Raw genomic sequence first — 58,366 nt, 5'->3', positions numbered from 1 at the left:
ATTACATTCAAATTCAGAAAATTAAAACTACTAAACCAAGCAAAATGATTCATCAAAAAAAATGTTGTTCTTCAAATAGTTGTCATCAATGCATCCAGCATAACCATTAACACATCAACAAATCACCCTCACCTAAACCTGCATTGCACATACATAACAATGTTAAAAAATTTCCAGAAACATACAGATTAACATGCAAAGCATTGAATATCAATATTGTACAATATTATATGTCAACAAATACATTCCTAACCATTGTTTTCAGTTTCTTCACCAACTCTGTCCAGATCTTCCATTCGCTGTCATCCAGAATACAAACATAATATGATTGTGAAATCCAAATAATATCATCTAACATAATTTCATACTTTTCGTAAATCTTTGAACAATAAAGTCATACCTTTCATTTTCAAAGTGTATCCACCCAATAGACACTCCATCGGATATTTCTATCATTCTGGGTTTCATATCCAATCCCACACTGCCCATAACATCAGCTACAAACTGAACTTCTTCAACAACACCAAACCTCAATCCAGCTATGATTCGTTGATGCCTCCGCATCCAATTGATTGCAACCATCTGATTCTGCCACACCCGTGATATGTTCTTCAGCTTGCTCTCACTCTCCTACATGCATGCAACATTTTCCCGTACATGCATAGCCAAATCAGTGCACGTCTTCGTAATCCGTTCTTTCTTCATCTTCGTTCTCATGCGCAGTAGTTTAGATCTTTGTTTAATCTTCCTTTTAATGGCGAATCGCTGTAAACGATCTTCAACCAGAATAAATTTTAAATATCTACATAATCAAGATTAACGTTAAATCAAAATCAAACTCTAAAAAAAAATGAAAGAAAAAAGATTGGATTTAGAAGAAATGAATCCACCACCTGCATGCTTTTTCAACCTGTGAGAAGCTACCCATTTTCGTTCAAACGATGGAGTAGATTTCGTTTTTCAGACTAAAACCTAATTTCAATTTCCTCTCATCCACTTATATACTGAAACGTTCCAACCTCTTAGACCTCTTTTTCAATGTTGCTTTTCACATACATTATCATTACTTAGTAGGTAAACGTGCAAAAAATGTTGGAAACTGTTAAACTGCCTTTTTATTTGCCTACATAATAAATATATTAAAATCTTCAAAATAATAATTAATATCGGTTTATCAATATACATTTCATTCTGTTTATTGTTATAGAATTTAATACATTGAATTATTTAAATTTTTTCTTTACTTGATTTTTTCAAAATTTAGTTCGATATATTTTTAATGATATTATGTGAATTTATTTATTACAATACCTTTACTATTTAATATAAATTATCTTCATTCATATTTGGCCATAAGAAAACTGTATAATATGTTTTAATTTATAATATTACTTAACATTATCTATAATATTAAATTATAAACATTGCTTTTTTTGTTTTCTATATTTTTCGCCAAAAAATTATAATATATTGCTTTTTTTGATATATTATTTGTTATATCTTTTTGACAAGCTAAAATTAATTATACTAAAATAATTTGTTTGGTAAACAAATATATTTTATTTATATCTAATTCTTTAAATATCAGAATGGCTTTTCATACACAATATAATAATTAATGAATTTATATGTGGTACATTTTAAAACAATTTATAGAATAATAGTATTATTAGTTAGATATATTATTACGTGACCCGTGCGAACGCAGCGGTAGATGGATACTTATGGTATATTTTAAACGATATTGTATGATGCGTGCGAACACAATGGTAGCTGACTACCCAATTATATGCATTTCATACTAAATGAAATTAATATTTATATCACCATACAATTTCAATTTTTTTTCGTATCTTTTATATATATTTATTAAATATTCTTATAAATTTTTTTTATTATCTATATCGACTTTGCGTGACCCGTGCGAACGCACGGGTCCTTTACTAGTTTTAAATATAATTAATCTTTGTTATTTCTTTATATGACTTTTTATTATATTAAATATATTGTTTTACATAAAGTATATTAATCTATCATATTCTTAAAATATTAAATAAATATTTTATATATGCATGTGATTTGATATTAAAAAGTGATTCAAAGTAAACCATACTAAACTAGATAAATTAAATTTTTAATGTGAGTCAGTCAAACTAAATATCACGTAATTATTATTATTTTTAAACCAAATGACATTTTGTCTTAAAATTATTGTTAACTCCACCACAAGTATCCTTAGTATGTATTATTAATTAAAAATTATAATTGAAATTAAGATGACTTTGGAAATTAACATAGTCTATTATTATGAGAAAATATATATTTTTTAATAGTTCATATATAATAGGATGGATGTAATATAATATATTTAATCATGTATATGGTTTCTCTAAAAATACTATTTATCAACTCATGTCTAAAGATATTGTTTAATAATTCTAAGTAAAGCCCATATTATTTTTTAAAAAACAAAATGAAGGCTAATAAAAAAAAAAGACTACTAGATCCAACGGAATTAAAAAGATAAGATTTATATATGAAAAAAAAAAAAATCAAATCAAGATCATCTGAAATGTAATGTATCTAAAGTTTGATAAATCGGATCTATTTTTTTTTTTGGAGAAATTAAAAGAATATATTACTTCCCAAAAAACAGTTACACACTAGCTGATCCTTAGATCCAAGCTTCAACACAAACTAAGAAGTACATGAAGGACACTACCCAATTAGAGAGTGTTACAGTAGTCCCATACTTTCCTATCCCTCTTGGAACATTCTTTGACAAAGTCCCTAAGATGTATAAAACTAACATCATTCCCATCATCCTGTTGGAATATTTTCCTATTGCGCCAGACCCATATATGATAGATAGTTTCCGTAGCACAAAGTTTGAGAAGCTTGGCACGGTTACTTCTTCCTCTAGCTTGAAGAGTAATCCACTCGAGTTCCTGCTCCCAGTCATACGGGCGTCGCTACCAATGCATCCAGTCCAGGCAACTCTCCCAAATTTCTCTAGTTTTCCTGCAGCCAAAAAACAAGTGGTTACAAGTCTCAGCATCTCCACAAAAGACACACTTGCCATCATTGACAATGCCAAATTTGCTTAGCCTATCCTTAGTAAGTAATCTTCTATGGCAAGCCATCCATAGCACAAAAGTAGCTCGAGGTCTAACTAAATTGCCTCTCATAAGATTCTTCCAAGGAACATCTTGCTTCTCCCCTCTTAAAGCAATGTACATGGATCTAGTATGGTACTTCCCCAATTGCTGGAATTTCACCCAAGCCTCAGTATTGAGTAACATATGTCTATGCTTGAACACAACTTTAATAGTCCAAGAAACAGTTTGTTTAGCCTGGTAAGTCTCCACAGCAGTGTTCTTCAAATAGAAGTGATTCACCCAATTAATCCAAAGTCTATCCTTCTTGTGACTCAAATCCCACAGCATCTCCCCTATAATAGCTCGATTCCACAACCCCAATGCAGTAATATTGAGGCCCCCAGCAGCTATTGGATCACACACTTTCTCCCAAGAGATAGGAGCTTTTCTGCTCTCATTACCCTGGCCAGTCCAAAGAAAATGCCTACACAAGCTTTCCACATGAGTTAACACCTTCTTTGGCAAGGGAAAAACCTGCAACCAGTAGTTAGCAATGGCAAAAATAACACTTTTAATCAGTTGTACCCTCCCCGCATAAGAAAGCATACGGGTGCACCAATGGTGAAGTCTGCCGAGCATCTTATCTATTAAAGGTTGGCAGTTGGCTATGGTTAGTCTTTTGCTATCTAGTGGAACACCTAGATACTTGAAAGGCAAGGTACCCAATTGGAAATTAGTCACCTGCAGAAGCTCCTGGTGAGTGTTGTCATCTACACCTCCCATGTAAATCTTGCTCTTTGGTTTGCTCATGTGGAGACCTGTAGTGTGAGCAAAACTATCAATCTTTTCCATAATTAACCTGATCGATTGTACATCTGCCCTGGAAAACAAGAGAATGTCATCAGCAAAGCATATGTTAATGATATTCAGCTTGGCACATCTAGGATGGTGTTTAAACTCCTTGTTACTCTTCAGTCTTTGCAATGATCTATGGAGATACTCCATTATCAAAACAAACAAGAGAGGGGATATAGGATCCCCCTGCCTCAGTCCCCTCCTGGCTTTGAGAATCTCACTAGGGCTACCATGAACAGAGAACCTATAAGAAACAGTTGTTACACAGGCTAGGGTCCAGTCAATAAATTTCTGAGGAAAGTCCAGGTAACACATGATTTGGTGCAGGGCAGACCATTCCACAGTGTCATATGCTTTCTGTATATCCATCTGGATCATACATCTAGGAGAGATGTGCTTTCTCCCATAACCTCTAACCAGTTCCTGAGCAAGCAAGATGTTGTCCTGAATTAGTCTTCCAGGGATGAAGGCTGATTGATTCTCATTGACTACAGAATTGATGCAGTCCCCCAGCCTTTTAGTCATGATCTTGGAGATAATTTTGTAAAAGGTGATACAACATGCTATAGGCCTCCAGTCCTTAATTGTCTTAGCTTCTCCGGATTTAGGGATTAATGTTATGAGGGAACAATTGAAGCCCTTGTGCAATCTCCCAGTTCTGAAGAATTCCTGAGCTGCTTCTATAACATCACCCTTCACTATTTGCCAAGTCTCCTTAAAGAAGAAAGAATTAAAGCCATCCACACCAGGAGCCTTGTTATTGCCTATACTCTCAAGAGCTTTCCAAACATCCTCACCCGTAATAGGTTTGATCAGATCAAGAGAGGCATCCTTTGAAACTTTACTGCCACTCATCATGCACTCTCTATCAATTCCCTGCAGATTGTTGGAATTTGTTCCTACAAGAGTGGTATAAAAGTCAACAATTTCTTTGGTAATCTCCTCCCTACTGCTCAGAGTATCACCATTGAGGGAAGTGAGGGTGATCATCCTGTTCATCTTATTCTTCTCTCTAACAGAATTATGGAAAAAGCCATTGTTACCATTAGGGGTGGCAAAACGGGCCGCCCGCCCCGCCCGCCGCCCGCCCTGCCTTATGCCCGCCAAAAAATGAGCGGGGCGAGCATGCCCGCAAGGTAAAATGGGCATCAAAATCATGCCCGCCCCGCCAAGATGGCGGGTTGGCGGGCGGCGGGCTTACCCACCTATTTTTATTTATATTTTTTTAATAGATTAATATGTTTTTTTTACCTTTTAATTAAACTTTTCACTTATTTTTTAAAACAATTTTTTATAAAAGTAATTTTTTAACAAATTTACTCTAAAAAATATTACATATATTTATAAATAAATGTATAAAATAAATCATCAAGAATTGCAATTACTAGAATTAACTAAAAAAAGAGTGAGTTTTGGAGGAGGAGCGGGTTTTGGCGAGCGGCGGGTTTTGGCGGGGCGGGTATGGCGGGCAGCGGGTTTTGGCGGGGCGGGCTTTGGCGAGCGGCGAGCCTAAAATCCCAACCCAACCTGCCAATTTTTGGCGGGTGCGCGGGCGGCCCGGCGGGCCCCGGCCCGTTTTGCCACCCCTAGTTACCATCCCCAAGATTGAGCCAGTCAATCTTGGCCTTCTGTCTCAGGAACTCTTCCTCCACACGATGGAGCTCCAAGAGTGTATTAGTATGCACTTTCACACTGTCTATAGCATTACCATCGAACAAATCAGTCTGCAAATTCTGCTGGGCCTCAATCAAGTCCTGCCGTGCTTGCTGAATTTGAATTTGAATCCCTGTGAAGTTCTTGTGGAGAGGCCTAAGAGGAGCTTGAAGTCTTTTCAGTTTCACCCAAAGCCTATGCATAGCAGTCCCATGGGCCTGTTGACACCAGCTATATCTGACAACATCCTGAAATCCTTCCCTCCTAGTGACACAATTGATGAATTTGAACATTGTTCTCCTTCCAGCCTGTGGAGTAAGGCAGCTGACTCTAATTGGTGAATGATCAGATATTCCTGGAGGCAGCACTTCAACAATGACATCCTGGAAAGTCTGGAACCATTGCACATTCCCTATAACTCTATCTATTCTGGAATAGATAACTCCTGAGGATTGTTTATTGGACCATGTGAAATGACACCCCCTGGTAGGAGCCTCAAACAAGCCAAGCCTTTGCATCATATCATCCAGATCTCTGTACTCCTTAACACTAACAGGATTACCTCCTATTCTGTCTTGACAAGTCCTCACATTATTGTAATCCCCCAAAACTATCCAAGGAATAGTCACATTGCTCCCAAGGCTATCAATTTGCTTCCACAAATCTAGTCTTCTCTCCAGTTGATTATAGGCATACACAATAGTAGCTAGATAGCAAGTTCTGTTGTCCAGGCCCAACACCTCTATATGGATATATTGCTCCTCAACTTGCAAAACTCTGATGTTAACCTCCTGACTTTTCCATAGCAGCCATATGCGACCATTATGATGATGGGAATAATTGTCTATGAAGTTCCACATGCTACCAAAACTTTTTCTAATCCTTTCAGCATTTATTTGTTTAACTATAGTTTCCAACAAAGCTACAATAGGTACCTGTACAGTATAGAGGAAGGAGTTAACCTCTCTGTGCTTTGCATCTTTATTTAGACCCCTTACATTCCATGAAGTGATCATTTGGAGTTGCTACTTTCCCCTCCTGGACATCCTCCAATCCCTAAGGGGGTGAACACATTTTGAACAATCATGTCAATAGTCGGGGAGAAGTTTATCTTCTTTTTAGCCTTGTCTGATTTGCTAGTTGTCACTGTGGTCCACTTCTCTTCAGGCAGATTAATTGGAATCCCATCATCCAGAGTGGGTGCATGGGTAGTTTTCACAATCTCCTTCTCTTGAGCTTTGGATGCAACGGCTGGAGCATCAGGTTTCTTCTGCCAAACCTTAGGCTGTTTCACTGCCACCTTCTTCATAGCACAATCATGCCCTATTCTCAGACAGGTCTGGCAATATTTAGGCCTCCATTCATATTCCACTTTTTGATCCCATTCTTTTCCACTCTGATCCTTTATTTTTATGGTATCCTTCACAGGTCTAGTAATGTCTACCTCAACAAGGACTCTCGCATAAGAGATTCTCAATTTCCGTGCTGTGCATTCATCAGTTGTGATCGGTTTCCCCAACACACTAGTGATCTTGGAGATACTTTGCTTCCCCCATAGATGCAAAGGCAGGTTAGGCAAGGTAATCCACAAAGGCAACACTCGAAGTAGATCAGCCTGTAGCTCAAAATCCATAGTCCAATATTTGAGAAATAATGGCTTACCATATATGAAATAGGGGCCTTGCTCCATAACTTTACTTTGATCATCAGCATCCTTGAAACGAGCAATGAAATAGCCAGATTCATTGAAGTACAATTCAGGTAGTGACACGAAATTCCACGATTTCTCCATAAAACCCTTCACCGCGTGCATTGAGAGAGATTCCCCTAATGCAAAGATGATCACTGCATTCTCCCAGTAACGAATCTCATCTTCGACGTCACAATCCTCGATGACAATCTTTTCCTCTCCATTAACAAATTGTGGTGGGACATACTCAATAGCCATCCCCCTATTAATGTTTCGGTTACCTTGAATGATATCCACCCATGGCTTCGTATTTCTTTGGTCAGTCTCCGGTTTCTCATGGTTCACTTTCGGAGGAGATTTCTTTAATTCCGGGACTTTGGTGATAGCTTTCGCAGGACTTACAGGCAATGCTTGTGGATCTGGCGTGATCTCAGAAGTTTCCGCTGTTCTGGAGGGCGCCGCCGCCGTCGATTTCGGACGGCCGACGCGCCGTTTGGCTTTGGTCATACGAAACCCTAGCAGAGAGTCAGCGAATTTTTATTTTTGTCGGATCTATTTTTATTAGTTATCCAAAAGAGCCAAAGAGAGCTCATTCAAAAATACATATTTAAGTAAGGTTTAGGCCTAAGTTGGTTAATATGTGAGAAACTAAACAAATCATGTTGCTAGTAGTAGCTTTACAATTATTTCATTTGTTCTTTAGATTCTAAGATGCTACACGAGAGGCCTTGAAAGTTAGGAAAACTAGAGCTGAATGAGTTTTCAACTAAAAATTGGTCTAATTGTTTTGCTAGGCAAACTCAATAGACAATAGTTTTAATTTCACCAAACAATTCAGCATTAACAGCAAAGTTCACACCTAGATTCTTAACAAAACTATTCACAAAATTAGTATAGCTATTTATAGATATTCCTCCACAAGATGAAGAAGTGGTTGTTAGAAGCACCGCAGTGTTGGCCTTTATAGAAAGAGGAGAGGACCAAATTATCTTGTTGAACCTAATATAATTTAAAGAATATTGATCTTCTCTTTTTTCTTTTTATATATAATTGAAGAATAATAATTTCTGTGTATAGAGTTTTTATGATGACAATATAATCGAGAAAATTTTTTAAAACAATTTAAAATCATCTACAAGAAATAAAGATATGATTGTGTGCATAAGAAAATGATCATCTATACCATAATTAACAATTAACAAGTATGACCACCTAGACTTTAATTCTAAATGATCATCTACACCTAGACAAAAGAAATGATCATTTGCACCATAGTCAATAGAATTGACCAAATGATCATACACTAAACTAAGAGGTGATCATCCGCCCCTAGAGAAATAGAATTATCATATATGCTCAAGTCAACAAGATTGATCATGCATTCCAAAGTTAATACGACCACTTACACCTAACAAAAAGAATTGGCATCTGTACCATGACAGACGCAATCATTTAAACTTAACATAAGTGAAAGTGTTCTAGTATGAGGTAAGAAAAGCTAAGAGTAAGGTATCTTAATGGTTGTATGCAATCAATTATACTAGTCATTCGTTAACATGGTGAATAAATATTTTGTGTGTGCGTATGTTTGTGTGTGATTCTATATCTTTTTTTCTCTTTACTTTTTGCTACCATACTTTTTGTGCTTGATAATAATAAAAACGTTTTTAAATCCAACACAATTCAAACATCTTTCCTCTTTATTACGTTTTTCTCACCATCAATTAGAATTAGAATATTGATCTCTTATTCAAACATTTAAATGTGTAAAAGTAAAAGATCTTCTAAAAAAGACATGCCTAACTCGGGAGATGAATCTACCTCTAGGTCATGTAAACATTCTTTCATTTCTAAACCACTTATCTTCAATAGAAACAATGAAAAAATTTCTTAATGGACAAATAAGACATACAGTTTCTTCATGACTCGATATGAATTTCTTTGGGATATGGTTGAAAAAGGTCACAATATTGTTGTCAACGGATGTGGGGATGCTATAAATAAATAAATATATCAATTGTAGATGATAAAAGTATAAACTTCATCACAAGGGAAAAACCATCATCGTAAACATTATTTCCTTCAAGGAATTTACAAAATTCCTAATAAATCTATTTACAAAAGTATTTATGACTCCCTAATCAGCACATATGAAGGAAATTAACAAATCAAGGAAGCTAAATATGGGCTTTTGATTCAACCATGTGAGTTATTCAAGATGAAAGATGATGAAGGTGTTGAAACCATGTTTGCTAGATTTAAAACTCGTGTCTTTGCACTAGGTCATAGAAAATAGCTACACTAATGTAGATCATGTAAACAATATTCTTAGAAGTCTTCTCGTTTGATGTAGATCATGCTCACTGAGAAGTCATGAGGTTCAGTGTGATGCAGATGAACCTTTCAAAAAGGTCAAACAATTTCCCTAAAGACTAAGGGTAAAATAGTTAAAGTTAAAGTACTTCAAGTCGAAAAAATGGAGTGTGAAGAAAATACCCTAAATGATGAAGATACGAAAATCCGGGACGATGTGGAGCTGGAGTTTCTTACCAAAAGGTTAATTACAGTAGTAAGAAGTCTAGACACTTCAAGAGTGATTGTCAAAACTTCCAAAGGAGAAACCCATATATGGTAATTCCCAAAAAAAAACAGAGGATGATTATGAAAACAAGGAAATTGTAGCAATGATGGCCACAACCTTTTGGTAGTGATCAAGTCACATATGGTAAAGTAGAATATAAGGTATTCTCTAATATTTTTATATTTGTATTAAAAACCCACTTTGAAATATATGCTTAACCGTGTTTAAAGCAAATATATAAAGTATAAAATCTTGAGAAAATATTATACATTTTTACTTGAAAAATAAACCATTTTGAACAATGAGATTGAGGATTTAATAACTTAAAAATCTCAATCATCTATACCAATTAGTGGTGGACAAGTAACTTCAATCACAAAGGGGGGTGAATTGTGTTATTTAAAATGTGGTTAATTTAAAAGTTTTCTTACTTAAAACAACAATTTGTGTTAGTAATGGAAAACTCAAAGAATAGAAATGGAAATAAAATAAAGCAATAAAATAAATGATAGAAATTAAATAGATATGGTAAGAGAGATGGCATCGGGATTTATACAGATTCGTCTGAATGTTGACCTAGTCATGTCGCCAAGAGATCATCTTGAGAGTTCCACTAAAACTTGAGCTTTTATAAGTTATGCCAAGGAACCTTTGATACAAGCGAATAAAGATATTTTACACTCTCTTATCCCCCTAACCAAAAGAGAGCTTTTACACTGGCTCATTAGCCACATACCTGCAAGCACATAGGTTCATATCCCCCCCCCCCCCCCCTTTTGATGATAACAACACATCTCTCATGGAGGTATATGAGGAGGGATATTCTTACTCCAAGAGTAAGTCATCAACTCTTACTCTTCATCTTGACCATTATTTTTTTTTCAATCTAATGGTTAAAATTAATGAATATTAGTTTTCTCTCTCCACATTTAATTATTCATTAATTTTAATCATTAGATTGAAAAGAATTAATGGTCAAGATGGGGAGTAAGTGTTGATAACTTACTCTTTTATATATAATATATATATATATATATATATATATATATATATATATATATATATATATATATATATATATATATATATATATATATATATATATATAAATAATTAAATACAATGGTAAGTTATAGAGGAGTGATATATTTACTCCAAGAGTAAATTATTAAAACATACTCCACATCTTGACCAACGGTAAATGTCACTTACTTGGAAACTCACTTGTCTCATGGCACAGCAAGAAACAAACAAGTGTTGCGCTATCCACATCCAATTTTCACCCAGTAAAATCAAAATAACAAAATAAGGTCAATTATTATATAATAACAACCACTAAAATAGATGCTTCGACAAAAAAAAAACACAAAAAAATATCTAAGATAAAATCAGTCTCTAATCTTCTTCTCTCCCGTCTTCATCATGGATTTCGAGCTGTTGTTTGATTTGAGGCCATAGAAGCATCGGTAGCCTATTGAAAATAAACATTAAAAAAAAAGTTACAAACTCAACTTAATAAATATTTTCATAATATTCGAAATATGAACTCGAAGAGTAAAATATGGTTAATGATTTAAAAATTATCATCAACCTAAAGAAATTGTTAAAAATATGGTTAATGAGTTATAATATATATATATATATATATATATATATATATATATATATATATATATATATATATATATATATATATATATATATATATATATATATATATATATATATATATATATATATATATATATATATATATATACACACACACACACTATCATAGGAGATAAAGAAATTGTTAAAAATATGGTTGATGAGTTAAACTTAAATCCATTAGTCAAACAAGAAAATGTCAATGATTATTTGATTCTAACATTCCTCTCAATTAAGCTAAAGTTTACTAAGATTATTATAAAAGGTGCAGCTACGGCAGTGGAGGCTAGAAATGGTAGAGACACATCCTAAACAAAAGAAATGGTTTAAGACATTGTATATATGATCTTAAATTTTGTAGTTTGATATTTGGATAGTGGTTGTACTCTTCTAATGTTTGAAATAATATTCAGAAAAATATTTTCCAACTCTACTCACATTAGACAACCTCAAAATAAAAATATTAAGTGTACCAATCATCTAACTAAAATAACTTAACAAAAATTAGAACAAGAACCTTTATGATTTTGGCATTAATAATCATATAATGGAATTGTTACAAGTCCTACGAAGAACATAGTTCAAACACAAATGTGGGCATAGAAGGATACCAACCTTCCAAAGGTCAGTGATAAAGACTATCATAATATCTTTGAGTGTATGATCCAGACTTTCTAATTGGGTACTGATTTGCTCTGAAGTTTTTCCATCACAACCTCCTAACGTAGCAATGTAACATGGTTAATTATAAGCCAAGTAAGACTTTTACTGAGAGACAAAGGAATAAATCTGAGGTGAAAAAAGCATTAAATAACAACTAATAGTGTCAGTCAAATTGCCCAATTATAGTTGTTCTGAGTACTACACAAGCTAAGCAGTGATAATTAACAAAATGGTTTTGCTTCTAAAATATATTAGACAAACTAACTAAGCATCTTTAATTCTTGAAGAAAATATAAAGCCGAAAAATTTCTTTGTGTAGAGTATTTCGTTGCAGTTGTGAGCAATTAATAAAGTGCCAATTAGAAAAATGTTACCTTTGTTTTTTTAAACAGCTACAAATCCCTAAACAAAAGGGATAAAAAATATTTTAGACACAAAATAGGTTAATCTTAAACAAGCATGGATGTACTACAAGGAGAGGGAGAGAGGTCCTTAATTATGTGCTTGTTATATAAACTCCAGTTCATATGAGAACCTGATTCTGTTCAGAAATGATATTAGCTGGGTCAGGCAACACAGATTCAGGTTGGTACCTATCCAGTTTACTCTGCATCACAGTAGAGCGATACACACTACAACAGCAGAGCCAAATACACTGACATATTCTAATAAACCCCACCAGTAGTCCCCTAAGTCACTCTGCAGTCAGACATAGTAGAGTTGACTTAGCTTTATATAAAGGACTCATATATATTATTCTTGTAATAGAAACATACTAGAAAATACAATAGGAAGTTTACTCTTGATTGCACTCTATTCTGTTTTCATGATCTCCAAGATTGAAATCTCAACAACCTAGTGTGGTATCAGTAGTACAACCAATTAAAATGAATCAATGGTTAGAAAAGAATTTCACAAAGCAATGTCTTACAATGTATATAAAGCCTAAAGGTAGAATAGACTACCATTTAAAATTTATTACCTCCATGAAGCTCTTGTAAACAGCCAAACATATGTAATTCACAATATGGTGCTCTTCATCTAGCTTAAGCTCATTGGCTATAATTTCCTTTCCAAAATGCTACAATAGAAAAAGAAAAAAAAGGCATAGTATAAGGAGTAAGGTAGAAGCAATTCAAAATCAAAACTTTTACAAATAATTGGCAATAAGACCAAACCAGCAGAATTTGACACTGTTTATTTCAAATGAGGGGGTACTCGGTATGTAAAATAGTTTAAACTCATCTTCTCTCCTCCTCCAACTCCCTCCAATATTGGAGGAAATCCAAAATTGAGCTAGTAACAATTTATACCCCTCTTTTCCCATCCTCTTCAAAGTATTAAACTAAACAATATAGATTAAAATAATCCTTCCCCTGCATCCATTTTGCTTCAATTAAACACTTTATAAAATAGATATTTTAGATGACAAATTTACCTTATAAACAAGACCAGCACTACTAAACTTAGTGGAGAAACCATGCCCAAAAACCTTCTCAAGTCCTTTCTAGTGATGATCATACCGATCACGGGCAGGATCCTACACACCTCTAACATCAAGAGCATCATCAAGACCCTCCAACACCTACAAGTACACGATTCAGTCCAAATAATACAAATGTTCCACTTCATTCAATAGCTAAACACATAGTGTAACAACAACAAAAAAAGGAAATATGGTTCTTCAATTAAATTTTAAATTCCCCTACCCAACAACATACCATCAAAAGAAACTCCACCACAGTAAAAAAGCATATTCTTGTCTATATTTTCTCAGCAACCCAATCATCAAATACATGAAATTATGAAAGTTAAAATACCTTTGAAACGAACCAATATCTTACTGGGTAGCTCATAAGTCACATGTTGAGTTCACCCATCGATTAGTGTTTCAGCAGCGATGAAAGGGTTGAGCGATTGAAGGACTGATGGTTTGTGAGAAGAAATCTCGAGCGATTGAGTTTCAGCACCATGGTTTTGGACGAAAAAGGTTCCTCCGACAGCGACGATGAAGAAACGGCGGGAACAAACTCTGATTCGCTGCAAAATACTTGGTTCCATGGCAAAGAGATAGGAAGTCGACTCGATTGGGGGTTAACGGAGGAATGACGGGGAATTTCGTTACCGATCATGGCCATTGATGACTATGAAGGTAAGTAATAACACTCCGACGATGAGATAATCGATGTTAACAGAGAAGATTGATTTTGAATAGTGTGTTTTGTGAGGTTGCAATGAAGGTGTGAAATGAAATGTGGTAGATTAGGGTTCCAAAATTTGTACAATCTAATCGCATGGAATAATGAGAATAAGGAAGAAGAAGAACTTTTGTTTTGCTTTGTGCGTGCGAAGTTTTAGGATTGAGGGATTCTAAAGAGAAATTTTGAGCGATGGAAGTGTGAAGAGAAATGTGAGAGTTGAGGGGATGAATAATCTGAAGCGATTGAAGTTGTTTATTTTTATTTTGTTTATTTTTAATTGTTATTATAAATTGAAATTCAGCGCCTTCGGTGAAAATTTAGGTCATGATATACCAACGGTTAACATGTATTTCCGTCTTTAAAGACAAGTTATACTAACACTTTTTTTACTGTTGCTAAAGATGTCCGTTGGTATATGGAAATTTTTTTAGTGCTATGAAGTATCGAAGCTCTTCCATCATTAACATTTTGAATTTTGTTAGTTACCAATTTGTGTAAATATCTTAGGTAATTTTTGGTAACTCTCAAGTCTTTTTGTGGTTAATAGTAGTATTTTATTGTCATTTGGTATATATTTATTCTTATATTTATATTATTGTTGAATAGTTCTTATCTTTGCAATCTATGTTGGATTTTGTAGTTTTTATAGATAATTGGAAGCTTGGACCGTGGAAAAAGCACTTTGAAGATGTTCCAAGACCAAAGCCAAGGATTGCTGAAAAGAGGTAGCGCGCTAAGCGAGGTTGAGCCCGCTAAGCGCGCTTTTGAAGAAAAGAAGGAAGTTCTGGCAGAGAGTTCCGCGCTAAGCGAGGTCTGGAGCCCGCTTAGCGCGGTTGGGCGGTTTAAGCAATTATTGATAGCGCGCTTAGCGGGCTGCACCGCGCTAAGCGCGATCTGCGAAACTTTGTTTATTTGTTTATGGGCCAGATCACTTTTGAAGTATGTAGAGATATTTTAGAGAGAACCAAGAGCATAATACACTGTAGCAAACATAGAATTGAAGATTGAAAGCCTTGATCGTCGATTAATCGCCTTTGATGCTTGTTGATCTTCATCCTTTCCTTCTTATGCAAGCTACCATTCTCATGGATAGCTAAATCCCTTTTGTATCAAGATAAGATGTAATCTTCCTAGCTTTTTGTATGTTTTTCTTGTGAATATATGTGTATGAACAAGTAATGATCAATATAGATGGTTTAGTTTGTTTATTAAAGCTTTTCTTTGGTATAAATGTTTGAGACATCAATGTTTGTATCTAGACCTAACTCATCATCTTTCAAACTATAAGTTGCAGACATGGATTTAGAGTTTGATGTTTACTAAGTATCGGTTTTAAAACGTTATTTGTATTGTTTAAACGGTGGAGAAATCGTCGGTTAAACAACACGGTAAATCTAACTATATCGTTGCGGACACGGACGATATAGGTGTCGATACGTAATTATATTGATCGTTAGCAAGTCATAAGCATCTATTTATAAGGAAACATACAAATTTAGGTCGATGAAATCGAATCTTGATACATTTTCTTTAACTTAGAACTTTCATTAATTTACTCTTTGCTACTAAAAGAATTGAATGATCTTTTACAAACCTAAAACTAAAGTAACATTAACTCAAGACAAAATAGGCTATAGAACGGCGGTGATATCGCAATAATCCCTGTGGATACGATAATAACGAAAAGTACACCACAATACTCTTCCAACAAATTTGTTTTGCATTATTTTAGAAAAATCCTTGCACAAGGATTTGTTACTAGAATCGAAGATGATGCCAACTGTAATATGGTGGGAGAACTGACTTTTAAAAATGTTGCGGATAGCAAGAGTCGCCACCGACTTTTATTTTATCCAATTGAAAAGGGAAAAAGAACAGGAAAAACCTTTGAAAGATTTTGAGTTCGAGGGTTAGGTTATACAAAGGGAAGGTATGAGCACCCTTTGTATCCATGGTTATCCATGGACTCTTAATTGCTTAGTTCACTTGTTTGTTTGAATTGTTTGAAAGAGTGTCGTGTGTGGATTGAAAAGATTTGAATAAGGACTTTAGCTTGTAAATAAGCGTAGCCTTTTTGAATTGATTTGAAAAAGATGTGTGAAAAGTAATTTGAGTTTGAATAGTGAGTAAGCAATTAAAAGCAACTACCCTAAGTTTAATTTTTCCGTTCTTTAAGACTTTTGTTTGAAAGGGCTATCCATACCATAAAGAGGGTAGGTAGTCCTTTCATTGGATTTGAAAAGGTTCATCGAGGATTATCGTTCGCCATAAGACTATCCCTACCATAAATAGGGCAGGTAGTCTCAGGGAAGGATATAATAGTCATTTTAGGAAACCAATGAGGATATTTTAGCATTCGAAGGGACGATCATCATTCATCGAGGCAACATCGAGGGACAAGATCATTTTTGTTTAGGCAACTTCGAAGGGACTTATGATCCTTTTTTATGATGATTATGAACTGAGAGAAACATTTGCTAAGGTATCCCCACGCTCGAGGGACTTGACTATTTTATATCGAAGGCAGCATAAGAAGGGTTACTATTAAAGGTGTGTGGGTGCAACAATCATGTGCTTCAATTCAGATATTTTATCTTATAAAGTTAGTGATCTAAATTAATTAACAGGCTTATCACTCCCTAAATTACTAACCAAGCAATTAAAATAAAGGCGGAAATATAAATGTTCCTACGCTATTACAAGGCTTCGAGTGGGGGATTACATAACCAAAAACACGGAAAAAAGCGGAAAATAAAAGGCAGAAATTAAAAGCCCTAAGCTATTACAAAAAATACTTTGCAAGCCTATACACATTTTCTAGAATTTAAATGGCAAAAATAAATAAAAGAAATCAGTCAAAGGCATGCGACATACACTGGAGTAAAAGATGAGGAGAGAATTCGCGCATAAAAGAAATTCAATGTTTGATTACAAAAGGCGAACATAAACCTTAAAGGTAAAAAATCTAATAGGGTAAAAACCCTAGCCTACAGTTTAATAGACAACTCCTACCTAAAGGTTTTCTATGGTTATCTATGATTTTTGAAGTTTAAAGGCTAAACCTACGACTAAATTAATTATTGGTTAGAAACCTAATCTCCATTAACAACATCAATTCAAGAACATTGATTCAAGATCAATGTTTTCGAGTCAAGAAACAACGTGATCGCAACCTCCGATCCATAGTGCCAAATCACATAATTACTAGAAAGCATCACATAATTTGTTATAAACATTACAAATGATTATAATTTTTTAATAATTTTTATACAATAAATTAATAATTAATAATTTTAATTGTGTTTTTTTAGAAATTAATAATTTAAAATGTTTATAACAAATTTAGGACACTACTCACTAGACCAATTATGTGTGATTAACCTTATAAACTCTAACATAATTGAAAACAAAACGATTACAGAACTTAAACCGATTTACCCTAATGCAGCTTCCACTACACTACCAATATGGGCAATGCTTCTTATGTTTGCAATGATCTTCCAACAGCCTGCAACATTTTTCACAAAACAAGGAATGACAATGAAGAGAAACATTGGTAAAAAACCAAACTAGAAGCAAAACTAGTGTATGCAACAACTGTGTATAAAACAACAAACTAATTGAAGTTATCCAAACTTGATTCAACTATATCATCATAAAACTTATTAAAAGGTTATGCTTTTGCCATAGAAAACCATAAAAAACAAGCTAATTGAAGTTTTGGAGGGTATGTCACGTGAAGGGCTTTTCTTGTGGCTACCAGTTAAAGATATAATTGTCACTGATCAATCTTCTGTACTCATGATCATTGATATTGGTTTTGCATTTAAACAACTCTCTTATTCCGTTTTAAAGAACAACTAATTTGTAGATCTGTACCTTCCCTTTCTCTCACTTTTAATTGTGGGCTTTAATTTTAATTAAGTACCAATGAAAAATAATTAATTTTTCTTATAGACATGTATGTATATATAAAAATGCTATTCTTCCACCAAATCATACACCTACACCGTATGTACGGACGACTATACACCTACACCGTATGTACGGACGACATTATTCATGTACGGATGTTTATTTTTAATACCTGAACGTGCATTAACCAACTGCATGACTGCATTAACCAAATTTTTACACTGCATTAATCAAATTTGATGACTGCTTAAAATTATATTTAATACCTAAATGTTGTATTAACCAATTTTATTACTGCATTAACCAAGTTTTTACACTGCATTAATCAAATTTGGTTACTGCTAAAAATTATTTTTAATACCTGAATGTTACATTAACCAACTTCATTACTGTATTAACCAAGTTTTTACACTGCATTAACCAAATTTAGTGACTACTGTAAAGTACTATTTATAAATAGTAACGTGAACAGTTTCATCCATACATGAATAGTAGTCATGAACAGTGTCATCCGTACATGTACATGAAGAGTGTGGTGTAGGTGCTTAGTTTAGTATAAAAATAGATATATATAGTACTACTACTTATTCAATTGTCCAGTTATGGTTGACATTAACTGGTACATAAATTGTGATAATAAGGAATAAGTTGATACAAGCAGTACTAGAATTGATTGAACTTATAAAAATCAATTATGTTATGGATAACTGCATAAGAAGTAAAATTTTCAATTTTCTCTAAATGCTCTTGATTATGTCTGGCAACCAATATTTTGTTTGATCAACATCAAATGGTTCAGTTCATCACCCAGACCCTGAAAAATAACAAACACTGAATCAACATAAAGAAATGAATACATTGAGAAAATCATCATTAGATATATAAAAGACTATAACAGTGATGAGAGGGAGTGTAAGTAAAAAAATGTATGGTTTCCCACCCAAAATGTGGTAGATATGTCCCAATAAATGCACTTCCCTTGCAGTTGCACACCTACCAAAACACACACTATTAAAAGCTAACATGAGCTCTCTGTCCCCTCTAATTATAGAATGTACTATAATGAAAGCTACCTCCTTGAGGAAATCTCAAAACCCTTCAACCTCATCTCAACTCCCTTCACTTTTTTTCTTTTCCAGTAAAAGAAATCTAAATGGGTAGCTGTGTGAGCAGTTATAAAGCCTCATCCTCTTCTTCTACACCAATCATCCAACCACCAAAACCTTCACAAAACAATGAACCAACCTTTCTAGTAGAGGAAGAAACAGTGAAGGAGGTACTCACAGAAACCCCCAAACCAGAACCACCAAAGCCACGTAGAAACATTAAGGCCTTTGACAAGTTTATAGAAGAAGAAGAAGACACCAAGGTTCACGAGAAACAACCATTGTTCATCAACAAAGGCTATAATACTTCAGAAATTTGCAGGTTAAGAAAAACCATTCCTGCAAGTACTTCGGAAAAAACCGGCAAAAGGGTCAACGGATCTCCGATCAAGTTGCTTAAAAACTGTTCCTTTCCCGGTGATATTGACGAGAGGAGAGATAGAATGGTTCATGGTTCGAGGAAATTTGGGTCTATGAAGTTGATTCAGTGCAGAGACCAACTGGGTCAGAATATGGTCAAAGAGGGAATACGTCGCCGGCGAGAACCCGGAGAGAATTCTTGCCGACAGTCTCGGTCACCGGTGCCACGTGTTGGCACTGTTGATGCTAGACCCTTCGTGAGTCGGAGTCCATCTGTGAGAAGAACGAATCGATCGCCGGCTGGAAGGGCTAGAACAACGTTGCCGGAGAGAGGACGCCGGCCAACGGAGATACCGGCCATGGAGAGTAAACGGTCTTGTGCTAAAGAGTCACTGGAAAATCCACTCGTGTCATTGGAATGTTTTATTTTTATATAGGGTTCTGTAATTGCCCGGGAATGGTGGTGGTGGTGGTAGTGGTGGTGGCGCCACCGTTGACCGGGTGAGGTAAGTAGGGTCAAGTCACAGTGAAAGTAAATGATTGTGATTATTTAATTGTGTACCTTCTTCAATCTTTGGAGTTAATGCATTTTGGTCTGACTAACTTATTCACAAAATTAACTTTAGAGACTTGAAAATAATTTTAATATTTTACTTGCTTTATGTATTTTGTTAAATCAACTCAATTGGTAATCTTCATTCATTAGACATAGTGATACCTTAGTAATATATTCTTTTTATAAGACGAGAATTACAATTTATTGCATGTAAAGGACGATTGCAGAATACTCAGAAAAAATGGCTCAGAAAGGAAATGATTCATGGACTATTCTAATCGATTACTCTGCAGTGCTAATTGATTATACCTAATAAATATAAAAACCATTTAGCCAAGTTTGCTTCCGATTAAAAGGATTCTTAATCAATTAGGTGGCAAGTTTGCTCCTTAATCGATTAGATACAAGTTCTAATTGACTAGATAGCAAGTTTTTTCTTTTCTAACTGGTTATGACACTTCTTAACTTTGGCTTGATTGATTGATGAAGGTTCTATCGTTAGTTTTATGAATTTGAAGTCTTAGGAAATATTGAAGCTCCCATATCATTGACATTTCGAATTCATTAAGCATCATTTTAGAAAAATCTTTGCACAGGGGTTCATTAATAGAACCGAAGATGATATCATCAACATAAATCTGAACCAGGAAGATGTTATGTTCGGTTTTCTTGATAAAAAGATTTTTATCGATTTGTCCTCTTTGGAACTCATTTTCAAGCAAGAATTTGCTTGGACGATTATACAACGCTTTAGGAGCTTGTTTCAGACCATATAAATATTTCGTGAACTTGGAAACATGATCCAGAAAGGTCGAGTTGATAAAACTCAGAGGTTGATCAACATATACCTCCTCTGGGATGTAACCGTCTAGGGGTTTTTTACGTCCATTTGAAATAGTTTGAAATTCATGATGCAGGAAAAAGCTAATAACATTCTTTTGGCCTTTAATCTAGCTACAAGGGCATATGTTTCATCGAAGTATATCCCTTCCAATTGATGGTAATCCTTCACAATGGTTCTAGCTTTATTTTTTAGAACATTGCCATCTTCATCTAGCTTATTTTGAAACACCCACAAGATACCAATTACTTGATTAGCTGAAGCTTTGGGAACAGGTTCTCAAATGTGTTTTCATTCAAATTGATTTAACTTTTTTTGCATGGAAAGAGAATGATGTTCAACAACAATAGCCTCATCGATTCCTTTTGGCTAAATTTGTGAAACAAAGACCACAAAATTATATAACTTATAAGGGAGCGTCTAGTGGTAAATCCCTTAGAGATGTCACAAATGACATTCTAAATACGATGGTCCTTTTTTTAATCTTCCATTCTTTAGGAAGATCTTGATGATTAGAATAAGTATTTATATGAATCTTGAACAAGTTCTTTATCTATGACTTGATTCTGACTTTGACCTTGTTGTGCTTCTAGATTATCTTCTTCTAGATTTGTCATTTCCAAAATACATGCACACTAAATCACTTCTACTTCTAATGGTTTAGGGTTATATCCATCAAAATTAATGTGAACCAATTCTTGTATTGTCAGGTTTCTTTTGTTAAATACTCTAAAAGCTTTACTCGAAGTGCAATATCCTATGAATTTGTATTCATCAACTTTTGTGTCAAAATTTCCCAGGTTATCTTTTTTGTTGTTAAGGATAAAGCATTTGCAGCTAAAGACATGTGAATGAGAGGTATTCAATTTTCTTCTGTTAAATAGTTCATAGGGCGTCCACTTTAGAACCGGTCTTATCAAGACACAATTCATGATATAGCAAACCATGTTTACTACATCTGCCCATAAATATTTAGGAAGATTTATCTCATTGAGCATTATCCTTACAAGCTTTTCTAGAGATCTATTTTTCCTCTATACTACCCTATTTTGTTGTGGAGTTCTTGGTATGGAAAAAGTATGTTGAATACCATTCTCTTTAATTTTTGTTTCGAATTCCTCATTTTGGAATTCCATACCGAGGTCACTTCTAATTGATGCAATACTTACTCCTTTTTAATTTTGGATAACATTGGCTAAAAAGGAAGCAAACACATCTCTTTTCTGAGATAAGAATAATTTTTAGGTGTAGCAAGAGTAGTCATCCATAAATACAAGGGTGTAGACATTTCCACCAAGACTTATAGTTCGGGATAAGGAAAAAATATCCATGTGAAGCAGTTGTAAGGGGTGATCAGTGGAAACAATGTATTTTGATTTAAAAGAGGCCCTTACTTGCTTACCATTTTTGGAACACATCAGATAGTTTGTTCTTTTAGGACCAACTAGTTTAAGTGGTCGATGTGGATGTGAGCTATTCTCTAATGCCATAACCAAGATTCATCCTCGTTATTAAGGAGAAATACATCACATGAAGGAATTTTATTTAAATTCACTATGTAGATATAAGCTTTCTTTCCCTTTTTCTAAGGTTTCTTATCTTTCTTCTAAATTTGATTTTCCTTTTTCACAAAAGGACATTTTGCCTGATGTGGCTTTTTTTCCATATTGGTAACAAGTGGGGATAAATGATGTTTTTTTCTCATCTTTTTCCTGTTCCTCTTTTTAATGTTTCTCATGCCTTGAGAATCTTTTGAAGTTTTTTTATTATAAGAGACATGTCACCATCAGAGCCGGGGTCTTCGACTTTGAGTGCAAGACTTTTGTTTTCTTTTCTCCTTCTTCGTCTATGGCGAGTCTCTCCAACTCTATCTTATGTTCATGCAATTTTCTAAAAAGAGTGAGTGTAAGTGTATATGTGTCCATAGTTTCTGGATCCCCAGATTCACAAACCACGGTGAATTTAGGTTGCCATCTATGGTTTAAGCATCTAATAATTTTCACAATTAATTCCTCATCAAAAAATCATTTTTCCGAGAGTTCTCATATGACTCATGATATGGGTAAACCGTGTTTGCACATGATTAATTTTATCTTCAGATTTCATTCTAAAAAGTTCATACACATGAGTTAATATACCTTGAAGGTTCAAAGAAACACAATAAAAAGAGGGGTTGAATTGGGTTTCTAGATGTAAAGTTTTTTTCTTGAACCAAAATAGAAACAACACAAAGCTAACAATGATAAATAACATAAGTATTTTATCTTGGTTCACCGTTAACTAGGCTACCTCTAGTCCACCCACCAAGGTGATTTTGCCTTATCACAAAGACTCAATCCATTAATCAAAAACTTTGTTTACAGCCGCAAATATTACCCGCAATGCCTTCTCAAAGATCATGACTAACCTTAGTTCCTCAAGGAAATCAACTTAAATAATACTCCCTCCGTTCCTTTTTAAGTGTCGTTTTAGAAGAATTTTTTTGTTCCTATTTAAGTGTCATTTTATAATTTAATATTATAATTTGTCATTTATACCCTTATTTTTTTAATAACTCCACCTCAAATTTTTCAATTAGTTATTGGAAAAAGAGAGTATATGATTGAATTTATTTAGAAAGAGAAAAATAAATAAGGGTATAATGGAAAAAGTAACTCTAATAATCCACTATCTTGGTGGAAGAGCTTTTTGCTAAAACGACACTTAAAAAGGAACAGAGGGAGTACTTGTCAATGACTTCTCGAGTATTTTGATAAAACACTTAGTCACTCAAGGAATTTAACCAACTGGTTAAAGTTACAAGGGTTTGTGTTTACAAAATGCTTCTTAAAAAGCTGATACACACAGTTATGATGCAAAAATATTTACAAAGAATGAAAGTTATAAAGCTTTCAAGATAACAACAACTTACTTCTTTGTATAGATTCTCAACTTTTTGTTCTTAGTGCTTCTCTCTTGATTTTTCTTTGAATATGTACTTTGTAATTCTTTTGTTCTTCAGATCTTATTTTTCCATTGCTTCAATATCTCTTTTATATAAATGAAGAATATATTCGTTGGAGGGTGAAGTTGGAAATTCACAAATCATAGATGCAAGAAGACGTTTGATGCACAGTAGTAGAGTGGCGCTTGCAGCAGTGAGAGGAAGGATGAGACGTATTGAAAAAGTTGGTACTCACACACAATCCTTTTTGCAAAGTAGCTTTGAGGATAATGATTTTGTATTATTATAATATTTCCACACTATCTCCCTCCAATGATAAAATCTCGAGTCAGAGGCTTATGAATAAAGTTTGTTGAAGCTTGATTAAGGTTCAGAGTCACTTTCTCTCTTTGGTTAACTTCTTGAGTCAAAGGCTTTTGATAAAATTTGTTGAAGCTTGATCAAAGTGTCTTCAGAGTTTTGAGATAATTGAGACTTCAGAGTCTTGAATCAGAGTCATTCTGGATAAGATCCTTTCACGATCTGACTTGATGCTTTCAAATGAAGATTTGCTTGTAAACACATCTTGTATTTAACATTGGTTCCGAGTGAATTTGCTTTCCAGAGTTCAGAGTTTCTTATTCAGAGTCTAGAACTTTCACTAGTCTAGAGTCCACAACTTGCTCTCCTAGAGTCCAGAACTAATTATTAGACGCTGCGCACTTAACAAACCATTAGAATACAAAATTGTTCTCGTTACATTGGAAACTTGCTATCACCAAAATTTAAGGATTAGTTGCAGAACCAGACTTGTTCCAACAATCTCCCCCTTTTTTATGATGACAAATCCATGTATTTTGATGAACAATTTTCGTTTTATAAACACAGTATAGTTTAAAATGTCATAGTTAGGTTTGTAAGCTCCCCCTGAGTTTAAAATTAAATAATAATTTCAATTTCATTAGAGTGAAGTTTGTAAGCTCCCCATGAGAATATGATCAAAATTTTCATGACTTCTTCAGAGTGAGGTTTGCAAGCCCCTCTGAGAGTAACACTTAGAAAATTTTCATATTACAAAAAGTTTTAATCAGATTAAAAGTACCTTTTTAATCATAGATCTGTTATAATTAAATTTATCAGAGTTATAACAAAGACATCTTAGTGCAAAACATAAATAGATGTTGTAATCAGATTTATTTGCTTGAACATTATCATAAGATATATCACATGTTTGGGTTTCTATTTAGGAAATCAGATATATATCAAAATCATTTTTTTCTCCCTCTTTGTCATAATTAAAAAAGAATGAATAATAAGCACAAGATTGAAAAAGAACAAGAACATGAAATTTTCATTAAAAGAGAATCAAGGATTACAAAAAGAAATGGAACAAGAACAATCAACAGAGAACCGAGAATAAGTTATCCAACTAACTTAAACATCACACAATTTTCTTCATCAAGAGCCACAACTGACATTTTTCTTCTGACCTTATTAACTATCCAGCAAACTTAAACATCTCACAACTTTCTTCAACGATGGAGCCTTTTTCTTCACAAACAATTGTAGAAGCAACGAGGGAGGGAGTGATAATGATGGAGAAGCCATAGACATAAGAGTGGATAGCCATGTCATCTTGCCCCACAGAAGCATATACCAAAATTCTTTGACAAGATTAGGGTAGATGGGACCGTTTAGCATGTTGAAGTAGCCTCTCCATTTTTGTCTTAGAACATCCTTCACCAGATCAAAACCTTGATTTTCCAAATCTGTGAAGTTGACCAATTTCTCATTAATCACAAAAAGAAGTTCTTCATCACCATGGAAAGTTTTTTAAACCATTTTTGAAAAAAGGTAGAAAGAAGATATTCGAAATACGAAAGAATGAGAGAGATAGATGAATGAAAAAATTAAGAGAGAAAGAGTCTTTAAATAGGAAAGAAAAGGAATAGTGAGAGACACTAAAAAAGATTTAGGATAAGACTCAATTCAGAGAACGGACGAATGAATTTAAGATTTTTTTTTGAAAACGTCTACAATAATTAAAATTAACACACCAAGAGATTAATGACTTAGGAGTGTGAAAAGATTTCATCTGTTTCCTAGACATACAACTCCCAAATGGTTATTTCAAACGTTTTGATAGCTGCGTGCAAGACACCTATCATACTTCAGAATCTCAAAAATTTTGACTGACTTTTGATTTACCTCGAAGTCCAATAGTCAGAATTGCTCACGGAATTTTGACTTTTGTCCATCTGATTATAAAACCTTCTAACTTCAGAAGGCTAACTTTTCCATTGCCAAATATCCAGAATCTCATTTTACATAGTCAGAGGCAGAAGCATTTTTCAATCTAGACAAATTTCCATTGTAAGATTTTCAAAATAAATACGAATATGTCCTCAGCAAGGGGTTTTGTAAAGATATCAACCAATTGATGGTCTGTATATATGAATTTTAAATTAAAAATACCCTTCTTAACATTATCTCTTATAAATTGATGTTTAATTTCAATATGATTTTCCCTTGAATGTAAATAGGATTCTTGGATAAGTAAATAGTCGAGGTATTATCACACATGATACGAATGTTACCGTCCTTAATTTGATAATCTTCAAGTTGGCATTTTATCTAAATTATTTGTGTGCTGCTTATAGAGGATGCAACTTCTGATGTTGATAGCACTATTATTTTGCCTCTTGCTGGACCATGAAATCAAATTTTCACCAAGAAATTAACAGCTTCACCTGATGCTTTTTCTATCAAGTCTATCTCCAGCATCTCAAAAAATAAAAAATAAAATAAAATAATACGTGAAATTTATTAATGGACATGTAGGATGCCACAGTAAACGGCGTTTATGAAAATTGGACGGAAAGGACTAACATAGACCTTTTTGAATAATTAAATGATCACTTTGAAATTTTTTAAAGATAAGGGACCAGAATGGACTCCGAGATAAAGAGAGTTTTTTTTCTTTTCAATAAACCACTATTGTTTAAGGCTACTTTTTCTATTTTATTTTAAATTGAAATAGAGTTTTTATTAAAATAGTGAAGGTGAATCAGGACAAAGTTCACACCCATATATATTACATAGTGCTACTTATTTTTCCTAAATAAATTCCATTACTGGTGCTTTATCGTGTTGGGGATTTAGTTTTAGTAATATTTTATGGTGCAACAGATATAATTATAAACAAATTTGAACTCTTTCGCAGGTTCATTCCTCTCAAGCATAAGTGTGAGATATTGGATCGAACTCTAGTATGGTCGAAAGGTAGCTTCTTGGTTCGATAGGATTGAGCATGAAGTCGAAGGTTGTTCACATGCTTGTGTCGAAGATGCTAGGGTTTTTAGCATGTTAAATTAGGTTTTAGTGTTTAAACCCTAATTTGTTAAGTTAGCTTGTTTATTAAGTTTGCTTGTATAATGGGTCTTGTGGAAAAAAGCCCATTAGTTAGTATGTTAGGTTTTATTATAAATAGCATACTAGTCTCTCATCATTGCTAAGCTGCAAATCCTAATTTAGGGTGAGAGAGGTTATTTGTTATTCTTGTAAACTTGTAATCTTGTTTTAAGAGAAAGTAAAAGAATAGCAGTTATAACCAATTCTTGTGTTCTTATTCTCTTCCCTATTTCCCTATTATACTTTGTTATTGGTATCGTTTTCACAACAAATTGGTGCGGTGAGCGTGGAGAAGATGCCTTCAACAAAGTATGAGATTGAAAAGTTCACCGGAGTGAATGATTTCGGTCTGTGGCGCTTGAAGATGAAAGCCCTACTGGTTCAGCAGGGTTGTTTGGAAGCGTTGAAGGGAGAGGCAGCCATGAATGCAGAATTGACGGCAGCGGAGAAGACAAATATGATCGAGAAAGCACACAGCGCAATTTTGTTGAGCCTTGGTGATAAGGTTCTCCGGCAGGTATCAAAGGAGACGACGGCATCAGGGTTATGGGTGAAACTTGAAAGTTTGTATATGACCAAATCGCTGGTAAATCGACTCTACCTGAAGCAAGCTTTGTATTCATTCAAGATGATTGAAGACAAAGTATTGGCTGAGCAGTTGGATATGTTCAACAAGCTGATTCTTGATCTTGAAAATATTGATGTGAAGATCGATGATGAAGATCAAGCGCTGTTACTATTGTGTTCTTTGCCTCGATCACATGCTCACTTCAAAGAAACTCTCTTGTATGGAAGGGAGTCCCTGACGTTTGAAGAAGTTCAATCAGCCTTGTACTCTAAGGACTTGAATGAACGAAAGGAGCATAAACCTTCGACTGTTGGCGAAGGTTTGGCCGTTAAAGGAAAACTCTTACGAAAGGATGGTAAGTTCGACAAGAAGAAAGACAAAAGTCAGTCGAAGACTTACAGTGGCGAAGCATCTGGCATTCGATGCTACCATTGTAAGAAGGAGGGTCACACAAGAAAGGTGTGCCCTGAACGCTTGAAATATCATGGAGGTAAGGATAATGGCAACGCTGCCATTGTTCAAGATGATTTCGAATCATCTGATGTTCTTGTGGTTTCAAGCAGTGACTCTAAGAAGGAGTGGATTATGGATTCAGGTTGCACTTGGCACATGACTCCAAACAAAGACTTGTTCGAGGAATTATGTGATCAAGATGGTGGATCAGTATTGCTGGGAAACAATAAGGCTTGCAAGATTGCAGGTGTTGGATCTGTGAGATTCAAGCTCCATGATGAGTCAATAAGGTTGTTGACTGAAGTCAGGTATGTTCCTGATTTGAAGAGAAATCTGCTTTCTCTTGGTGAATTCGACAAGAAAGGATATGTTTTCCAAGGAGAGAAAAGTATCCTAAGAGTCATGAAGGGTTCGAAGGAAGTCTTGAGAGGCGTGAAGAAACAAGGCTTGTATACCCTTGAGGCTGAAGTTGTAAGTGGTTCGACAAATGTTGCATCCACGAAACCGTTGTTGAAAACAGAAATCTGGCACATGAGATTGGGCCATGTCAGTGAAAGGGGTCTGGTCGAATTAGGGAAACAAAATCTGCTTGGTGGAGACAAAGTCGAAAAGCTGAAGTTTTGTGAACCCTGTGTACTTGGAAAATCTTGCAGAGTGAAGTTCAACAAAGGCAAACAAAGAACACATGGATCCCTTGATTACATCCATGCTGATCTTTGGGGGCCTGCAAGGTGTCCATCACATTCAGGAGCAAGGTATTTTCTATCCATAGTAGATGATTATTCCAGAAAATTATGGGTATTCATCCAGAAGACTAAGGATGAAACTTTTGAGAATTTCAAAAGTTGGAAGACTCTGGTTGAAAATCAGACTGGCAGAAAGGTCAAGAGGTTGAGAACCGACAATGGCCTTGAATTTTGCAATGAGGCATTCGACAGTTTTTGTGCTGCCTCTGGTATTGCAAGGCATAGAACTACTGCAGGTACTCCACAGCAAAATGGTTTGGCTGAAAGGTTTAATCGAACTATTTTGGAGAGAGTCAGATGCATGTTGACTAGTGCAGGGTTAACAAAGGTGTTCTGGGCTGAGGCTGTTTCGACAGCAACATATCTGATAAACAGATGTCCTTCGACAGCGTTAGATATGAAGACACCTGAAGAAGTTTGGTCGGGACATCCACCAGATCTCGACAAACTGAGAGTATTTGGCTGCGTAGCCTATGCTCACATTAGGCAAGACAAGGTCGAACCTAGAGCTCTGAAATGCATGTTCATGGGATACCCTGAAGGAGTCAAAGCTTATAGGCTATGGTGCCTAGAGCCAGGTCACAGGAGGTGTATCACCAGTCGAGATGTAGTTTTCAATGAAGCTGAAATGGCTTTTAAGAAAACTAATGATGTTGGTCGAAGTACAGAAACATCTGACGAAGAGCTGGAACAAGTAGAGATTCCTGTTGAGGTGGAGCATGTTGATGCTGAATTGCATATCCCAGATGAAGTCGAAGAAGAAGCAGAAGATGCTGAAGTTGAGGAAACTGACGATGACTACCTATTGTCGAGAGATAGGTCGAGAAGAGTCATCAAGCCACCTCAGAGACTTGGATATGCAGATCTTATAGCTTATGCCTTAATCTCTGCAAGTGAGGTTCTAGACGAAGAACCTAAAGACTATAAGGAAGTTATGAGGAGTCGAAATAAGACTGAATGGCTGAAGGCCATGGATGATGAGATGAAATCTCTTCATGATAATCATACTTGGGAACTGATCAAGAAACCTGTTGGGGCAAGGTTAGTCAGCTGTAAATGGATTTTCAAAGTTAAGGAAGGAATTGAAGGAGTGACGTCGAAAAGATACAAGGCAAGGTTAGTTGCAAGGGGTTTCACTCAGAAAGAAGGTGTCGACTTCAATGATGTGTTTTCTCCTGTTGTGAAGCATAGGTCCATTCGAATGTTGCTTGCCATGGTGGCACAGTTCGATCTTGAACTGGAACAGATGGATGTGAAGACTGCGTTCTTGTATGGTGATCTAGATGAAACGATCCTGATGAGGCAACCTGAAGGGTATGTCGAAAAGGGGAAGGAAGATTATGTGTGCAAGTTAAAGAGATCTTTGTATGGGCTGAAACAATCTCCTCGACAGTGGAATAGGAGATTCGACAAGTTCATGGCACGCATAAGTTTCATTAGAAGTCAGTTCGACCACTGCGTTTACTTCAGATTTCGACCTGGTAATTCATTTGTTATTTTGTTGCTTTATGTGGATGATATTCTCATAGCAAGCAACAGTGTCGAAGATGTGATGAGGGTGAAGGCTGAACTCAATAAGGAGTTCGATATGAAGGATCTGGGAGCTGCTTCCAGGATTCTTGGAATTGACATTCGAAGAGATAGAAAGAAGTCGAAGTTATGCCTATCTCAAGAGGCATATCTACGGAAGATTCTTGAAAAGTATGGTATGTCGAATTCGAAGCCAGTTGTGACTCCAACAAACCCTCAATTCAAGCTGAGTATTGATCAGTGTCCCAGTACTGATGTCGAAAGAGCCTATATGAATAGCATCCCATATGCTAATATAGTCGGCTCTTTGATGTATGCTATGGTCTGTACTAGACCCGACATAGCTTACGCAGTCAGTCTTGTAAGCAGGTACATGGCGAATCCTGGAAAGGCTCACTGGCAAGCATTGAAGTGGATTTTAAGGTACATAAATGGGTCTCTGAATAGAGTCCTAATTTATGGTGGAGCCTTGGGTGAAGATAGTAAAGCAATAATAGAAGGATATGTCGACTCTGATTATGCAGGTTGTATGGATTCCAGAAAATCTATTTCTGGATATGTTTTCACTATGTTTGGCACAGCAATTAGTTGGAAAGCAACACTTCAGAAGGTTGTTGCTCTATCAACCACTGAAGCGGAGTATATTGCCCTAACTGAAGCTGTGAAAGAAGCATTGTGGCTTGAAGGTTTTGCGAATGAGCTGAAACTTCAAGATCGAGGTATCACTGTTAAATGTGATAGTCAAAGTGCAATACACCTGTCGAAGAATTCGGCCTATCATGAGCGAACTAAGCACATTGATGTGAGGCTGCATTTCGTCAGAGGAGTAATCGAGCGTGGAGAAGTCCAAGTGTTGAAGGTTTCGACTGAAGACAATGCTGCTGATATGATCACCAAGACATTGTCGAGTTGCAAGTTTTTCCACTGTATGCGGTTGATAAAGCTGCATGAAGAAAGCTAGTCTGTTCCTTGACGTTGTAGAGTTAGGTCCAAGGTGGAGATTTGTGAGATATTGGATCGAACTCTAGTATGGTCGAAAGGTAGCTTCTTGGTTCGATAGGATTGAGCATGAAGTCGAAGGTTGTTCACATGCTTGTGTCGAAGATGCTAGGGTTGTTAGCATGTTAAATTAGGTTTTAGTGTTTAAACCCTAATTTGTTAAGTTAGCTTGTTTATTAAGTTGGCTTGTATAATGGGTCTTGTGGAAAAAAGCCCATTAGTTAGTATGTTAGGTTTTATTATAAATAGCATACTAGTCTCTCATCATTGCTAAGCTGCAAATCCTAATTTAGGGTGAGAGAGGTTATTTGTTATTCTTGTAAACTTGTAATCTTGTTTTAAGAGAAAGTAAAAGAATAGCAGTTATAACCAATTCTTGTGTTCTTATTCTCTTCCCTATTTCCCTATTATACTTTGTTATTGGTATCGTTTTTCACAACAATAAGAGACAAGTAAATTATTTGCCACCAATCATGTATGATGATCCGGCTGTATGGAGTACTCTATAAAGAAAGAATGTCCTAGGGCTCAAAGTTCTAAGTTCAAAATTGAGCCCAAAAAAGCACCGTCTGGGCAGTGGGTTTCTATAGTGGACAACTATAGAATATTTTATATTTTTCATGTTTTAGAGATTCGTCAGTATCTGCATCCACTTAAATTCAAATGGTTCCCGGTTTTTACTAGCGGCAAATGGGCGTGTGGAAGAGGAAATTAATGTGAGTTGATCACTTGACTCTTAGAGCATCTCCAATGGTGCAACTCATTTTTGAGTTTTTTGTGGGATCCATTGAGCCACATAATCTTGAAGCAACTCATCCATTTTTTACTCCAATGGTACAATTATAAAGAACTCATATCGGGTCCCACAACTTTACTTTATATCCATATTAAATAAAACAAAATTTAAACCAATAATTTAAATTATATAAAGTAAAATTAATATAAAGTAAATAAAATTCAAATTAAACTTAAAATTTAAAATAATAATTATATTTGTTATATTGATTTGATAATTTTGCATGAGATGAAACATACATTGTTGAAAATTATATTGATTTGGGTTCATTTGACTTTAACAATAATAATTTAAAATAAAAAAAATGAAAATTTGAGTAAAATATAGGATCAATTGAAGGCTAATAATATGAAATTGTGAGAGAAAAATTTAAAATACTATAAGTAAAATGATAAAATTGTGAGGGAGGAATAAGATTATGAGAAAAAATATGAGTATAAAATTTTAATTTAATTCTATTTATAACTAAATAAATTATTAAAAAAAAAAAGCTGAAAGATGATAATAGAAAGTCCATATAATATTTTTTTACTCAAAGTAACGGTAGCATTGCAATGCTACGTTCGACAAGCTGGCGAACTCCAAAGGCATCATATTTCAATGTCATGTGCAACAGCTGGCGAACGAAGCTAAAGAAACTGCCGCTAGAGTTGGTCTTAAGTTATGTATGGAAGTTTGGAGAAAAAAGAGGGGAGAATTTTGAAAAAATAGAAGTATTGAGTGGAGAGAATGAAATGATTTTGGTTTGTAGGATTTCAGAGTGTTTGTATTGATTTTGGTTTCCAAAAAGCCTTTAATTTAGAAAAATTTAAAATTTGTATTGAGTTATAGTTTTGAAGGGTGTTGGAGAACTTAGGTAAATTTTCATAATATCTTTTATAATAATGAGGGCTTCTAGAATAATGATATACACTATTTTAGGTGACTTCTAGAATGACGGCTCTATAAAGTCCCTCACCCATGTACCATTAATTATAACCTTTAGATGTAATAACTCCCCATGATTTCATTACTCGGTATGCACTGGATCTAATCTCATGGAATCACATTTTTTTTGCTTTCAACCATATTTCTCTCTCTAAACAATGTTCATGGCTATCTCACTTTCTCTAGTCTCAAGAAAAACAAATTAATGTTCCATTTACATATCAAGTTATTCTACTATCATATATGTTCTCTTTTCTAAACTTCTCAGTAAAAAATGGATTTGATCTTAAAAGGGCTTTTTTCCACTAATGCAAGTGGTGATAAACATATGTAATAACTCCACTTGTTCATTTTACCGATTTGTTAATTCTTTCTTCTCTGTTGATATTCTTATACGTACCCACCTTTGTATATTATTACATAGTGAGTTATTGATTTTTTTTTTTTTGTGTAAGCAAGATTCACTAAAACGGAGAACTAAACGTTCTCAATATCCGATTACACAGAAAAGCGGGCAAAAAACCCACCAAAAGGAATTACAAAACCAATTAGAATTACGATAGGAATAACAACGGATCCTTGTTAAACTCGTAAAAGCTACTAATGGGGTGAGTAATTTCTCCAAAAAAAGACCATTTCCACAACAAAGATTTAATCTTCCACAATGTATTATTCACATCCCAAACTTCGTTCCGGAAGCATATACCGTTCCTACTAATCCAAAGGATCCACATGGTACCTATCCATACTACACCTAATTTGTTCACCTTAACTTTTTTCTTTTTACAAAAAGAATACCAATCCATAAAACTAGCTTTGCACTCTTCATCCATTACCCTCCAAAATGTATTATTGATTTTATGTTTACAAATAAATGTCTCAAAAGTTTAATTTAAAATTTTAATTAATGAAATTACTGTTAAATGAAAATTGCATAAATCTGATAGGTGTGTTAAGTCTTATTTATTGAACGAGTTGTAGCAAGAAGTATTATGCAATTGCAGTAAACCGAATGTAAAAGTGAAAGTAAGCCAAGCCAAGCACACTAATGTAAAATATCACAATTAACATGTTCAATTTTAAAAATAATTGAAGGCTATTATGAAAAGTAATGGCAGTCTCATCAAATCATCAATATTATGTTATTATAGTTCTACAACTTCTAAAGCAAAAGAATATTGCTATGGAAGATGAATTTGTGTAACAATAAGGAGATAGATGGTAAAGGAGTAGTAGATGTGGTTTGAGACAAATTTGGATTTTGAGAAAAAAGAAGTTGATCTTGAATCGAAACTGACGGTAAAAGATGAGAGGGGAGAGAGAAAGATGGGGGCGGGTAATTGCATGAGGAAAGTTATAGGTGATCTATTTTTTCCCTAAATCATCTAAATCCTTTAAATATATCCAATGGTATATAAAAGTGGTACACCGGTGAACCACATACTAGATGGTTCATTCTAGATACTACCACTATTTTATCATTTTATATAAAATTATATTTTAAAAAATGTCAAAAAATGTCAAATATTTTCTTATATTTTTTAATAAATTCGTTTTCATAAGTCTTCATCTCCCTTTCAAACTCCCAAACATAGCCGTAGGTTTTATTTGGGAGTTTAGAGAGTAAGCAAAGGGAGGACTTTGAAAAATAGTAAAAATAAAGTGAAAATAATAGAAAAATTTGGTTGAGAGGATTTTAGAGAATTTGTTTTTTTCTACCTAACACCAAAAACTTCCTTATTTGAAGAACTCGAAATTTATATTTAATGATAGTTTTAGAAGACATACATAAATTTTTTAAATATCAATTATTGTTACTATAGTATTTTGAAAATTAAAAAACAATAATAATATATATTTTTTATGATTTTATAAAAAAAAAAATGTCAAATATTTTTTTAAAATCCGTTTTTGTAAGCCTTCCTTCTATATATTGATTTCTTTGGACATGTCATGCTTCAGTTTTGAAATCAAGCTTATATTACTAGTTTTTTATGTTAACATTATTTTTTAACTCAATTATTTTTCTTCATCATGGTCCTTGAACTAAATAATAATTTTAGTATGGAACTGTAAGTTAGTATGGGAGAATTTTGATAGGTTGATCATAAATCACACTTAAATCTTATTACGCTAATATTTGTGTCACTCTTTATGAAGATTTAAGATAAAGAGGATTTTAACACTGAGGTGTATTCCCATCAAATGTTAATTTCTCTTTGATTATTCATGCTAATTAAGATTTGAAGTAAAAATTGATTGGACATTTTCTACCTCTGTTCTGATAATATTTTTAGGAGTTTATGTCTTTTGAATATTATGTCTTCTGAATATGGTTTTAAGGTAATTGCATGAAATATTGTTATTCATGAACTTTTGCAATTGCATTTAGATTTTGTCTATTAATATTGCATCACATTTCTATATCATGAACTTGTTTCTTTTTACCGTTGATGTTTTGTTTCCTGGTGAAAAATATGGCTGAATCTAATAAAAAAATAAATAAATTAAAAGGCAAATAAATTGTGTAGTATTGGTTGAAATAATAAGATGATTATTATAATAAATAGATGACCCTTTATTTAGTGAGTATGATCAACTAACAAAATTTAACTAACTTAAATTAGTTATGAATACTAACAAACTAATAACAACTTATAATCAAATATAACAATTAAGAGCATAATTATCGGTGGATTTAAGTCATTTCTACACAGATTTTTGTCAACATGTCGGAAATTCTATATGATTTAACAAATTCTTATTAATATGAGATATCAGAACAACAAAAAATATAGACCATAAAAAATAAAAGGAATAAAAAATAGAAGACATTGTGTTTTCACCTTATAAATATTTTTTTGTTTTCTCTATCATTAGAAAAATATGGGAGTTGATATATATATATATATATATAGGGGACGACTCAAGTGAGAACACTTGGTTATTATGAGAAATGAGAACAATGAATCACGACCATTAAATTTGATTTTAATGGACTGGATTGGTTTCTCTTTCTAAGATCCAGTCCATTAAATATTAAGGATCTTAGAAAGAGAAACCAATCCAATCCATTAAAATCAAATTTAATGGTCGTGATTCATTGTTCTCATTTCTCATAATAACTAAGTGTTCTCACTTGAGTCGTCCCCATATATATATATATATATATATATATATATATATATATATATATATATATATATATATATATATATATATATAGGGGACGACTGATAGGAAGTTGTTCCTATCAAAACTAGGGTTTATAGAATAGAAAAGGAAAACACTAAAAGACTAGAGAAGACAAATAAAAACTAATTAAAAAGATAAAATTCATTTGATTTCTTGATTGATTCTCAATGTCTCTATGAGACTACATTATATAATACCCTTAATGGATAATAGACCTAAAAGCCCAACAACTATTAAAAGCCCAAGTACAACTAGAATTCAACAACAACACTAATAACTAATATTACTAATATTAATATACTCCTCTATCATTGCCGCCCGGTTCACATTGAACCTTGTCCTCAAGGTTCTATAATTACTCCCGGATCCCATTGTTTGAATTGAGAGGAGATGGCCTCTGTAGAGTAATTGTTGATGAAGGATGAAATAATTTTGAGAAGATGTTGGACACGCATATAAGTGGGGCTTAGCCTATAAGAATGTTGGTGTTCATGTAGGTTACCGAAAATAACATGCCCAAACAAGGAAAAACAACTCTCATACAACCAACCAACAAGGAAATGAAATCAAAATGCATGGAAACATCACGAGTTTCTTGGAATATAGAAAATTGGCCTACACCTCCAAATAGTAAAAAAACCTTCCATGAGAGAACACCAACTCTAATATCATAAACTCCAAGCATTCCTTCCAATTTAATTAAGTGTAGAATTCCATTTGAAGACTTTTCAAAAAATACATCACCAATTATAGTGTAAACAATAATGAGTTCACAATTGTGGATTTGAAGCGCAAATCTTCCAATAGTTCCAAAGGTATACACCATTACTTCCACATAAGTGTGAACCATGGAAATTCTACCAAAAGATGGACAAAGAAGTATTATGCTTGTTGGTAAGACTATTATGCTTACTATAACATTGGTAGTTGAAAAACTCCAAACATTCAAACCATGGAGATTTCTAGTAGCTAACAAAATATTCCAAGAGAATAAATCTGAATTTAAAGTTGAAATAAAAAACATAGTTCTGTTTTTCAAGATTTGGAAGATGTAGGTATTCCAATAGAAAGTGGGTCTTATTGGCATTATAACAAATATGTAGTAGGCATTGGAGGAGGACTCAATTTTCACATATTCATATATTTCAATTGTTGCAAAATTAGAAAACTCATACTTAGAAAATCTGCAGACCACATCAGTGCAACAACAAACAACCAGTGAATGAAAAAATGATTTTACCAATGAACCAAATGAAGAAAATAAGGGTGGTGGAGATTTTTGTAAAGTAATGAAATAATATGATGGGTCGGTACCTAGAGCAACATTTTGATCAGGAGGTTTCGGCGGCGGCAGAGGTTTCGGCGGCGGCGGTGATGGTGAATTGAGAGCGTGTTTGCAGAATTTTTTGTCGGTGCCAATGACGATTTGTTGTATGTGAATGTGACTAATGAAGGCTGTAATTTCAAGCTGTAAAAGCTTTACTTTCAGATTTAGTGATGGAGGGGGAACCAATTCATCTGCAGTGGTGATTTCCTTTTTTATACTGAGATCTGGAGGTTTTGGAGGAATCACAATTTCAACTTCATCTTTTAAACTTTTGTTCTTAGATTGAGATTTAGCGACACCTACTGAAAATTTGATTTTCGCAGAGGGTGTGTTTCGGGAACCCCGATCTGGTGGCTTTGGAGGTGGTAGCGACGAAGTTGTTGTTGCTGAAAGCAGCGGCGGAGTTACCAAAGGTTGATCATGTATAGATGTTAGTGGTGATAGACTAGAAATGGGCAACTTCAAAATTAGATCTGTATCATTTTCTCTCTCTTTCACTTGTTTGAACACGCAAGAATCCAATGGCCTCAAAGTTAGATCTGGAAAAAGGATTTCTACTGCATCTGAAACATCTTTTTCACCTCTTTGTTCTTCAACAACAATTTGTTCTGGAATTAAAAAGATTGGCTGCTGCTTCAAATTTGGAGAAGGATTTGGACCCTTTTTACTAACAAACGAAGTGTATGGTTCAACAACACAGTCTTCACGAATGGAGGGTTTCTGAATGAACTTCATCGATTCTAGATGGGGTTCCTCCTCCTCTTCTACTGGTAAAATTTCTCTCCATTCCGGTTTAAAATGCCAGAGAAACACACTGGTGAACGTATCCCAACACAACGGTGGATGAAGTTGAGACCGCCAAACCCACCATTGACGAGCACGACCACGTAATTTCACCACAGCTTCTAGCAGCTTCATCTTTTCTGGTGTTCCTTTCTCTTTGAAGTAGTAATATGATGATGGAGCCAAGTAAAGCTGTTGCATTCTATAAACCTGTGAGAATACCATATGGGTTTCATATCCTTGGTCACTATTGTCAACCTAGTAACAAGCCTTTATGGGATTTTGTACGGGTTTCTAAACAAGTCGAGCATTCCTCATATAACAATTGCAACAACAAACAGTCACCCGCTTTAAAGAACCCTCTTGATTATACTTTAGTATGGTGTACTAAGTCAGAAAGAAAAAAAATTGATATGCTTGTTGATTCTGCTGCTTACTTTTGGCTACCTCATCCCCTTGAAGGTTATAAGGCTCTTGGGTACTTAGTTACTAACAGCCATGACAAGCCCAGTGTAGATGAAATTAGTTGCGTTCGTGTTGGCCTAACCGGTATAAGTGAAACTTACCACACATTACTTGATACTGGATCTTTCACTCCCGGGTTTCCATTTTGGGTTGAGAACTTGAGACCTTGTAACTGCAGCATGTTAGGGACAGGAGTTCCAGTAAGGATTTTTTTCTACAGTAATTGTTGTTGGAACAGGAGAGAAGAGTTACCTGTTATGTGCTTGAATTATTTGAACCAAACACTGCCGGAAATGCCACAGATTGACCGAATTCATGCGCTTATAGAACTCTATGGTCCTACTGTTTTCTTTAATCTTGAGGAAGTTTACCTGCCTTCTTCTATTGATTGGCTTTTCAGCAATGGAGCCAGTTTGTATCAAAAGGGCTTGTCTAAAGGCGAGGTTATTGATGAAGGGCTTTTCAACGGACCATCTACTATGGAAAATGGAATTAAAAACATGGTTTTTAGCAAAGTTGGTTCCCAAGTAGGTGATTGGGAGCATTTCACATTTAGAATATGCTATTTCAGTGGTGAGCTTTGGAGTAAATATTTCTCACAGCACAGTGTTGGTAAATGGGTTGATGCACATGAATTAGAGTATATTGATGGCAATGAAGCTACTGTGTACTCGTTAAAAAAAGGGGGGGACATGCTAGTTACCTTCATCATGGAAAAGTTGATATTCCAACATTATTTTATTTTTTCAACCTTGAGGACAAGGTTGATCTTGGAGGGGCGAGTAATGATAGAGAGCTTAATTATTAGTTAAATAAGAATTTTGAGTAGTTTTGATATATTAAGAATTATTTTATATTATTATGTTTCTAGAATATTCTTAGGACACTTTGGGCTTTAATTAGTTAATGGGCCTTTAGTTATTATATTCTACTACTATATATGTACTCATTGAGTGAGGGCAAAAAAAAAAAAGAAATCAAAGTTTATGTTTATCTTCTATTTTAAGTCCTTTAATTTTAGTGTTCTTCCCCTTTTCTATTACAAACCCTAGATTATAGTTTTGATAGGATTAACTTCCTATCAACGACTCAAGTGAGAACACTTGGTTATTATGAGAAATGAGAACAATGAATCACGACCATTAAATTTTAATTTTGTTGATTTTAATGAACACGATTGGTTTCTCTTTCTATGATCCTTAATATTTATTTTAAATCAATATAGAAAGAGAAACCAATCATGTCCATTAAAATCAATAAAATCAAAATTTAATGGTCGTGATTCATTGTTCTCATTTCTCATAATAACCAAGCGTTCTCACTTGAGTCGTCCCCTATATATATATATATATATATATATATATATATATATATATATATATATATATATATATATATATATATATATATATATATATATATGGGGACGACTCAAGTGAGAACACTTGGTTATTATGAGAAATGAGAACAATGAATCACGACCATTAAATTTTGATTTTGTTGATTTTAATGGACTGGATTGGTTTCTCTTTCTATGTTGATTTAAAATAAATACTAAGGATTATAGAAAGAGAAACCAATCCAGTCCATTAAAATCAACAAAATCAAAATTTAATGATCGTGATTCATTGTTCTCATTTCTCATCATAACCAAGTGTTCTCACTTGAGTCGTCCCCTATATATATATGGAGGGTTATATTTACTCCAAGAGTAAGTCTTAACCACTTACTCTAAATCATAACCATTGATTATAATTAATCCAACGGCTTTAATTAAAGTTTTATATAAAAAAATATTTCCAAAAATAATTAGATTAAATGATCAATTAAAATCGTTAGATTAATGAAAATCAATGGTTAAGATTTGAAGTAAGTGTTCAACACTTACTCTTGGAGTAAATATATCCCTCCTCTCTCTCTCTCTCTCTCTCTATATATATATATATATATATATATATATATATATATATATATATATATATATATATATATATATATATATATATATATATATATATATATATATATATATATATATATATATATATATATATATATATATATATATATATATAAAAGTCAAGATTAAATGACACAAATGTGTCAAACTTAATAAAATGACATCCAGAGGCGGATCTATGTTATGAGGGTTGGGGGCTCTTGCCCCCACAAGAGTATTAACCATGAATGCTAAATCATGTATAATTATTCAATGTTTAATTAATTTCTTAAAGAAACTTGCCCTCATTAATTAGAAAAGTATAATCCACGACATATTTCCATTTAACAGCTCTAGACATTACATTAAATATCATTATTTTATTAAATGAAAGTATCGATTTTCAAATGCATTCAAAAATAGCAAAATATTCCCTTTAGTTTTTGTTAATAAATTTTTTCGCCCCACCAACAAAATATTCTGGATCCGCCATTGATGACATCTCCGATAAATTTTCAACCCATGTTCGTATAATAAAATCCACCATTGAAATTGAAAGTTATTATCATATAAATCACACCTAAAACATTTCATATGAATCAGAAATCATTTGACATGTCAACGAGATGCATAAAAGCTAATATGTTACAATTTTTTTTTGAAAACTTCTAATTTTTATCATTAACTTTAATATATTAAATAATTTTTATTGATGTGAAATTTTATAGACATGATCTATACGATAATAGATTTCAATCTAACGGTTGAATTTTGTTATACGGACATGGGGTGAAGAGGTATCAGAGATGTCATGTTACTAAGTTTGACACATTGATGTCATTTGATCATATATATATATATATATATATATATATATATATATATATATATATATATATATATATATATATATATATATATATATATTTACAACAGTCCCTCACATATAAAAATAATAGTAAGAAAAAATTTCCTGAATTAACACACTGAATGTGATGCATCAATTAGTGTAGCAAGATATATGAACTAGTCCTTACATAACATAGAGTGTGATTGGTATAGAAAGCTATATAAATTAAAGACACTTAGTGTATGTTAGAGGTATACCACTCACATCATACTCCACTGTTTTTGTTGTTGACGTTGTGGTGTGCTAATTATTTGTGTGTGTGCCTGGTTATTTTCATGAGTGCTCTAATGATTTCTCCAAAATCTCATACAAGCGGTTCCACACAACACTCATATAGGTGATTTCTTCAAGTGTATGCTGCTAATCGTACACATTCAATAAGGATATGAAATTCATTAAAAACTATATAAGGTTATCTGTTTAGTAATGCAATGATTAGCACTTTCTCATCCGTACGATGCAAACAAAAATTAATCACATAATTTTTTTGGGTAGAAAAACTAACACGTTACTTGTTCTTACCCATATAAACCTTTTTTTTATAGGGCTTTGTTGGAGGATTAACTAGGATTACTTTGATCTGACTTCACATAAATAAAAGATATCACCTCTTTAGTAGCTACTTATTCACAAATGAGAAAGACATAAATTTTTTCCCTCAATCAATATTGACTAAAAGTATCTAAGTTAAGCAATCTCATATGTTTACTCAAGTTTATAAAAATAGTTTGGTCTCCACCGTAGATTTATACATATGTGTGTGTGTATATATATATATATATATATATATATATATATATATATATATATATATATATATATATATATATATATATATAAGTTTAAATATTTATTTTGCAAGTCTGCTTGAGTGACTTTTGAGCGATAACTTTTCATCTAATAAAAATAAATAAATAAATTTATTATTTACTGGTGTTTTTAGTAAATCAAATCATAACTTTTAGTTTATTTAAGGGATTAAACTCGAAAAAAATTCTATGGATAATTTGTGCAAATCAATTTGAAGAAACGTGTTTGTGCATGAGTTTTGGTGTTTGAATGTGGAGAAATTGGAAAGAACTTTCATTAAGAACAACATAGAATTTTTTGAAAAGACAAAGTAAACAAAGAACACGAATAAAATAAAATGCTTTGATTAAATAATAAGAAAAAGGGACGCAAATCCATACATGTTCTCACAAACTCTTTTCTCTCCGTAACTTAGATACTCGAGTTATATATATATATATATATATATATATATATATATATATATATATATATATATATATATATATATATATATATATATATATATATATATATATATATATATATATATATATTGCTAATACTATAACTACATTAATAACAGTCGATAACGATTACTACTCTAGACCTTGATATGTATACTCTTAGGTGGTCTTTTTGTCTTTACTTAGCTTTCACAATCCACATGTCTTTTGTCTTTGAACTGCCTCCAAACTACTGTCCACGTTGATAACTGTTCTTAAATACACATATGATTTATTATCATATGACATATGGTGTAATGTTCTAAAATCAAATATCCATATGAAGAGAGACTTAAATGTTAGACTAGATGAGTTCAAACTTTTATTTGATGAGGCAAACGTAGCATGTGGCAAGAATCTTTTGGAGTTGCTCTACATTATTAGATATTTGAGAAGTGGTCTCAAATTGATATACATAATAAGAAACAAAACCAATAATAGTATGAGAAGCAACAACAACATTGAGTGATGGGCTTTTAAATTCTTCTTATTTTCTCTCAATAGTTTAGGACACTAAGACTTTCAATGACCTTTTTTCTTGCAAAAACACATTCATCTTTACCAAGTTCTACCTTGAAATTTTCCCTTGTGAATAGGAGAAACAACAACAAATGGAGGAATGTAAAGAGTTGCTTCATTTGAAAACATATTAGAGTAAGACTTGAGTATGATTTCATTAATCAATACAAAATTAGAATATTTAAAAATAAAATAATTATTAAAATTTTAAAAATATAAATTCTAATTTTATTTTTTATCAAATTAAATATATGTTCTTGCGAGGGTAATTTTGCCATATATATATATATATATATATATATATATATATATATATATATATATATATATATATATATATATATATATATATATATATATATATATATATATATATATATATATATATATATATATATATATATATATATATATATAGACACACACACACACATGAGAATTCATGATCTTTTTCAAGTAGAATTGAAATTTTATGTACTCAATAGTGTCAGTAATTTTTTTTAATTATAATTATTTTTACATATTTATAAATTTTAAAATATTTTACAAAATAATTTTTAAAAAATATAGTTGTTGCACAAGGATATATATATATATATATATATATATATATATATATATATATATATATATATATATATATATATATATATATATATATATATATATATTTAAAATTATTTACTTGTATCAATGAGTTTTTTTTTAATTATTGACAAATATTATTTTTTTATCAATTTATTAATTTTAAAATATTTTACAAAATAATTTAAAAAAATATATAGTTGCAAAATAACATATATATATATATATATATATATATATATATATATATATATATATATATATATATATATATATATATATATATATATATATATATATATATATATATATATAGACACACACACACACTATCTGTTATCCTGTGTCAACCAAACCTATGATAGGATAAGTCTTATCATGTCTGTATCATATCATATCCTTATCCTGTTTGATATCCTATCATGTCTCTATCATATCCTGCGTACCAAACGGGCCCTAATAGTTTAAATAGAACTATCTTTTTACTAGCAATTACTACTATTTTATGAATTCAAAATACAAACATATTCAAACAAACAATGTATAGAGATCTTAAAGAACTTCTATTAATTTTTTTTGAGAGAAACAAATTATAACACATAAATTGACGAGATTAATCAATTGAATGGATACAAAAATAAGTAATAACAAAATCAAAGAAATTTTTTTATTGCTGTAAATATTACATTTGAATCAATCAAACTCTTTAATATCATGTTAACAAAAGAGAAAGATGAGGGAGAGAAGAAAAGATGTAAAAAATTTCATTATAATAAAAAAAAAATTATAGAATAATAAAATATAAATACCAGATCATAGAAAAAATGAAACTACCGTTTCTAAAATATAATAAATATATATTAACATAACAATAATATTATTAGTCTCCAAATTAAGTTTCATGTATTTGACTTTCATTTAAATGCACAAGTTGAACCAATAATACTCCACATATTATTTTATAGGGAAAAATAAGAGAAATTGATCTCTTAAAATAAAATATATTTTGTTCACTTATGCAATTAAAAGACAACTAAAAAAAATCAAATTCCATAATCCAATAACAATTAAAAAAAAAAATAAACATCAAAAACAAAAACAATTACAATTGAAAAATTTGTTAAAGTGAAAGAATAAAATCTTAACGATGTAAAACCTTTCATTATATAAAATAATTAATACATGCAAAATCCTAGTAATAATCCTAAAGAACAACAATCATCATGTGAAAACCAAACAAACAAAAGCTACACATCTACAATAATAAATAATAAATCAAAACAATCCTAATTGAAAAAACAAAACTAGTGCTCCATTTGTTGTCGTTTTAAAGGAAAAAAATTGTCTTAAAAGTGAGAATGACATTCATTTTAAGACAATTTTTTTCTTTTAAAACGACAATGAAAGGAGCACTAGTTTTGTTTTTTCAATTAGGATTTTTTCAATTATGACACTATTATTATATTTCTTAATCTGTATGCAAAAATCTTAAACGACACTCATTTTGAAACAAATCAAGGGAGTAGTAATATGAATGAAACTCAATTTATTATTTTGAAACTGATGAAGTAGTAATTTAAATGAAACTCAATTTATTATAAAAATTAGCATAGACTCATACAAGATTATCTAGTCGATGGACACAATTTACCTATTGATAACTGAGATTTACATCACTAAGGAAATACCTTCCAAACTTTCATCAAAAGAAAACAAGTTTACACAGAAATTGATCTTGTACTCCAATTGCAAAACCTAAACTAAATCCTATATTACATGTAAGAAGAACTCATCATCTAGTTAAAAATGCATATCAACCCCTTTGATGCAGCAATATGGGAAACTTTGTCACATTGATTTAGACTCCTCAGACTTCATTGATATTACTAGGCCTATAGTTAGGCCTCGTGTTCGAAGTCGAACAAGGTAATGTGTTATGTTGATGAGAAGGCCACGCGATCCGTTCGGGACAACATGGAACAGGGTGAGCAATGAATGTTGGAATCACATCTCCAGGCATTAAAACCGAAACCTCGCTCGAATATATACTCATCTGCATAGTGTAGAAAAATCAGAACCAAAGTAATACAATTATGAGAAAAAGAAATCCAACATGATCTCTAGGTAGTATCATTTCCATAAACAATAAAAAAAATCCTTCTTAGAAGTCTAAGTGGTTGGAGCATTTTCTCAAAGTTGAAATTTTTTAACATGTATTCCATCAACACTGAACTAAGATCCAAACAAATAAACTATTAAATTATAAGACAGGTTGGTTAGAGAGTGTTTCTCTGTTAAACCCCATTGGCCAATACTAGAGACATTGTCCTAATCAACTATCAAGTTGTGCCCTTCTTTTGAACACAAATTTGATTAGTAGGTGGTGGGTCCATGGTGTTCCACAAAAGAAATTGCACAAGGTAGACAACACTACAGTTACAAGGCAAAGGCTCATCATATCAAACGTGTATGTTTGGTTTCACGGTTGAAATAATTAGAATTGATTCTGAATGTGTATTTGTTTGGTTGCTCTCGAGTAAACTTGATTCTGCTTTCTAGAATTGATTCTACTTGAAGATAGGATTTGTTAATTCTACTTTCTCTATTAGTAGATAAGCCTAAAAGTGATTGGTGCGCAGAGTGTGTGAGTGTTGTAAATTCCCGGGTACCGAGTTTTCGAAAAAGTTGACCATGAGTCACACATCACAGACAGAAACCTACCATGCACGGTGTCAATCATCAAAGAATAGAGGTGTTGCTGAAGCAAAAGAAGAACCAAAGGACAATGTGGGTCTTAACTTTAACCACAAAAGGTGTACAAATAAATATCAAGTCTTATAGCTAGGGACCAAATTGTTAAGTAGAAAGCTTGCAAGGAGGACCACCACCAACTCCTCATAAAACTTGAAGACAATTACAGTTCCATCATAAATTATGATGAAAGTTGTTGACAGAACGTGCAAATGAAAAATACTAATAAGTTGAATTATCACTGAGCCATTGCTAAATTCAGATCTGATAGATAGATAGCTAGCTAGCTAGCTAGCTTCCATTCAATGGAAAAGTTGGGAACAATAATGAAAGCAAACTATTGATAGATATAATTTCATTTTGCAAAAGCAAAAAGTGCATAAAAAGTTGAATGTTTTGACCATTAAAGAAGAGAAAAGCAACATCCTTTTATTATTAGCCTCACTAGGGAAACAGCTAAGGGAAAACCATGACTCCAAATGAACAGAAAAATTGCACAGAAAAACCTCAGATCTAGCATTCTGAGAGAGGAAACATACTACTATATTTGACAGCAAATGAAATGAAGAACAGCTTTTTTTTAAGTCAGTTAAGAGATAATCACTTATTCAGAAATCAAAACAACCAACCAACCAAATTTGGAGAGAAAAAAAACAACATTCTGCATTGTCAGTTAAGCTAGAAAGAAAATTCTGACATTAACATAAAATGAAAAATTGGGAAACCCCTTTTAGTATCACTGAAAATTGAAGAGGAAAAAGAGAATTTTTTTAGTGGTTACTTACTTTGGGTGATGGGTGAGAGAGTTTGGTGTTGGAATTGGAATTGGAACCAATCTGAGCCTCAACATCACGGTGGCTCTGGCGGGTGGAGGGTGACATGGGAGGAGAAAGGGGTCTGAGGAATCTCTCAAAGATAGCCATGACTAAGAACATGGAAATGAGGATAGCAGTAGCTACAAACCCAAAAGAAACAGCATTGACTGAGCTGTCGAAGTTGGTCCAATGTTCATCTCTGTGGAGGTCAAACGGTGCACCTGTTGGTGGCCATTCATTGGCATGTTCTTGTAATGCCATCTTTGGTTGCTAGTTTTAGTAGTTTGAGGTTTTTGTTATGCTATGATGATGATGGTGGTTGTGGTGGTGGTGTTAGCATTTGTGGTTTTGAAGGAAAAGAGAGAGAGAGGGTGAGGTATGTGAAGTAAGAGCATGAGTGTGTATGATAGTGCCAAAGGTTGGAATGAGAGAAGAAGATGAAAAACAAGTAAGAGAGAAAGTGAAAACAATAGAAACAGAAGGAAAGAAACAAGTCTTACTTCCACTTTTGAGGTTGCTCTCTTACTTCACTTTCTTTGGGCTATGCCTTAGTGCCTTACTTACACTCTATGTTTGCCAATGTCACTTTTGACTTTATAGCTTATCACTTCAAAGTTGGAAATTCACATGCTTCAAAAAAAAAAAAATCGGTATTTACAGTTATTTTCCTATAAGTTTTGAATTTATTTTTACTAATTTATATATTTTTTTTAATAAATTAAATCAAAGCTTAATACGTGTTTTAGTCTCTTAACTTAATTTAATGATATATTTATTCCTTTAACTAAAAAACGTTACAAGTTAGTCTATTGACTTCACTTATGTTATCCTATTTGATTCCTTCCTTCAATTTCGGGCAAAGAAAGTTAAGTTTTGGTTCTGTGGATGTACAGTAAGGCTCAAAGTCCAAATGTGACTCATCATTTGTATTATAAAGTAGGGTTTTCCCTTAATGTAGCCTTATTGTGACTATCTTTATGACATTTACTTTATTGGAAAACACTTTATAGTACAAGTATTTATGGCCCGTTTGATTTCGCGATGGAAATACCAAACGCACGTTTCAAACTCTTTCCACCGTGAAAATGAGAAGCAACAAAACATAGCTTCTGCTTTGCCGTGAAAATGTACCGTGCTTTTGGGGATATCACAGTGTATCCAAACGTGATATTAGTCACATTTAGATTTTGAGTTGTTGTACATTCATGCATGTCACCAGAACTTAATGTTTTTTTTGTCAGAAACTTAATGTTTTGTTTGTCAGAAATTGACAGAATGGACCAAATAAGATAAACGAACTGAAGCTAAGAGACTAATTTGTAACATTTTTTAGTTAAGGTAAAGTTATTTGGCCTGCTTTTATCCCCCCTTTTTCCCCTCTCTCTCTCTCTCTCAACCTTTTATCTTTGGTTGTTATTGCGTTATAGCATTCCTACAAATGAGCTTTTCAGTAAAAGGATTGCATTATTGGAATTACTTGTTTTCCAAAGTAATGAGCAAGAAGAAATCAAATTAGAGATATTCTAAGTAAAATTAGAGAAGAGAGAGATGTTTGTACTTGTAAAAAAGTACAAGTGTGTTCTTTCGGTAAGGATATGAGGACTCATAGGCCTTTGTAGGTATATTACGTTGTATGATGGTTGGGTCTTGCTCACGACGGCGAGAATTCATGTACGATGTTGTTTTACGGTGGTTTTAGGAGTCCTACTCACGTGAGGTGATATACTTTGTAGATGGATGATGTACTTAGATATAAGCGTATGAGAGGTGTGATCATTATGAATTATGATTATCCGTCCTCCCCCATGGAAGAAGTATTTATAGAGACCTTTTTTGTCCCTTAACTATACCGCTGAGTCCATTTTGGTCCTTTATCTTTTAACAAGGGCTAATTTAAACACTTTCTATTCAAATTGTGTTATATAAGTTCTTTCCGCCTAATTCCAACTAACGATGTCTATTTTTACATATGAACCTTAAATCAAATCAGGGTATAAACTCATTTCTTCTTCATGAATTTCATTGCCATAGCTTAAATAAACTTATTTCTTCTTCATGACTTTCTTCCATAAAATCCTTTATTTAATCGGAGGAAGGAATAAATTCTGGACACAAGTTATCAAGATTTACTTTTAATAAGTAGTCAAACTTGTTTACTTTTTTTTAAATTGTGTTATTTAAGTGGACAAAATAAATTAAATGATGTTATAATATCAATAACATTATCGCATACTATCGAATTAACTTGCAAGCCTTTTATAGTGATAAATGACAATGGTTAAATATGTTTTTGATTGTTCTAAGTATCTCAAATTTCATTTTTAGTCCCTCAAAATATTTTTCTTTTTTAAAAATGGTCCCTCAAAAATTTAAATTTTAACTTTTGGACCTTCCAGTCAAAACTGTCGCTAATTCAATCGCTAAGTAAAAAAACATCGTTAAAACTGTAGCTAATTCTCTCGCTAAATTGTAAAAACCGTCGCTAAGTTGTAGAAGGAATTAAAAGTTAAAATTAAAAATTTTAGGAGAATCGTTCTTTAAAAAAAATATTTTGAAAGACTAAAAATAAAAATTCAAATAATATTTAAAAGCATATTTAACCCAAATGACAAATAGCTCATAACTATAAGATAATTGTCAATCAATACCATTGTTATTGTTTTAGTATAACCAAACAGAACTAGCAACAAAACCATTGCCAAACACAACACGCATTATTTCTCTATCCATCTTCCAATAATGCCTCTTCTATTTTACTTTCTCTTCTTCATTCTCCTTCAACCACCAACTAATAATTAATGAACGAAAAAATGTTTAACCTACTAATAAATAGTTAAGCTACATAATATAGCATGCATGAACAACCTATTAATTAGATGATATAATTATAAATAAAAAAAGAGAAGCTAAGTATACCAAAGGATCTTAATCACGAATATCACGATTGGTGAAATATTAAATTTTAATTGCTTTGATTTATCTTTTACACGCCATAAATCATAATTCTTCGTGAGTATATTATTTGGGAGATTAGCACACTACTCAATTATATAAAAGAAAAAGAAAATAAGTCAACCAAATCCTTGAAGTTAACTCAAATGTTGATCATGACAATTCCTCTTCATTTTCCTTAATTAATTCTAATGAATAATTCTTTTCCTTTTTATTACATCTTTTTAAAGAAAATAAATAAAACCTATTCATTTTAGTTTTTATATTTATTTTAGAAGTCAGTCATAACCTACATGTCAGTCATAACTAAGAGCATTCACATTCATACCATTCAATTTGGTGGTATAAATGGACTCTACTTAGAGCATGTTTGATTTAGCGTTTTCCCACCGCACCGCACGTTTGGAGGCCATTTCACCGTAAAAACCAGAAGCTCCAAAACCAAGCTTTTGCGGCAACGTGATTTTCTGCCGTGATTTTCCATTTTCTGCCGCTAAACCAAACATACCATTAATATTTTATATTATTTTATAGTTTTTAATTATTTAATTGATTAAAATATACCTTTCAAATATTCATACTACTCATTTAAAATTTTAAATTGAATCCCACTAATACTACAATATACTTCAATTCAATTTGTGATTGGTTAAAAAGAAAAAAGTTTGCCAAAATCTACCAAAGCCACGGTGTCACAAAAAACAACGGTGGTTTATTGATAATTGAACCATTAGCTTTTAAATAGTATTATATTCTGACATTGGATGGCCTTATATTATTAAGCAACCATCGATAATCATGCTCTAACAAGCTTAACTTATTTTTTGAGCAATGTGATAATACATTTTATAGTACCAAAAAAAAATATTAATACATGCATTTTATCATAACTAATGTGATAATACATTTTACACCAAAAAAAGTGTTAATACATGCATTTCATGGAGACATTTTTTCTTAGTTCTCTCAACTTGCAAGGATAATCGAAACATATAATTGCACAATATCAATAAGAAAAAAAGATAAAGGTCTTTGTTTGTGGCACAATGAGGCATTATACTTTTGATCATGATTTGGACCTTTTCCTTTGCATTAGTGTAAAATAACATTTTCCTTGTCTAATCTCTTGTGTGATTGAAGTTTTCATGCAAGAGATTCTATTAGAGAATTGTCCCAATAAATTTGCTGCCTCTTAAAGCCTCAATTATTCAAACTTTGTGTCTAATCAAAACTCGACATACATACTTTAATTAAACTTAGTGGCTAATTTCTTCATCGTATCCGAACACAAAATGTCACTTGCATTGCATCTTTTATAGTATCTACTAGAATAAAGAAACAAGACACACAACATCTTATCTGTGATTTCTTGCCGAGCACCCAACCATCAATGATACATTACATATAATACACATTTTTTTAAAGGCAAATGGCTATTTCGGCGGTGTCACTTAAAACTTTTTAATATATTCAATTATCTGAAAAAAATATATTTGCGAATTAAATTGATTATTACAAGTAAATTTGAAGACTAAAATTATTAATAAAAATGATATTTATAAATGTATTTTTAGTTTTAAAATTTACATATTAATGTGACAGCTATTTAAGATTGAAAATTTATAATTAGTGGTTTGTCAATTTTTTTTCCATCCAAGAACACCATTTACAATAGTGCGTCTTTTAAACATAAAAATGGACAAAGTCAATAAATAAATATAAATAGTACTAAATTTAATTAAGATATTTTTTTAATAATGTTTTTTTAGTAGTTTAATGGTCAAAATTTTATTTTTCTTAAAGATGCAAAAGTAGTATGTTACCTGTCCAAATTGATCCCTACAATCGAATATTCTTGCACGGCTCTCAATTGTTGAAACTTCCTTTTATTTTTATTTTACGCTTTTTTTACTACGGTGGAAACTTTCAACCGTGGTGAAAAGTGACGCATGGTCATGAGTTCGAATCTTGCCGCTGTTGTTATTCTACTGTTGTATTTTTAATATTTTATTAAAATACTTACGACAACAATTGTTTAATACAACCGTTATTGTATGTAGCGTATGATCATGAGTTCGAATCTTGCTATTGTTGTTCTACGACTGCATTTTTTATATTTTATTAAAATACATACAACAACAATTGTTTAATACAACCGTTGTTGTAGCCCATGGTCATGAGTTCGAATTTTGTTGTTGTTGTTGTTCTACTACTGTATTTTTTATATTTTATTAAAATACATAAACAACAGTTGTTTAATACAGCTGTTGTTGTATGTAGCGTGTTTATTGAGTTTCTTCACCGTCCGTAAACAAATCTTGACCGTCCATTTAGTGATTATCAACGCTCAATACACTATCATTAGTGATCCGCGTGAAAACTAAAACTTAGACGAACTTCATCTTCTACCTCCAAACATCATATTTCATTTACGAAACACTATTTCTCAACTAAGCCAAGCTTGAAAATATCATTTCTTCCATAAACAAAACTTGAAAACATCATATCTTTCAAGTTTTAGAACTCCATCATATCTTTTCCAACTTGAATGAAACACGGAAAGCATGTATTCAAGTTAGCAATGTTAGTTGTTGTTCTTGTTGTACTTTTTTTGTTATTATTTTTGTTGTTGTTCTTATTGTTATTATTGTTGTTCTTGTTGTTGTTTTGTTGTTGTTCTTGTTGTTGTGATTGTTCTTACTATTGTTATTGTTGTTGTAGTTGTTCTTATTGTCCTTGTTGTTCTTGTTGTTATTGTTGTTGTTGTTATTGTTGTTGTTGTTATTGTTATAGTTGTTCTTCTTCTTATTTTTGTTGTTGTTCTTATTGTTCTACTGTTGCATTTTTTTATTTTATTAAAAGACGTACAACAATAGTTGTTTCATACAACCATGGTTGTATGTAGCGCGCTATCCAGTTTACTACAACAGACAATAGACATTGATTGTAAATAAACCACTTACAACCACACCCTACCTAACAATGGTTGTTCAATCGTTATTTTAGGTCTTTCACAACCGTTGTTATATGTGTTTTTCGTAGTATTGTGAGTGTGTGATTTATCCATAATATTTTCTGAAAATGCCCTTGTGTTTTACAAAACACTGATCACTCAGACAAGATCATGAGAGCTTTCACACTTCCTCTCTTTCATACTCTAAAGCTTCAAGACTTTGTCAAATACACCAATCATATAAGCACGTGCTTGATTCTTCTTGGATATGAAACTTGAGATATCTTCAAGTCATACGCCATCATCAGAGGATATCACGGTGATCATTAAACACTAACTTTTTGGCTTTATTTGGAGGAAGAGCTTAAACAAACTATCTCGTGCATGTTTGACCGCTTGAAATAGTTTTTTTGTATTTAAAGTCAAGTTGCATCAAGGACAAGTTACATTTTCATAAATTGTCATCAAATTCTAATTGCATCTTCATGAGTTGTCATCATCAAAACCATGATAGGTCTAGGCAAGATTTGTTTCGCCTTGATCACTTTCTGATTAACCCTAAAAGCATTTCATTCCATGGAAAGGTGCTCTGTCAAATCTGGAGGACTTTTATTACGAGATCCCTCAAAAAACTCGTACTGAAGCTCTTCTTCACACCATCACCAAAGGTGAAACCAAGATTCATTAAGATCGATTATGTGGTAGGAATAACTATTTAGTAATACTGATGTGAATAATAAGTAGTCCTTTTTTGTTTGCCTTATTTGTTTCATTTCTTTTTTCTTTTCTTTTTTTTCTACATCTTCCCTTATGAATTTTTTTTACCTTTAATGAATAACTATTTTTTTATTAAATCTATCATTCTTTACTCATTTGTGGTCTATGTGCTTGAATTTGTTTTCCCATTTTTTTATTTACTTGTTTAATATTCTCGCTTTTTGATAATCTCACAAAGAAGAAATATAATCTTGAAGGAAGTATGGTATATTCTTTATACTTGTAAGAGGAATTTTAACCACTCCAATATTTTATCTATGCTTTTCTATTTTTTTCACCTCCTTGTAAGATGTGTTCTCATCATTAAAAAGGGGAGAATATGGATCTATATGATTTCATGTACATTTATCTACAATCATAAATGTTCACTTTTGATGATGGCAATAATATATGTCAAATGTCATTATGTGAAGTCTTCATCTATCAAGAGAAAATAATGTTCTAGATATTCTTTGTGAGATCAAGATATCAAGTCAAATTCAATAGTGATAATACCTAAGGTCAAATGACATTCGATGAAGTCCTTGATGATCTCTTATCTAGTAAACTCTGATGATGAAGTATATCAAGAATTACTGTGTGTTGGTGGAGTGTTGTCTTTGTAATTTACCCAAGATGGTGTTGTCTCTTGAACTAGTTAAAAGCTCTTGTTTAGTTCGCGTGATTACTTAAGTAAATATTTATTTGGTTCCAAGCTCAGTCCATGAAAAACTCCTTGTTGGTTCTTGAGATTAGCTAGGTAAAATCTATATTTGGTTCCTAAGCCTAGTCTAGTGTAAAAGCTCTGTTTGATTATGGGATTAGTCCTGCGTAAAATCTCTTGTTTGGTTTGGAGATTAACTATTGTAGGAATGTTCGTGGGGATAACCTGTGAAAAACTCACATCTCATATAGTGGAAGCTCTCAAGAAGAAATTCTTGGGGATATGAGTAGACCAAGTGTTTAGGAAAAACTTGTATGAATCATCGGTGCATTTCTCTCTTCCTTTATCTCTTTATATTTTTATTCTTTATTTATTTCCGTTGTATTTCCATCTCTTCATCTCTCTGATTTTCTTTCTTTTACTTATTATGCTTCTTTATCACTATTTGATTTTTAAATTTAATTTAAACGTTTTAGTAAATCAAAGTTTTTACAATTATACTTCATTTTTCAACTAACACAATTCACTCCCTTTTGTGTTTTAGAGTCATTTGTCTAATAGGATAGACACGAAACAATCAAGATAATCATTATTCTATCTTGTTGCAAAAGTTGGACCGTATTCCATTTTAAATGTCTAATCGGCATTTGAAAATGGACCATTAGAAGAGGCTACTTTTGTTGTTCAAACTTTGGGTTTTGATATTAAAGGCAACGAGGATATGTTATATAAACCCCATAAGACTCTATATGATTTGAAATAGTCCCCAAAAGCATGGAACAAGAAAATAGACAAGTTCTTCATTTAAAAGGTTTAAAATGTACATTGTTGAAATTGGTGTGTATGAGAAAGAGTTTGAAGACAACTACAAACTAATCATATTCCTATAAGTAGACTATTCGTTTATAATATTCAACCACATCGCTGAAATTGAATATTTTAATGTAAATATGAAGGTTGGTTTGAAATGACAGACGTTGGAAAACTTGCTTAATTTTTAGGAATGGAATTTTAAAAAACTTCAAAGGGTCTAATACTTTTCCATTTAAAGTATGCAACAAAGATTTTAAGGAAATTTAAGATGTATGACTAAAATTATGAAGTTACTCTTGTTGAAGTAAGACCAAAACTCTTAGGAGATGAAGATGATTAAGTTGTGGATCATATCATGTTCAGGCAATTGATCTTCTCACTAAGGTATCTAATATATGTCGAGATTCATCATTACTAGAACTATCTATTATGACATTTTGTTTCTTAAATATTGGAAATTTCTTTACCCACCTCCCTACTTTCTTGGTCACCTCTGGTGAAAAATCATATATACCCTTTACTTCGGAAATGCATTTTCGAAATGCAAGAAAATGCTGTTTTCGGAGATGCATCTCCGAAAGCGCCTTTTTTTTTTTAAAAATTTGTCTTATTTCGGAAATGCATTTCCGAAAACTGCATTTCCGAAATACTACGCGTTTTGCAGATTTAGCAAAACAGCCTCCTCCCCCAATTCATTTACCCTAAATCAACTTCAAACTCAACCCCAAAGAAATTTTTTGCAAACCACTTCCAAGACTACATCAAAGGCTCCATCTACTTGCTCTACTACATTCAAAAGCCCTTCAATAACTTCAAATTGTAAGTTTTATAATCCTTAGATCCATAATTCAAATGCATGTTAGGGTTGTTAGAAATTGCAAAAATGATATAGGGGTAGGTTGTTAGTAGTATTTAGGTTGTTTAGAAGCATTATAAGTTGTTTTAATGTTGGTTTTTGGGGTCTGCCATGAAAGTTGCAGAAAACTTTTTCGCAGAGGTGTTTCGGAAGTTCATTTCCGAAAACACCTCCATTCCCAGTTTCGGAAATGAATTTCCGAAGTGGTCCAGAAATGTTTTTTTTTTTTTTTAGTTTTTTCTATTGTCTCGCATTCTTATTGATTTCAATTGTTTTCAGGAACATGGCAGGCAACCAAGCACGCATCAGACATGGTAGAGAGACCCAGACTGCGTCAGCTAGATGCGAGCGGGCAGCGCAGCTGGCATCGACGCAGGGGTATGTCACATCCTCTGATGAGACCCGACGCTCCCGGCGCTCCTAGGTTAGCACAAGAGGAGATCCTGGAGAACCAGCAGGCCGAGGATGACCACACCATTGATCTTCTGCCGATCTGCCAGCGGATAAAGATGCTTGGGCGGGACGCGTTGGATCGAGGTATCGTTGATCCGGGCGGTCCAGAGGCAGTCGTCGTGATGGAGAGGATCGTCACTGATGCGGGCCGTGCGGCGGCATACAGGCGGCAGAGGAGGTCCCAGGGAGAGAGGGTTAGGCATACCCAGTAAGGGTCCGGGTTTATTTTTTTTATTCGGATTATATATTTCGCACACTATGACTTGGTCTGTTTATATTATTTGAATTTTATTTATTATATTAGTATATTACGTTGATATGTCGTTTGTTTTGTTTGGCTTTTCCGTTTTGTATATATTATACGTTTTGTATATATATTTCGTAGGGGACTATTAGAAAAAGCAGAAAAAAAAGACTTCTGCATAATTCGGTAATGCACTTCCGAATTACACTAAAATATGAAAAAAGGTGTTTTCGGAAGTGTATCTCCGAAAACACCCCCTTTTGGTGTTTTCGGAGATGCATTTCTGAAGTCTGGGAAAAATTTAAAAAAAAAATACTTCGGAAATGCATTTCTAAAACAAGAATAAACTGGAGTTTTCGCTGGGGGTGACCCCATAGAGAAGTGGGTAAAGAAATTTCCTAAATATTTGATGTCTAACGAACTAGATTTGGAAGGTTTTTAAGATTTTGCTGCTGTGGTGATAAAGTGGATAAAAGGAGTACAGGTGCCTATCTATTCAATTTCTAAGGATCCCCGATTTCTTGGTGTTACAAAAAGAAATTTGTAATTGCATTGTAAAGGTGTGAGGC

The 58,366-nt window shown here is 32.9% G+C and overlaps 5 protein-coding genes and 1 long non-coding RNA gene across 8 annotated transcripts; 2 read left to right on the top strand and 4 right to left on the bottom strand.

The window, feature by feature from the left end:
• Positions 1-5,539: 5,539 nt before the first annotated feature.
• Positions 5,540-6,622, bottom strand: LOC131605555 (uncharacterized). Its single transcript, XM_058877900.1, has one exon. The coding sequence runs from the start codon at positions 6,620-6,622 to the stop codon at positions 5,540-5,542; it is 1,083 nt and encodes a 360-aa protein (XP_058733883.1).
• LOC131605554 (uncharacterized) lies at positions 6,619-7,803 on the bottom strand. Its single transcript, XM_058877899.1, has one exon. The coding sequence runs from the start codon at positions 7,801-7,803 to the stop codon at positions 6,619-6,621; it is 1,185 nt and encodes a 394-aa protein (XP_058733882.1).
• Positions 7,804-11,122: 3,319 nt separating this feature from the next.
• LOC131602721 (uncharacterized) lies at positions 11,123-14,625 on the bottom strand. Of its 3 annotated transcripts, XR_009284126.1 has the most exons (7): positions 14,011-14,625; positions 13,629-13,775; positions 13,173-13,271; positions 12,991-13,045; positions 12,565-12,889; positions 12,143-12,246; positions 11,123-11,348 (listed from the first exon to the last, which is right to left on the bottom strand). It is a non-coding gene; the product is annotated as an uncharacterized LOC131602721 (long non-coding RNA). The 3 variants fall into 3 exon arrangements; XR_009284127.1 differs by having other exon boundaries at positions 12,143-12,889; positions 12,967-13,045; XR_009284125.1 differs by having other exon boundaries at positions 12,143-12,889.
• Positions 14,626-19,459: 4,834 nt separating this feature from the next.
• Positions 19,460-20,209, top strand: LOC131605553 (uncharacterized). The gene has a single exon (XM_058877898.1). It carries the CDS (start codon positions 19,460-19,462, stop codon positions 20,207-20,209), a length of 750 nt encoding a protein of 249 aa, XP_058733881.1.
• A 19,031-nt stretch (positions 20,210-39,240) lies between these two features.
• LOC131605552 (hypothetical protein At1g04090-like) lies at positions 39,241-40,104 on the top strand. The gene has a single exon (XM_058877897.1). It carries the CDS (start codon positions 39,241-39,243, stop codon positions 40,102-40,104), a length of 864 nt encoding a protein of 287 aa, XP_058733880.1.
• A 6,011-nt stretch (positions 40,105-46,115) lies between these two features.
• LOC131607501 (uncharacterized) lies at positions 46,116-48,660 on the bottom strand. The gene is made up of 2 exons (XM_058879504.1): positions 48,077-48,660; positions 46,116-46,593 (listed from the first exon to the last, which is right to left on the bottom strand). Exons 1-2 carry the CDS (start codon positions 48,365-48,367, stop codon positions 46,408-46,410), a joined length of 477 nt encoding a protein of 158 aa, XP_058735487.1. The 5' UTR covers positions 48,368-48,660; the 3' UTR covers positions 46,116-46,407.
• Positions 48,661-58,366: the final 9,706 nt, after the last annotated feature.

This window comes from Vicia villosa, linkage group LG5, assembly GCF_029867415.1.
Source record: "Vicia villosa cultivar HV-30 ecotype Madison, WI linkage group LG5, Vvil1.0, whole genome shotgun sequence".
Classification (NCBI taxonomy): Eukaryota; Viridiplantae; Streptophyta; class Magnoliopsida; order Fabales; family Fabaceae; genus Vicia; species Vicia villosa.
Note: the sequence above shows the minus strand (reverse complement) of the source record. Positions and strands in the feature narration are given on the sequence as shown.

What these genes read in the sequence shown, in the direction of transcription:
- LOC131605553 (XM_058877898.1), top strand. Translation starts at nt 19,460, where the DNA reads ATGGGTAGCTGTGTGAGCAGTTATAAAGCCTCATCCTCTTCTTCTACA.
- LOC131607501 (XM_058879504.1), bottom strand. Translation starts at nt 48,367, where the DNA reads ATGGCATTACAAGAACATGCCAATGAATGGCCACCAACAGGTGCACCG. An exon ending in TCTCTCACCCATCACCCAAA is followed by an intron (nt 46,594 to 48,076) that starts GTAAGTAACCAC and finishes TACACTATGCAG; the next exon opens with ATGAGTATATATTCGAGCGA.
- LOC131605555 (XM_058877900.1), bottom strand. Translation starts at nt 6,622, where the DNA reads ATGATCACTTCATGGAATGTAAGGGGTCTAAATAAAGATGCAAAGCAC.
- LOC131605552 (XM_058877897.1), top strand. Translation starts at nt 39,241, where the DNA reads ATGCTTGTTGATTCTGCTGCTTACTTTTGGCTACCTCATCCCCTTGAA.
- LOC131605554 (XM_058877899.1), bottom strand. Translation starts at nt 7,803, where the DNA reads ATGACCAAAGCCAAACGGCGCGTCGGCCGTCCGAAATCGACGGCGGCG.